The sequence below is a fragment of the Humulus lupulus genome, chromosome 7 (assembly GCF_963169125.1).
Source record: "Humulus lupulus chromosome 7, drHumLupu1.1, whole genome shotgun sequence".
NCBI classification, from domain to species: Eukaryota; Viridiplantae; Streptophyta; class Magnoliopsida; order Rosales; family Cannabaceae; genus Humulus; species Humulus lupulus.
Genome location: NC_084799.1, coordinates 68,838,591 through 68,910,679, shown reverse-complemented (window position 1 = coordinate 68,910,679; position 72,089 = coordinate 68,838,591). Strand labels below are relative to the sequence as shown.

General features: G+C 40.5%; 1 protein-coding gene across 1 annotated transcript; it reads right to left on the bottom strand.

Moving 5' to 3' along the window:
- Window positions 1-39,054: 39,054 nt before the first annotated feature.
- On the bottom strand, window positions 39,055-43,229 carry LOC133788255 (26S proteasome regulatory subunit 6B homolog). The gene is made up of 6 exons (XM_062225666.1): window positions 42,600-43,229; window positions 41,426-41,656; window positions 40,846-41,004; window positions 40,496-40,648; window positions 39,875-39,958; window positions 39,055-39,381 (listed from the first exon to the last, which is right to left on the bottom strand). The coding sequence occupies exons 1-6, from the start codon at window positions 43,092-43,094 to the stop codon at window positions 39,247-39,249; spliced, it is 1,257 nt and encodes a 418-aa protein (XP_062081650.1). The 5' UTR covers window positions 43,095-43,229; the 3' UTR covers window positions 39,055-39,246.
- Between the last annotated feature and the right edge of the window lie 28,860 nt (window positions 43,230-72,089).

Sequence of the window (72,089 nt, the reverse complement as noted above, 5' to 3'; positions counted from 1 at the left end):
TTGTGCTACTGTATTGTTGCCCTGATTATGCTGCTATGATATTGTGTTGTTGTGCTTACATGTTATTATATTACTATGATGTTATGTTGTTGTGTTTATGTGTTGTTATACTGCTATGATGTGATGTTGTGTTGTTGTGCCATCGTGTATCCCAATAACAATTTGTAGATTGTTTATTGCCTTTGATTAAGTATTTATTTGTTGAGATAAATTATTGTATGTTGTGCTTTGAGGTTCTCTTGCTAGGCCTCGACTCACGGGTGCTCTGTGGTGCAGGTAAGGGCAACAAAAATGTCGATCAACCATGAGTTGGAGGACATGGAGCGATGCGTACATGTTCGTCCAACCTGACTGTCACGGCCAGGGTTATTCCGAGGAATATGTTGTAAAAGTTAGTTTTGTCACCTATGTTTACAAACAGTATTTTGGGATCCCAATATAATACTTTTATAATTTAAATGAATGTCCAACCCCTTCAATACCAAAATCTTATTTAATTGAGTCTTTGTTTTAATTAACCACACTTTTTGGTCAAACACCTCGATTAGCGACTTAATGGTACATTTTTAAATTCACATGGTAACGACTCTAGGGTAGTAGGGTGTTACACTACCTATGCCAACAAGATGCATCTTCTTTTCGGTAGCCCATCACTTGAGAACTCCAAAGTTAAGTGTGCTTGACCTGGAGTAGTCTGATGATGGGTGACCTCCTGGGAAGTTTTCCCAGGAAGCGTGCGAGTGAGGACGAAGCACGTTGGAAAGACTCGTGTTGGTTTGCAGGGCCAATCGTCATTCCAGGAAGCAACCATAGTGACATAGGGCGTTACAGCTTGTGCTGAGGAAGGAACAATTGTTGGAATGGACTCATGGGCATGTAAAGAAGTAGGAACAAAGGTTAAAGTGGTATTGGGCAGTGACATCTTAGCAGGTAAGTCTGAAGACTTAAACAAAAACAACTCAGAATATGGATAACTATTTTCATCAAATACACAACTTCTAGTAACATAGACCCTACCATAAGGATGAAGGCACTTATATCCCTTATGTTCTGCACTATACCCTATAAATAAATATTTGGCATACAAAAATTGAAGCTTATTTCTATTATAGGGCCTAAGGTGCGGGTAACAAGATGTCCCAAAATCCTTAAGGAATGAGTACTGAGGTGACATGTTAAAAATCTTGAACAAAGGACATTGACCATTGAGAACTTGAGAGGACAGTCGATTAATAAGGTACGCCGAAGTGTGAAAAGCTTCCCACTAAAAAGTGAGGGGCATACACTCTTGAGCTAACAAGGTGAGGCCAAGTTCAACTATATGGTGATGCTTTCTTTCAACACGCCCATTTTGTTGGTGGACATGAGGACAAGGCTTCCTAAAATGAATGCGATGTTGTTCTAAGAAGGCTTGAAAAGGACGAAATTCACCTCCCCAGTCACTTTGAAACATCCTAATGGGCTGCTCAATTAATTTCTCAACATGTTTTTTGAAAGACTTAAACACAATAATAGCCTCTGACTTGGTTCGAAGAGGGTAAATCCAAGTATAGTGTGCAAAGTCATCTAGAAATTGGATATAGTATCTATAACCAGAGGTACAAACTATTGGGGTTGGTTCCCAAAGATAGGAATATATAAGTTGTAATGGATAAATTGTTTTAGTTTCAAACAATTAAAATGGTAAGACATGGCTTTTTCCATATTGACAAGCTGAACCAAACAAAGCTTTATTACTTTTCAAACCAGTATTACAACCATTCAATACAGATGAAAATTAGTGTAAGACCCTATTGTTAGGATGACCTAACCTTCTATGCCAAACATAAGGACTGACTTTTACAAACTGAAAACAGGCAGTAGAAGTTGTTTAATTACACACAAGACAAGGAAAAGACTTGGCAGGTATAGTTGGGGTTGTAGACGATGGAAGAAAAGTCTGAGATTTCTTTGTGAGAGTGTAGAGTCCATTCTTAAGCTGTCCTTCTAGAAGAAGAGCTCATGTGACCTTTTCTATAACACTCTGGATAGCCAAGACCATTACACTGTGTATTTTAAATAGTGTTGGACTTGGTATTCAAGTCATTTGGATATAAACGTGTAACTAAGGATAATTAATGGATTGGGGTTTAAAAATTTTGATCATAGGAATATTTTTTTAATAAAAAGGTTTGAGTCTTTACATGGGATCTCAAAATAAGTGTTTCAAAGGCATTTACAACTTCAAAAAATAATTACAACATAAGCCGACCTAAGTGGCAAAATTAAGTTTTGGCTCTAGTCCCTATTGATCCCTCGGCCATGGCGGTCGAGCAGCTGCAAATGTACACGCCGCCCCTAAAGTTCTCCAACTCATGGCTGGTCCAGGTTCCCCTTTCTCTTACCTGCACCACATAGCACTTGTGAGCCAAGGCTCAGCAAGAAAACTTAAATCAACAGATTCAATAAGCAACATAAATATGAACAATAAGCTTAGTAGTAAAAATCTGCTCAAACGAACACATAATCTAATTTAGCAATCAATGAGTTAGACAAGTGCATACGAAACTTCTGATTCTTTAGGTGGTGTTCAGGCTCTACAAGTGCATATTGCACCCCAAGGTTGCCCTAGCCAAATGGCATGCGTTCTGTACGCTTATTTCCGTCTCCGACGCCCTTAGGCCAAGCTTCCAAATTAGATATAATCAAACATATAGTTGCATAACACACAATCATATGCAGCATTTACAAGTATGTTTAATCATATAATCACATTTATAACCACAATCATATCCATTAAGAGGGTCTTGAGCCCCGATTACAACCAGAGTGTAGTTTTCTTACTTCAAATCCCGAGCAGATAATGTATGGCAATCTCGAGCACGATCCCTACGCTCGAGCCCTAGCGGCATAACCAAGTCACAACGCAACAACAGACAACCATCAATCACTTAGACTATTTAAGAGCTTCAAGGGAAATTTATAGCCTTCGAGATCTTGAATTCTACAAAACTGGGTAGTAGAATCCTTCCCGACCCTTTAGGCTTAGGTTCCTAAGCTTAAAAACCCTATTTGGCAAAAAATTTCTATTTGAGTTGCGGCGCCCCCCACAAGCGTCGCGACCCTCAACAAGTTAGAGACAAAAATCCCTAAGTTTCCTAGATATGTGCCGCAGTGCAAGCCACCTAGCTTCGTGGCACTAAGGTAGTTCAGTGAACGTCCCTTAGCCTATGAGTTCATGCCGGTCACGGCGCTCCAGGAACAACGTCGCGACGCGACCTCGCAAACCCAGAATTTCCAACATTTTTCCCGATCCAAATCACCAAAATTCATCCCAAACGTGAACTAAAGACAAAATTTAACCCCTACACTTCAACACTACACTCAGAGCAGCACAAACATCTAAAAACTTAACCAAAACCTCATAGAAACTAAAAATTCATAAAGGACTTTTAAAACTTCAAAACTTTAAAACTCAGAACCTAAAACTTCCAATTACCTCTGTTCAAATCGTTCCTAGCTGCTCTCTTAAGCTTAGAAGCTCCCAACTCCAACTGAGCTTCAATTCCCCAGCAATCCTTGTCCCAAAATTCAGAGAATCAGTACTTTTCCCTTTCAATTTTCCAAAGCCTCCACTATGAGAGTGAGAGAGAGCAAACGAGAGAGAGAAACAAGGATTGAGTTTTTTGTGTTTTCTGGTTGTTTCTGAAGGCTTCCTAAGTCTCGAAGTGGCTAAGGCAGTCCAAGGCTAGGGAAAATACCCAATTGTCCCTAACCTTAACCTTGGTTCTCTGATGCCCCCAATGGAAAAATCGCCTTTGTACCACATTTCCCGCTAATCCTCAAGTAGCCCTATGAATTCCCAATTAATCCCGACATACCCTAATAATCACTAAATGATTACCCATCACCCAATAAATCTCGACTACACACCAAATTACTAAAATACCCCTAGGCTCACCCCGAGCCAGGTATTTGACCCCGTTGTGACTTTTCTGCCAACCCGCTCACTAGGATCGCCTCGAGCCCAATATCGCAAATATATCCACATAATAATGTGGTCTCAATCACATAATACATATAATTACATTTATACCCTCAACGGGTCAAAATTACAAATATACCTGTTTACCGAGTTTTTCGGTAATTATAATTATGAAAGATAAGAGAGCTTAAAAAGAAAGGATTTCGAAAATGCAAACAGGATTTTTACGTGGTTGGGGCGTTAATGAGCCTTAGTCCATGAGTCATTTGTATTAGAGCTTAGAGAGCTTTTGACAATGGAGTTTTCTGCAAATTTGAGCAGAGTAATCACTTACAAGCCAAACCTGGGATCCCCCCTACTGTGCACAACTGGCACTATTTATAGGTAGTCTTATGCAATGGGCTTGGGCTGGACTAATCCTGGCCCAATAGAGATGTAATCATAGTTTGCTCACTAATGGAGCCATAATACAAAGGATTTGAAATATACAACATATATCAACCAAGGCCCATTGGGCCAGCCCAAACATGATCACATTACAAGACTCACAACAAACAGTTGCTTCAGTCTGGGTGTTACGATCCACAAGGAAGATTCAGGGGACAAGATCTGTCAATGTAGTGGCAGCACTGTTTCTCAGGAACAGTGTACGCTCCATGCGTAACTTCTTGTTCATAGTTGAGGAGACCAACTTCTGTGTTTCTCGGGGACCTGTCAACTTCAGGGAAGACCAAACTTTCCCTATCCGGACATCTTGTCCGGGTTCATTTACTAGTGGCCCAGACCATTTTGGACGGGGGCACCTTGTCCGGGTTCATTCATTGATGGCCCGGACCATATGGACGGGGACATCTTGTCCGGGTTCATTCACTGATGGCCCGGTTCATTCTGGACGGGGACACCTTGTCCGGGATCATTCATTGATGGCCCGGACCATATGGACGGGGACACCTTGTCCGGGTTCATTCATTGATGGCCCGGACCATTATGGACGGGGACACCTTGTCCGGGTTCATTCACTGATGGCCCGATTCATTCTGGACGGGGACACCTTGTCCGGGATCATTCACTGATGGCCCGGTCCATATGGACGGGGACACCTTGTCCGGGTTCATTCATTGATGGCCCGGACCATTATGGACAAGGTCTATCAGGACTTTCTTCCCTGTTCATTGGGCTCAGGGTGGGCCTGGATCTCTTTGAGGGAGCCCATGTACCCATCGTGTCACGCCACGCGTCCCGAGGGAAAACAGGGATAACAATACCCTTATTAACAAAAACGGGCCCACATGCGTATTTAATACACATAAACATGCATAAATACTCATATCACCATATAAATCATATACGCCACATAATCACACATATATTCAATTAATTTCACGTAATTCGCATATAAATCCAATTAGGCTCTCCCAGCACACTAATCAAGGCACTAAGCCTTATTAACAAATTTGGGACGTTACATTTTCCTTGACATAGCAAGCATCAGAATGAAATTCAACAAAAACACCATTGTTAGCTTTTAGATTAGAAATACTGATGAGACTTTTGAATGTGAGGAACACAAAGGACATTATGAAACTTTATAGACTTTTCAGAATAAAGAGAATTAATACTTCTACAGCCAGTATGAGTGATTGGTATGAACTTACCATTACCAAGCATGAGTTTGTCGGGTCCAGCATATGCAGAATTGACATTCATCTTGCCAAGATCAGATATAATGTGATATGTTGCATTGCTATCAGCATACCAGGCAGGGTCAGCTACAGTCTCTGAAGTAGCAAGCAGAGCAGTCTTGTTCCCATTATCAGATGAGGAGTTGTTGTTGGGACAATGATAGTCTCCATCAAGAAAATATCAGCAAGCAAGAGCTAAGTGACCAGATTTGACATATGGGTTTAGAGCCCCTGCCTTTGTACGAGCCACGGCCTCGACCATGTCCATGAGATCCCGAACCATTGTTGGAAGCAGCTTGTCCATAGTTAGGGACAAATCCTCGACCTCGAGGTAGTGCTTGAGTAAGATTCGCGGAGTGTGTCTGGACTTCAATGAAACTCATTGAAGACCAGCATTCTAGACGATTTTCTTGACTCAGCAAAAGAGATTGAACTTCTTGAAGTCCAAGTGTATGTTGTTGCTGACTGAGAACACTATTGATCACACTATCATACTCCATAGGCAAACCTCCAAGAATATTCATCACCAGTTCTTCTGAGATCTTGACTCCACCAAGAATTAAAGTATCATAAATACTTTCCATCTGAGCACAGAACTTCGAAATCAACTGCGATCCTTTCTTCGTAGACTGTAGTTGAGTACAGAGCTGCAAGATCCGGGCCTTGCTTTTGGAGGAGAACAAAGTTTCAAGTGCATGCCATAAGTGATTGCTCGATTCACAACAGACGACTTGGCTCAAGATTAGAGGAGATAAGGAAGAGAAAATCCAACTCATGAGAAGTTGATATTCTCGGATCCAGAAAGAGTATTCCGGATTGGTGATTGTGAACTTAGATAGCTTCACCAGTAATTTCAACCCTCTCTGATGGAGAAGGAGTGGTGCCGAAGACATAGCCCTCTAGGTCATAGACGCGAATAGCTGGAACCACTTGAGAATGCCAAACAATGTAGTTGGTCTTGTCGAGCTTCACAAAAATTGCAGATTGGAGTGTAGCCGCAAATGGAGATGCAACAATCTTCGAGCTAGAAGAGCTAGCAGGAGTAGTAGAACTTTGAGCAGCGGAGGAAGAAGATGAAGACGCCATGGGAGACTTCTAATAACAAGTGAAAATGCAAAGCATATAAAGAAGAAATTGAAATATGTGTGAATAATTCTCTCAGTAGTAATGAACTGAGAGTAAGCTGATTATATATATATAGAAGAGTTGTTACAAAAAAGAGGTCTAACAACCTCTAGCAATATCCCCAATATTTTGGGTTCTGTAATAACAAACCTAACAAATTGTCGAATTGTTTCTCAACACTCTCAATGGTGCTTTCAGGAGGGTATCCAGATATGTTATGTACAGAGCAATTGTCGAAATGCGATTCTTACTTTTCAGAGCAAAACAAGTCATTCTGGACACAATATAATTGTTGGTGACATTCCATATTTTTTTTCGCTTTACCAAATTGGTTCTGGTCACTTTAATCCTCGCAAGAGGGATAAATTGGCTCATACTCTTGCAAAAATTAATATTCGTGATAATTATAATGGGTTAACAATGAATGTAATTAATCACTGAATGAAGATGGTTGATAACTATTAATGAAATTATTTACTTTTAAAAAAAAATATATCCTACAATCTACTAAGCTACTATAAATCTTTATTGGAAATTCTTATAATTTTTTCATAAAATTTCGTATCAATCCTTTTTTTTTCTTTTACTTTTTTCTCGCTCGGCATTTTACTTTCCTAAGAGCTATTTTAAGTATTTACATAAATAGTCTCCCTTGTATCTCATTGCAGTACAAAATGTTTTTATATATACTAGATACAAGCAACGTGCAATACACATAATTTTATTTATAAAATTTATTAATTATATTTTTTTAAATTTGTATCATTGTCGTATAAATTTTAAATAAATAAACAATATTATATATAAAAGAATAACATAAACATATTAAATTAAAAATTAAACCAAAACACTATTTATTTATTTTTTTAAAATATATATAATATGATAATTTTTTTAAGCATAAATAATAATTTTTTTAATAAAAATTAAGATTATGTATTATATATTATTATAATAATATTTTATATTATTTTAAATTTATATTGATATAAGTATTAAATATCTAGTATTGTATTAAATATTATTATAATAATATTTCATAATATTTGAATTAAAGAATAACATAAAAATATTAAATGAAAAATTAGACCAAAAAACTATTTATGATATATATATGATATGATAACCTTTTTAAACATAAATGATAATTTTTTAATAAAAATTAAGATTATGTATTGTATTATTATTATGATGATATTTTATATTATTTTAAATTTATATTGATATAAGTATTAAATATTATTATAATAATAATATGTTATAATATTTGAATTCATATTAATATAATTAGTAAAAAATTAGGATTATATATTATTATCATAATAATATTTTCTAACATTTAAATTTATATTAATATAACTATTAGATATCTAATTTTATATTATGTATTATTATAATAATGATATTTTATAATTTATGATTTAAATTTATATTAATATAATTATTATATATATGTAGTTTTATATTAAATATTATTATATTAATGATATTATTTAATATTTGAATTTATATTAATGTAATTGATAAATGTCTATTTTTAAGTTAGTTTTAATTGTATATTTCATTAAATATTTAAAATATTATGTTAAAGTTAACAAAATAAACCGTTAAAATCAAGAATTTCTGTTATCAACACACTTTTTATATAGAAGATATATATATATATATTCCTTTTCCATATATCCTACAAACTCCTGACTACTTTTATTTAATTATTAGAATTGGTAAAATTAAAGTTTCAATGTTTTATTAAAATCAAATACACAATGTATAATAATCCAACATAAAAAAAAATTATCATAGGTGTATATTATAATGCATTATTTAAACTTTAAGCTAATATACAACATCAAACAATTAATTTTTAAACATGACAAAAAATAGTAATTAATTTTTAGGGTACAAACGTATTAAATAATTATAATTTAACAAAACATAATTATAATTTAATATTATAGAGAGAAAAAAACATGTTATTTAGTTTCTTTTAGTCCTTTTAGTGGACTTGCATTCTAAAAATCATTAGCTAAAGTGAAATTTTATTTAATTGATATAAAATTTATAATATAAAAATATTGCAATTTGATAACTTTGGTATGCAATTTTTTTTAAGTTAGCAATATAATTGATTGTTCTAATTACTATGATTCTTTGAACAACTAAGACAATTATTATTACATCCGTGTAATATTTATCAATACATACTGTGTTTTACTCCCTCAATATCACTACAACTATCTTAACAAACTCAAAATTTTGCTTTAATATTGAAATTAAATTGGATAAATGTTAGTCTTTAGTTTTAGATGACAATTGTATACCGTTGAAATATTTATTGTTACAAACTATATTTTTAACATGAAAAAATGGCATGATTTGCAGTGGTGGTGAAAACCAAAAAACTTATTATGATGATGTCTTATTAATATTTTATAACAATTTTTTTATGTGAAGTTTATTTATATTAATTTAGTGCTGAAAATATATCAATTAATTTAAAGGAAAGATGAAAACAATATGTATTTTATTTATATTTTTGTTTTGCTAATGTTAAAATAAAAATAAAATATGCATTGTTATTATCTATAGATATTTTGGATTAAATTTTATGTTAATGGCTTTATATTATCACCAAAAAAAATAGTTGAAGCATATTTTCACTTCATTTAATAGAACAATTTTAGAAATAGATAGAAAATTAACGGGAAAAATTTTATATTAACTTTTTTGTAATTGAGGGAAAGATATTTGTTTTTATGATTTTTTATATTTCTCCCTCTCTTAGATAAATTAACTACTTTTTTTTTATTAAATTAACTACTTTTCTTTGATATCCTTTTAGAATATATATAATATATGAGCTAACAAGATGTACTATATTTTTGTTGTAAATAATTTTTTTTTTGTATAGACAATAAACAGAGAAATAGTTGTACCTAATAATGGACATAACTATCAATTATGTATTTAATATTTCTTTTCAATTTGAGTTTTATTTTCAACATGTTGCTTTTTTTTTTCAACATAAAGGTTTTTTTTTCAGCTACAGCTCTATTATTTACACTTTGTAATACTTAAGTCCACAAAGTTAATTTTGTATCAGTTAAATCCCCAACATTTTCAAATCGTATCTGTTGACGCCGTTTTTCGTCAAACAGTGAAAGAAGAGCACATAAACAATAATTGATGATGGCCAATTGAAATAAGACAATACAAACACACGATTTTTACGTGGTTCAGCAGTTAAATCTGCCTAGTCCACGAGTCTCTGTTATTAAACTCAAGATTATCTCTGAAAATTCTTTAAACATGAATTCTTCAGAGTTTTCTCTCAAGGATCAGAATTTCGGTCCTCTACAATGGTACATGGCCTCTCTATTTATAGAGAAGATGAAGAATATTATCCCACATATTTTGGGTAGTTACTCTTTTTGTATAAATAAAATAAATGGCTTTAAATGCCTGTAATCAGATATAAAAGGAAACGTCCCCTGAAGACCAGGGGACGTATAACTGACCAAATAATATCCCACGATTCTAGGGGATTTACAATAATAAATGAGGATTACATCTCGTATTTATAACACTTGTAGATATCCAAGGTGGTTATCACGTATCTCTAAGGCTTTAGCTTCCCAGGTTTCCCGTCATCTATCGAGCTAGAAACATCTCCCGAGGCCACATGGCTTTCGAGATCGTATGTGCGTCGAGCTCGGGACCCCTGATCCGAGGTCATCCCTGAAGATGAGAGCGTCCCCGGAGCTATCTTTTGAGATCATGAATACTTCGAGGTCACCATACTCGAGGTCGTCTATGTCCTGCAAGCTCGACATTCAATCCTGGAGCATGTTTCCAACCTTATGAGTCCACTTATTTGCGAATCCAACTTTCGAGGTCATACTTAACATAGCTCGAAATCTGGGTGTAACATCTTGCCCCCTCAAAAGTATTTGTTCGAATCCTAAGAGAAGGAAACTTTTGAACTACTTTCTTTGAGAACTGTACCGTCACACTTTTGAAAATGGACACGCGTCAGCCGGGTATTGCTCATTTTTGGTACTTGAGTACCTTGGAAACATGCCCACGATCATCCGTCTGCCACCTTTTCGGCGCCATCTTGTCATTGGTTCCCATCCATCCGATCTAGCAGGGATTTCATTCAACGCCCCGGATTAATCCCCCTTTTTCCATCTATATATACGAGACCCCATTCTTCATCTTCATTTTTACCTTCGTTCACCAAAAGCAAGAAAAGAAGAAAAAACGAAACCAGAGACCTCCTCATAAAGTTTCTATTCTGTGCATGTTTTCTCGGCCAAAGAAACAAAGAAACCCCGGTCTGTTTGAGTCCGTGAGTTCTTATTTGCAACCTCTTCTTCAATCGACAATCTCTCTGCAATCGCCATTATTGTGTAAGTATGCAATCTCTCTGCAATCTTTGTTTCCCATTTTGTCAGTTTTTATTCATATTGTTCTTGCTGTGTATGTGTATATACTAGTTTACATCCTTAGCATAATATGATAGGAGGTTTTGATCCGATAGGCTCTTATGCTTTTTAGACTTCCATACTGGATTTACATCACTGGCTTATATCCAGTTTTCATATTTGAGTGAGGCTCCAATTTTCTGGGTTTTGAAATTTTTAGGCGACGTTTCTTGTACACTAAGTTTTCGGGTAAAAAATATGGGCCTTGATAAATGCACGAAACCCAAGGTTGCCTTTCCTGGTTAACCGCCACTTTCTTTTCCCTTGATTTTTGGGATTTTTAAAAAACTATCCACGCTACTTTCTTTTTCGTGGAACGCACGCCCTAACTCTTCAATAAGGGTCTTAATATTTAGCTTGTTTTGCTCCTAAAACCCCGAGCTCATAAGTTCGAGCTCGGGACTCTTGCATGCATGGCCCTCACCATTTTTTCTTTCTCACTAGATGTCACAGAATCTGGAAAGACGGTGGGGGTCGTTGCTGGCAATCCCTTACGAGCCAAAATCTCCAAGCCCAGAATCGCTGTTCGCCCGGAATCAACGTCGGATAAGAGAATACGAGCTTGCGCGCGAGCAAGAGGACATTCGAGCTCACTACCGCCGCTAGATAGACGAGGTCATAGAGGGGAAGAGGAGAGTTCTTCGGGAGGCCCTCTATCCGGAATCCTATTCAGGACCTAGGCCGACTCCTCTCGATCCTGCATTAAAGGTTACTGTCGCATACCATCCAGTAGAGCTCAAATTTTCACTAATGGGGGAGCCTTCTTCCTCGCAGCCAAGGAGAGAAATGTTTGAGGCCGAGCACTACTGGAGCTCGGTTACCACAACTAGTCAGATAACTGACATCCTGGCTTTCCACGGCCTTAGCCTGTCAGGCTCCTTGAAATGTCGACCTCCGGTCGCCCATGAACGAAGTTGTTTCGCCCTTGGGGGTCGCGACGCCAGTGTGAAATACGCGGCCTAGAGCCAGGAACATATGAGGGCAGGAGCTCTGTTGCCCTTGAAGTCTTTTTGCAAGGACTTCACGGATTTCGTTGGGTTGGCCCCGTTCCAACTCAACACCAACTCTTACAAGGTACTGTCTGCCCTGAGGTCCTTATACCACGAGATGGGGTGGAAAGGACCTTCGCCTCAAGAGATCTTGTATCTCTTTTGTCTGAAAAGTAACCCCTCCCGAGCTCGGGGAGGGGATGGTTTTTATTACCTCTCGAGCTATCCCAAGGAGAAGAAGGTCTTTGAAGATCTTCCCAATCATCCGCCCGATTTCAAAAAGGCCTTCTTCTGGACAGACGGTCTGTCCCCGTCTCGACACTATTCGTTCAGGCGGATTCGTAAGTATTCTTGTTATCTTTATTTCTATGCTCGTGACTTTAGCTCTTAGATCCGTACTTAGTAGAAATATGTTGTCTTTCAGCCAATTTTCAGCGTCCCACTCCCGACGATACAATGAAGGAGCATAGAGAGACCCTGCTCCAACTCCCACATGGCAGGAGGTCCCTCTTATACCTTCTACATGAGGATAAGCTCCGAAAGTGCGGACTTTTGGGGGAGGGCCAGTCCACCTTTGACTGGTCCAATAAAAAATACGAACACTGGGAGCAGGTGCCACTGCCCATAGGCGCCTTTCCTCCGAGGAGAGAAATGAGGCCGCCACTTCCAGTTCGCCCGAGGAGTCCGCTGTCTGGGAATGAGGCTAATGATGAAGCCTCAAGCTCGGATTCGGATGAAGGTAAAGTCCTTCCTACCTCGAGAATGTGGTCCCCCACCTTACTAAAACATAGGCCCAATAGGTTAGTCTCGTGCCCACAGGATAGATACCACTTCTACATATGGAGTTGGGTAGATGACCGTGTCCATAGGTTTGATAGTGGGCTCGGGAAATACGACACCATATATACCACGAACGAGGTGTGGAACGGGATAGTTGTTCAGTATGGGACCAACGATTATAGGGACCTTTCGAGGTTATCACCCACATATAGGGAAGGCACTCCCCCCGCCTCCTCTGAAGACAGGGGAATTTCAATGTCCCCAAGCTCGAGCTCGGGGGATAGTTCCAGTTAGGTTTCTTCTATCATCACTTTATACGTCTGTGATACTGAAACAACTTGTATGCTTCTCTTTTATTAACTAACTCTGTGTTGTGACTTGTGCAGGCAAGATGGACTCCGACCTCGACAACATTATCGATGGCGCCGGCGCCAAGAGGAGCAAGCGCCCCAGAGCGAGGGCGTAGAAGACCGACCGGCCGGGCAAGGGCCCCAAGAGGTCCAAGAAAACCCCTCCTCCTGCTCCACCGGTTTCGAGCTCCATCGCTGCGGCGACTTCCCAGGCCGGTGCTTCCACAACGGCGCCGTCCTCGCAGGTCGTCGCCTCGGCAGTGGCGCCGACCTCGCTGGTAGGTCCCTCCGCTATGGCTGAGTCCCAACCCCCCATGGTGGTTCAGTCATCCTTAGGTCCGCCTTCTAGAAAGCCTTCTGCTTCTCGAGCACAGAAGCTATCAGTCTCCACCCACATGGATGCATATGTGGTTGACAATGCCACTGGGTCCCATGGATCTACGCTGGTCTCAGATGTTATGTCCCGGATCGGCCAGAGCTATGGCAGTCTCGAAGCTCCCCAATGGCAGTGCTTAAATGACACCCGAGACTGCACTTTTCTCTACAAGAAGAGTATCGAGCAAACTGCCGCGGTGAGTATTCTTCTATTGTCCTTCCTTTTCTGCTTATAATCACACTGACCTGGAGCTAATAGTGGTTTCTTCCTTTTTCAGGCTCTTGCCTTTACAGCCCAGCTCAACTATAAGCTGAACAATGAGATCCACTCGAGCAAGTCTCATGCTCAAGAGGCGAAGGATCTCCATCTCAAAGCATGCGATGATCTGAAGGCAGCGAATGCGAAGCTTGAGGCAGGAGCCAAGGAACGTGAGGACATGGCCACTGAGCTCGGGAAGCTGAAGACTGAGCTCGAGGAGCATAAGAAGGAGATCGCCCAGCTCCAGGAGACCAACAAGAAGCTTAAAGAGGAAAAGGCTACTACCTTTGACATCATGGAGGATGCAAAGGCTCGTCTCCTTGTTGAGTACAAAGAGAAGAAGGAACAAGCGGTTGACTCGGCCATGTACCGAATGTGGGCCTACAATGAAGATCTGGACACCAGCTTCTTAAGTCCTCATGAGGCGCTGCTTCTTGAAAGGTGGAATGCTCGGCTCGAGAAGGAAGAGGCTGAGCAGCTCGAGAAGGAGAAGGTTGATCAGCTCGAGAAGGAAAAGGCTGCTCGGGACGCCATTTTGGATGGAGCCCAGTAGGATAGCCATGCTATTCGTTCTGAGCAATCTGGTGCTGCAGATGCTGAGAAGGCCAAGGAGACTCCTCTTCCTTGACTCTGATCTCAGGGAAACCATTTATTGGGGCTGCGTCCCCTTATTTCTGTAATTATTTTAATTTATGCCCTCGGGGCTGATACAATTTCTTTGAATATTACTTATATATGCTTTACATTTCTTGGCTCGAAATATTTGGCACATTTTATATTGATGAATCAGTTATGTTTATTTAGTCATACAAACATATTGTGGATTTAGGTTCGAAGCTCAATGCATTCATGCACAGTTTGTTCAAATTATCCGCTTCCGACCTCGTTATTTTTCAAAGTCGGATATTACTTCAACCATGAACCCAAAAGTACTTATATGGTATGTAATGTGGATGGTTTGGTTATATCTTTTTTGCTTAGTTACTTTTTCTCATCCTCGGTTTTTGCTCCAAGGTTAAGAGTTCGAAACTATTTTCTTTAAGATATTCCAGCCTCGATTTCGAAATAGGTTTAGGTTCCTACTTACCATCGATTAGTTTTTTTCTTTTGGCTGGTTTGTTCCATACCTGTTAAGTTTGCACATCTGGTTAACTCCAAACGTTTTCGGTTTTTGATAATTCGGTTATGTCCAAACTATCTCAGGTCGCGTATTTGGTTATATCCAAATACTTTATATATTTTTGATAATTCGGTTATGTCCGAACTATCTAGGCTCGCGTATTTGGTTACATCCAAATACTTTATATGTTTTTGATGATTCGATTATGTCCAAACTATCTAGGCTCGCGTATTTGGTTACATCCAAATACTTTATATTTTTTTGTATATGTTATTTTATTTTTTAAGCTGATGGTACCAATGATGCCCCCTTAATATCCTATGAGTGTGACCATAGGTTATTAAATTAAGAGAGATTGCAAAAATAAAAAGAAATAACATATTTGAACGAAACGGATCTTTTATTTGATGGCATTCAAAAACAAATAAACTAATACAAATAGAAACTCATGGTTATAGGCAACACTTTTCCTACACTACTGATAGTAAGGTCTAAGGTGTTCGCCATTCCATGCTCGCGGTACTAGGTTCCCGTCCAATCTCGCAAGTTTGTACACACCAGGTCGGATGACTGACTCTATCTGGTATGGTCCTTCCCAGTTCGGCCCGAGCACTCCTGTTGCCGGATCTCGAGTAGCCAAGAATACGCGTCTTAACACCAGATCTCCCATTCCGAATTTTCGATCTCGAACCCTCTTGTTGAAATATCTGGTGGTTCGTTGCTGGTAGGCAGCGTTTCTCTGCTGGGCCTCTTCTCTTTTTTCTTCAATCAAGTCTAAGGTTTCCTCGAGTTGAGTATGGTTTGAACTTTGGTTGTAAATCTGAGTTTGGATCGTTGGGATTTTGAATTCTATGGGCAACATTGCCTCACAGCCGTATGCTAGAGAGAACGGGGTATGTCCTGTCGAGGTTCGAGTCGTTGTCCTGTATCCCCAAAGGACTTGGGGCAATTCTTCGGGCCACCGTCCCTTTGCTTCCTCCAACTTTTTCTTTAGAGAACTCTTGAGAGTTTTGTTCACAGCTTCGACCTGGCCATTCGCTTGAGGGTGAGCCACTGATGAAAAACTCTTTATTATACCGTTCTTTTCACAAAAATTGGTGAATAGGTCGCAATCGAACTGGGTTCCATTGTCGGATACGATCTTCCTCGGCACTCCGTATCGGCACACGATGCTCTTTACAACGAAATCAAGGATTTTCTTTGAGGTTATAGTTGCCAACGGTTCAGCCTCCGTCCATTTTGTGAAGTAATCCACGGTGACTACAGCATATTTCACTCCACCTTTGCCAGTCGGGAGAGAGCCTATGAGGTCGATGCCCCATACCGCGAAAGGCCATGGGGATGTCAACATGGTCAGCTCGGATGGTGGGGCTCGAGGTATCGTGGCGAATCTCTGTCATTTGTCACATTTCTTCACATACTTGAAAGAATCCGCTTTAATGGTTGGCCAGAAATATCCCTGGCGTATGATCTTCTTGGACAGGTTGTGCCCCCCAGTGTGATCTCCGCAGAACCCTTCATGAATTTCTTCAATGACTTTCTTAGCTTCGGGATGGGTTACGCACCTGAGTAACAGCATGGAATATCCCCTTCGGTACAGCCTTCCATCCAAGATTGTGTAACGGGGAAGTTGATACATCAACTTTCGAGCTTGGTTTCGATCTTTTGGAAGAACTCCATTTTCGAGATAATCAACTATCGGGGTCATCCAGGTCGGCTCTATTTCGATCATACACACATCTTCCTCTTCTGGCTCATTAATGCTAGGCACTGATAGGTGTTCTATGGGTACGACATTCAGCTCTTCATTTTCGGCAGACGTTGCGAGTCGAGCTAAGGCATCTGCATTTGAATTCTGCTCGCGGGGAACCTGTTCGATTGTATAGAATTCGAAACACTCTAACGCTGATTTTTCCTTCTCCAAATAAGCTGCCATTCTCGTGCCGCGAGCCTGGTATTCACCCAAGATTTGATTAACCACTAGCTGGGAGTCACTGTAGCAATGTATAGCCTTAGCTTTGAGCTCCTTTGCTATACGAAGTCCCATGAGTAAAGCCTCGTATTCGGCCTCATTATTCGATGCTTTAAAGCCAAATCTTAGGGCAGAATGAAATCTGCTTCCTGCAGGGGTAACCAAAATGATCCCTGCCCCTGCTCCATTTTCATTTGACGAGCCGTCGACGTAAAGTTTCCACAGCTCATGGGCCGTGGTTATTACCTCGTCGTCGGCTATACCCGTACATTCCACTATAAATTCCGCCAATGCCTGTGACTTAATGGTCGTTCTTGGGTGGTAGGTGATCTCGAACTGTCCGAGCTCAACAGCCCATTTATGAAGTCGACCTGAAGCCTCTGGTTTAGATAGGACTTGTCTAAGTGGTTGATCAGTCAGCACATGGATGGGATGTGCCTGAAAGTAGGGGCGGAGCTTACGGGATGAATGAATCAGGCTGAGCGCGAGTTTCTCCATCAGTGGATATCTTGACTCTGCCCCCAGTAATCTTTTACTGATGTAGTAAACAGGTCTTTGCACCCTTTCTTCTTCTCGGACGAGCACTGCACTTATCGCGTGTTCGGTAGTTGAAAGGTATAGGTACAGTATTTCCCCCGTTTCAGGTTTTGACAGGATGGGTGGTTCCGCAAGGTTCTTTTTGAGCTCCTGAAAGGCCAGCTCGCATTCCTCTGTCCATTCAAATTTCTTACCTCCTCTCAGTAAGTTGAAAAATGGAAGACCACGATCTGTAGATTTCGAGATGAATCTACTTAGGGCTGCCATCCTGCCAGACAGACTTTGGACATCTTTGTGCCTTCGAGGTGAGGGCATATCAATCTGGGCCTTGATCTTGTCGGGGTTAGCCTCAATTCCACGGGAGTTCACAATAAAGCCCAGAAATTTTCCTGAAGATACCCCAAAAGTGCACTTCTGAGGATTTAGCTTCATGTTATACTTCCTGAGCACGCCGAAGCACTCTTCGAGGTCATCGACATGGTTCTTGTTGAGTTGAGACTTTACAAGCATGTCATCAACATAAACCTCCATGTTGTTCCCTATTTGCTCTGAAAACATCATGTTTACGAGCCGCTGGTATGTGGCTCCAGCATTCTTGAGCCCGAATGGCATGAAATTATAGCAATATAGCCCTTTGTCCGTGATGAAGCTCGTGTGTTCTTGGTCGGGGGCATGCAAGGGAATCTGGTTATATCCAGAATAGGCATCCATGAACGACATCAGGCCATGCCCTGCCGTGGCATCTATAAGCTGGTCAATCCTTGGTAACGAAAAACAGTCTTTTGGGCAAGCTTTGTTGAGATCCGAGTAGTCAATACAGGTTCTCCACGTCCCATTGGGCTTTGGGACCAACACCGGATTGGCTACCCAGTCAGGGTAAAAGGCATCCCTAATGAAATGGTTTGCCTTTAACCTGTCAACCTCCTCCTTCAGTGCTTTCTTCCTGTTTTCGTCCAGCTGTCTTTGCTTTTGTTGCTTCGGGGGAAAGCTTTTGTCTATGTTTAGTGCGTGGCTTGCGACATTCGGGCTTATCCCCACCATGTCTGAGTGCGACCACGCGAAGACATCCTGGTTTTTCTTCAGAAAGCAAATTAATTGCTATTTTGCCTCATCTTGGAGGTGTTTTCCGACCTTCACTTTCTTCGAGGTATCAGTTTCTTCGAGCTGAATTTCTTCGAGCTCCTCCAAAGGTTCGAGGTCAGCTTTCTCCTCAATCCTCGGATCAATCTCCTCGTCAATTTCTAAAACTGTTCTATCTTTGTTTTGTATGATAACGAGTGCTTGAGCGTTTGTTTGTTTCTTTCCCCTCAAGGAGATGCTATAGCATTCTCTCCCTGCCAACTGGTCTCCTTTTAATGTCCCGACTCCGCTGGGGGTCGGGAACTTAAGGGCTAGATGCCGTACTGATGAAACTGCCCCCAACCCGACCAGGGCGGGTCTCCCGAGCAGCACAATGTAGGCAGATGGTAAGTCTACTACCACAAAATCCATTATCTTGGTCACCGAGACTGGATAGTCTCCCAAGGTCACGGGGAGCTCAATGGATCCCATACAGGCAGTTCCTTCTCCTGAAAAGCCGTACAAAGTAGTTGCACACGCTTTCAGGTCACGAAGGGAGAGTCCCATCTTCTCTAGGGTTGCTTTGTAAAGGATGTTGACTGAGCTCCCATTATCTATGAGAACTCGGTGAACCCTTTTATTGGCCAACTGAAGAGTAATGACCAGCGGATCATGATGAGGGAACTGAACATGAGAGGCGTCTTCCTCGGTGAATGTTATTGGTTGTGTTTCAATCCTCTGGCTTTTTGGTGCCCTAGGTTCGGGTTCATAAGGAGACCCGTCCCCTGTCTTCAACTCGTTAACATACCTCTTTTGGGCATTCCTGCCCCCTCCTGCGAGGTGAGGCCCTCCCAAGATGGTTATTACATCCTCTCCATCAATCGGTGAGGGCCTGTCCTCTTCCCGAGATCGGGAGTTATTGTTTTGCGTGGTCGGAGGCGCGACTACTCTCTGGCTCGCAGCCACCTGACTAGTACTCTGGTTTTTGACATAATGCCGGAAGTAACCTCTCGAGATCAACCCTTCGATCTCGTCCTTCAGTTGTCGACATTCATCGGTTGTATGTCCGGTGTCTCTGTGGAACCGACAATATTTATAGGAATCCCTCTTGGATTTTTTATTTCTCATCGGGTCAGGGCGCCTAAAGGGGACCTGGTTCTCATTAGCCAGGTATATGTTCTCTCGAGACTCATTGAGCTCGGTGTGTACTCTATACACGGAAAAATACCTCTCCCCTTTCTTTTTCTTTCCTCCCTCAGCTTCGAGGTTACTTCCTTCGTTCTTTATTCTCTTGGAGAGGTTCTCCGAGGCAGGCTTTGGTGCCGCTGGGTCCGCCGAGGTTGAGGCATAGTTAATGTTTATCGTTGTAGTTTCGGACTGGGAGGTCGCTTTGAGCGTCGACCTCGCTTCCTCTACATTGACAAACCTCTGCGCTCGTCTGTTAAACTCGGTTATTGACCTTACCGGTTTCCCTTGCATGTCCTCCCAAAGGGCACTTCCCGGTAATACGCCAGCTCGGATAGCCATGAGGTGTCCACTGTCATCCACATCCCAAGCTCGGGCTACTTCCAGATTAAATCTTGTTAAGTAACTCTTCAATGTTTCGCCCGGTTGCTGCCGGACGTTAGTTAAGGTGGACGCTTCTGGTCTGACCCCTACCATTGCTCTGAACTGCTTCTTAAAGTCTTTAGACAACTGCTCCCATGAGGTTATTGAGTGTCTCTTATACTTTTCGAACCAACTTTTGGCAGGTCCTGCCAATGATGTTGGAAACAACATGCACCTGAGCTCGTAACCCACGTTACTGGCTCTCATGATAGTGTTGAACGTGCTCAGGTGACTACACGGGTCAGTCTTTCCTTCAAACGTAGGGACGTGAGGAATCCGAAAACTTTGAGGAAATTGAGTGTCAGATATATGGAGAACAAACGACTCGAGCTCCTCATCAGAGTCCTCATATCGACCATTTCCTCGTTCATTCTTTAAAAACCTAAAGGCTCTTTCGAGCTGATCGATTCTTTCTTGGACTGGGTCAGTAGGAGGTGTTGTCTGGAATTGACTGTCATTGATAGTGATTCCAGGCTCGCGTCTTCGCAAGGGATCTCTACGCGTATTCAAGCGATCCCTCAGGTCCGGATTTGTTTGATCTCCATTCCCCTGACTCTGATTCAGATGATTTCGCAGGTCAGGACGATTCTTGCGACTTCCAGTATTCTTACGACCTCGGTCGTGTTTACTGACGGACCTGGTCTCTCCGGACTCATCACTGGTGAAACTCATTGCTCGGTTATTTCGTGATGGATTCTTTCCATGTCGCCTCGTCTTCGCAGTGCGAGACCGAGACGTCTGACTTCTTTCAGATGGAGCGCCTCTCCGCTCCTGGAAAGTCTCCCTGTTTCCTTGTCTTTCCCCGCACGCCCTTGATCCTGATCTCGAACAGGTTGAGCGTTTCTGTGTGGGGGCGAAGGATATCTTATGGGTGACGGAGGGAACCGTATAGGCGACGGTGGCTGCCACCTTTGTCGCGGCCTAGAGGGTCCAGAATTTGCCCGAGATGGGTCAGTTGCATTCGGTGCGCTCCCAGGTACCTGAGTCTGAGCCTCTGCAGGGGTTCGGTTATTCTCAGCTCCTGTAGGCACTTCCACAGGCGGGTTAGGCGGGACCCGAGCTCGAGTATTCCTCTGGGGCCTAGGAGGAGCGGATGGCTCTGCTGGTGCCGGAGGTTTAGTCGGCCTCCTTGTGGCAGCATCCTTTCGTGGACGCCCGCGGGGCCTCCGAGGAGGAACATGTACGTCCCTTGGAGGAGGGACTTGGCTTTCGCGCGAAGGCGGGGGCTGAGCCACCTGCGCCTCTGCAGCTATCCTTGTCAACTCCTCATTCCGTTTGTTGGCTTCTGCCAACAGCTGCTTCAGTTGTCGGTTTTCAAGTTCCACAATAGGAACGTACCGCTCAGGATTGTAGTACATATCCTCATCTCTTGGTGGAGGAGGTGGTCCCCGGGAATCAGAGGACCCACTTCTCTCTTCAACACCCGGGTTCTCCATTGGTTGTTTTCCAGGACGTCTTGGGTAATTTTCCTCAGGGGTGTTCTGATTGTTTGTGGCCATGATTTTCTCAGGGATGAATGCTTAAGGCTCTCAATGAAAGCACCAAACTGTTGACGCCGTTTTTCGTCAAACAGTGAAAGAAGAGCACATAAACAATAATTGATGATGGCCAATTGAAATAAGACAATACAAACATACGATTTTTACGTGGTTCAGCAGTTAAATCTGCCTAGTCCACGAGTCTCTGTTATTAAACTCAAGATTATCTCTGAAAATTCTTTAAGCATGAATTCTTCAGAGTTTTCTCTCAAGGATCAGAATTTCGGTCCTCTACAATGGTACATGGCCTCTCTATATATAGAGAAGATGAAGAATACTATCCCACATATTTTGGGTAGTTACTCTTTTTGTATAAATAAAATAAATGGCTTTAAATGCCTGTAATCAGATATAAAAGGAAACGTCCCCTGAAGACCAGGGGACGTATAACTGACCAAATAATATCTCACGATTCTAGGGGATTTACAATAATAAATGAGGATTACATCTCGCATTTATAACACTTGTAGATATCCAAGGTGGTTATCACGTATCTCTAAGGCTTTAGCTTCCCAGGTTTCCCTTCATTTATCGAGCTAGAAACATCTCCCGAGGCCACATGGCTTTCGAGATCGTATGTGCGTTGAGCTCGGGACCCCTGATCCGAGGTCATCCCTGAAGATGAGAGCGTCCCCGGAGCTATCTTTCGAGATCATGAATACTTCGAGGTCACCATACTCGAGGTCGTCTATGTCCTGCAAGCTCGACATTCAATCCTGGAGCATGTTTCCAACCTTATGAGTCCACTTATTTGCGAATCCAACTTTCGAGGTCATACTTAACATAGCTCGAAATCTTGGTGTAACAGTATCATTTAAGTCCCTAAATGTTATTTTTATTTCTTTTTTCTTTCAAAATACATAAATAAAATATAATAAATGGTGAATCAATCTTAGAAAAAAGTGGACCACTAAATTTATGACAATATCAAACATGACATATATTTTCATAACATTTTAAAAAATATTTAATAATTTTACAAATTAAATTAATTTTTCCTTGAAAAAAACTCTTACCTATACTTTTTTTAATATTAATAATTGAATTATCACGATTACATATTTATTTTTATTTTGTAAATTTTTTCTATAATACAACTTATAACTAATCATATATAAATATATATATGCATATAAATAACTTTATATACACTATTAAGTTTAAAAAAAACGTATGAAATAAACAAACATAAACATAATAAAAATTGATAATATCAAAATTGGTACACCCAGATTTCTAGACCAGAGGTTATGACCTCGAAAACTAGACTCGTCAAGAGTGAGCTCGAAATGTATGAAAATGTTGTATGGTCTAGCTGTAAAATCTCTGAAGTAAAATAACGACCTCGAAGATGTGTAGCCTCGGGATGCCTTCTGAGTTCGAAATGGCACGACATTGGGATACATCCGTTATCGATTGTCTTCGGATTAAACAGTCCGAGCTTGGGAAGTGCAAGCTCGAGTGTGATAACTTCGACAGTGTCAATCTACTCCGAGCATGTCCCGAAGTAGGGTGGCAAGCTCGTAGCAGTACCATAAGTCTTGACAACCACAAGGTCGATTGCTGATCTTGAAGACCCGATGAGTCGCCCGGGATAGACCGTTACGTATGAACACATTTATTGTTGTATAATCCCAATATTTAAGGGATATCATTTAGTCCGTTATCCGTTCCCGATTCTTATGGGACTTTTCCATGTATATAAGAGATATTACATTAAATGTCATTATTTAAATTGATATACATAATATCTTCCTGAAATATGTGGGAATGAACTTTGTAACCTCCCCTATAAATAGAGGAGGAATGACCACTTGTAAGGGATCGATTTCTTTTGACCTGAGAGAAAGCTCTGGGTAATTCATCTCTGAATAATTTCCAGGAATCTCTAAGTCTTAATAACATAGACTCGTGGACTAGGCAGAGTTAACTGCTGAACCACGTAAAAACCCTCTTGGTTTTCTTCTTTATTCATTCACTCCATAGTTTATGTTGTTTAATTGCTCTACGATTTAAGTTGACGAAAAACGGTGTCAACATTTTGGTGCTTTCATTGAGAGCATTAAGCAGTACGTACGTTAGTCTATTCAGTCGAAGAAGCCTCCCTGAATCAACTATGGCCGCGAATGATCCCAATATTCCTGAGGAGGAAATATTAGAGGAAGTTGACTACCCCCGGTTCAGACCCAGACGAGAGGAGTGGGTCCTCTGACTCTCGAGGACCACCTACACCACCGGCCTCCAGGGATGATGAGGAAATGTACTACAACCGTGAACTATATGTCCCTATTGTGGAGCTTGAAAACTGTCAGCTGCGTAAACAGCTGGCAAAGGCGAAGAAACGTAATGAGGAGCTGGCCAGATTGGCTACCGAGGCGTAGGCGGCTCAGCCCCCGCCTCCGCTTGAGGCCCAAGCTCCACCACCATGAGATGTTCATGTTCCACCACACAGGCCTCGTGGGTGACCTCGCAAAAACGCTGCCACACAAAGAATGGAGCAACCTCCGCCACCTGCAGAATAGCTTGCTCCCTCAAGGCCCCGGAGAAGTACCCGGGCTGGGGATCCTGCCAACCCAACTGCTGAGGTACCGGCCGAGATTGGGAATAACCGAGCCAACACGAAAGCTCGGACCCAAAATCCTGGTAACACGCAGAACGTTCCTTAACCAGCACAGGCAAACTCGGGACCTTCTAGGCCCCGTAATGGATGGTAGCCACCATCACCCATAAGGCACCCACCATCGCCGATAAGGTATCCCTCACCAACTCGGAGAAACACGCAATCGACTCAGGGTGATAGGAAAAGGCGAGCGGGGCAAAAACATGGGAATGGGGAGCCCGCTAGGGAGCATAGAGGTACCCAACCCACGAGAATCCAAATGTCTCGGTCTCACACTATTGACACGAGACAACCAGAAAGGAACCCATCTCGAAACAACCGTGTGACAAGCCATATCAGTGAAGGCTCGGGAGATACTAGATCGGTCAGTATGTATGACCAGGGACACAGAAATACTGGGAATCGAAGGGATCACCCAGATTTACGGGAACACCTAAACCAGAATCGGGGTAATGATAACCCCTCGAACCCAAACTTGAGGGATCACCTCAATGGATGCAATAATCCTATGCGGAGGTGCGAAGCTAGAATTATGATCAATGATAACCAGTTTCAAGTCAGACCCCCTGTGGATCCAGTCTAAGAAAGGATCGAACAACTGGAAAGAGCGTTCAGGCTCTTACAAAATAAACGAGGTCGGGATCAGGACGAAGAGTTCGACGAGGAACTTGAGCCCTTCGCCCCCCATATTTCCAACACCTTGTTTCCTCAAGGATTCTGAATTCCTCATGTCCCACCATTTGATGGGAATTTCGATCCATACAGTCACTTGAGTACGTTCAATACAATCATGAGAGCGAGTAACGTTGGCTACGAGCTCAGAGGCATGATGTTTCCAACCTCGCTCACAGGACCAGCAAAAGACTGGTTTGAAAAATATAAGAGGCATTCAATTGCTTCTTGGGATCAATTATCTAGATACTTCAAGAAGCAATTCAGAGCCATGATTAGAATAAGGCCTGAGGCGTCTGCCTTGACCAATGTCCGATAGTAGCCGAATGAAACATTGAAGAGTTACCTTACAAGGTTCAATTTGGAAGTCGCCCGAGCTCGTGATGTAGATGACAGTGGTCATCTAATGGTTATCCGAGCTGGGGTAATGCCTGGAAGTCCTCTCTGGGAAGGTATGCAGAGGAAACCCGTAAGGTCCTTAACCGATTTCAATCGACGAGCTCAGAGGTTTGTTAATGTAGAAGAGGCGAGGTCAGCGTTGAATATGGCCTCTCAGCCCGTAACTATAACAACAAATATAAACTCTGCTTCAACCTTGGCAAATCCTACGACCTCGAAACCTCCTGTGGATAACCTTTCTAAAAGAAAGAAGAATGAAGGAAATAATCCCGAGGCGGAAGGAGGAAAGAAGAAGAAAAGGGAAAGGCATTTCTCCGTGTACAAAGTGTATACCGAGTTGAATGAGTCTCAGGAGAATATCTACCTGGCTAATGAAAACTAGGTCCCTTTCAGGCGTCCGGCCCCATGAGTAACCAGAAAGCAAAGAGATATTCTAGTAAATACTGCAAATTCCATAGAGATATCAGACATACAACCGATGAGTGCAGGCAACTAAAAGACGAGATTGAAGGCCTGATCTCGAGAGGATATTTCAGACAATATGTAAGAAACCAAAATCTCAATCAGGCTTCTACCAGTCAGAGGGCAGTTGCACCACCGCCTGCCCAAAACAATAACTCCCAAGCAAGGGAGGACAAGTGACCCCCTCCGATTGATGGAGACGATGTTGAAACCATCTCGGGGGGACCTCATTCGCAAGATCGGGCAGGAACGCCCAAAAATGATACGTGAATGAGCTAAAAACTGGTGACGGGTCCCCTTACAAACCCGAACCCAGGACTCCGAAACACCAGAGGGTTGAATCTCAACCTATAACCTTTACCGAGGACGACGCATCTCATGTGCAATTTCCTCACAACGACCCGCTGGTCATCACCCTTCAGCTAGCAAATAAAAGGGTTCACTGAGTCCTGGTTGATAACGGGAGCTCAGTGAATATCCTCTATAAGGCCACCTTATAAAATATGGGACTCACGCTTCGTGACCTAAAGGCCTATGCAACGATATTGTACAACTTTTCAGGAGAAGGGATTTCCTGTATGAGATCTATCGAACTCCCTGTAACCTTGGGAGACTACTCGGTCTCAACAACCAAGATGGAGGAATTCGTTGTAGTGGATCTACCATCGGCCTACAACGTACTGCTCAGGAGACCCGCCCTAGTAGGGTTGGGGGCAGTTTCATCTGTAAGGCACTTGGCCATCAAGTTCCCAACTTCTAGTGGCATCGAGACACTGAAGGGAGACCATCTCGTAGAAAGGGAATGCTATAGCATTTCCATTAGAGGAAAGAAACAGACAAGTGCACAAACACTTGTCATAATTCAGAATAAGGAAGGAACAGTCTTCAAGATAGACGAAGAAATTGATCCGAGAATAGAGGAAAGAGCTGACCTCGAGCCATTAGAAAAGCTCGAAGAGGTTAGGCTCAAAGAAGTAGACTCCCCGAAGACAGTGAAGGTAGGGAAAAACCTTCCAGAAGAAATGAAATAGAAATTAATTTGCTTTTTGAAAAAGAACCAGGATGTTTTTGCATGGTCACGTTCGGATATGGTAGGAATAAATCAGAATGTGGTAAGCCACGCTCTAAATATTGACAAGAGCTACCCCCCGAAGCAGCAAAAGCGAAGACTCCTGGATGACAACAGGAAGAAGGCTCTAAAGGAAGAGGTCGACAAGTTGAAGGCAAACCGATTCATTCAAGATGCCTTTTACCCCGATTGGGTCGCCAAACCGGTGCTAGTTCCGAAACCTAACGGTACATGGCAGACTGTATTGATTATTCAAACCTCAATAAGGCCTGCCCTAAGGACTGCTTCCCCCTACCTCGGATCGACCAGCTCGTAGATGCCACAGCTGGGCATGGACTTATGTCATTCATGGACGCTTATTCTGGATATAACCAAATCGCCATGCATGCGCCAGACCAAGATCATACGAGTTTTGTGACAGAAAAAGGGCTTTATTGCCACAATGTCATGCCGTTCGGACTAAAGAATGCTGGAGCCACTTACCAACGGCTCGTAAACATGATGTTCTTCGAATAGATAGGTAATAACATGGAAGTTTATATTGATGATATGCTAGTAAAATCTAAACATAACAGTAACCATGTGGACGACCTTGAAGAGTGCTTTGCCGTGATACAGAGGTATGACATGAAGCTCAACCCCCAGAAGTGCTCTTTTGGAGTATCGTCCGGAAAGATCCTAGGCTTCATTGTAAACGCCCAGGGAATAGAATTAATCCGAACAAGATCCAGGCTTTAATTGATATGCCCTCACCTCGAAAGCATAAGGATGTCCAAAGTTTGACTGGGCGAATGGCGGCACTAAGTAGGTTTATCTCGAAATCTACAGATCGCTGTCTTCCATTTTGCAACCTTTTGAGGGGAGGCAAAAAATTTGAGTGGATAGAAGAATGCGAGTTAGCTTTTCAGGAGCTCAAGAAGCACCTCGCGGAGCCTCCCATCTTGTCGAAACCCATCACAGGGGAAGTTTTGTACTTATATCTTGCTACGACCGAGCACACCATTAGCGCCGTGCTCGTCCAAGAAGAATAGAAGGTACAAAAGCCGGTATACTATGTCAGCAAAAGGTTACTGGGGGAAGAATCGAGATACCCTTTAATGGAGAAGTTGGATCTCAGCCTAATTCACTCATCTCGAAAGCTTCGACCCTATTTCCAGACGCACCCCATCCATGTGTTGATCGATCAACCACTAAGACAAGTCTTCTCCAAGCCAAAAGCCTCGGGTCGATTATTAAAATGGGTCGTTGAACTCGGACAATTTGAGATCACCTTCCATCCGAGGACAACCATAAGAGGACAGGCCCTGGCAGACTTCATAGTGGAATGCACTGGAGTGACTAACGATGAAGTTATAACCCCAGCCCACGAGTTGTGGAAACTTTATGTTGATGGGTCTTCTAATGAAAATGGGTCGGGGGCAGGAATAATATTGATCACCCCAGCAGGAAGTCGATTTCACTCTGCCTTGAGATTTGACTTCGAAGCCTCAAATAACGAGGCTGAATACGAAGCTCTACTGGCAGGACTTAGAATAGCCAAGGAACTCAAGGCTAAGGCGATACATTGCTATAGTGACTCCCAGTTGGTGGTCAACGAAATCTTAGGGGAATACTAGGCTCGCGAGACGAGAATGCCTGCATATTTAGAAAAAGCGAAGGCAGCCCTTGAGCATTTTGAGTTTTACACAATAGAGCAAGTACCCCGAAAGCGAAATTCGAATGCAGATGCCCTAGCCAGGCTCGCATCATCCACCGAGGTCGACGAGCTGAATGTTGTGCCAATGAAACATCTATCGACACCCAGTATAAGCAAGCCTTTACGGAGGATGTCTGCATGATTAACTCCGAGCCAACCTGGATGACCCCGATAGTTGAGTACCTCGAAACCGGCATTCTCCCAGCAGAATGATCCAAGGCTCGAAAACTAATGTATTAAATTCTCAGGTACACTATTGTGGAAGGTAGGCTATATCGACTAGGATACTCTATGCCACTACTCCAGTGTGTGACTCCACCTGAGGCTAAGAAGATCATAGAAGAGGTTCATGAGGGATTCTATGGGGACCACACTGGGGGACATAGCCTATCTAAGAAAATTATACGCCAAGGGTATTTCTGGCCCACCATCAAAGCAGACGCATTTGATTACGTCAAAAAGTGCGATAAGTGTCAACGGTTTGCCACAATCCCTTGAGCTCCACCTTCCAAGCTAACTATGATGACCTCCCCATGGCCATTCACAGTCTGGGGAATCGACCTCATAGGCCCGTTGCCAACTGGAAAAGGTGGAGTCAAATACGCAGTAGTCGCAGTAGATTACTGTAACGCCCTGGCTACCCCAAAACAGTTACGGTGAATGGTGGACTGGAAATTTGACTCGTTACCTGAGTCATTTGGTCAAAAACGTGCTCTAAGTGTAATTAATGGGTTAAGGTATAAAATCAATAAAAAGTAAATGGAGATTTTATTACAAACTGCTCTGCAGAGCTAAACAAAACATTTACAAGTGGTTCTCAGTACAAAATGGTCACTACTGTTTTAAATTTACAATCCCGCCGACCTAAGCGGCAAAAATAGGGTAAACCCCCTAGTTCCTCTGAGAACTCCTTGGCCGTGGTGGTCAAGCGGCCGCATATGTACACAACACCACATCAGCTCTCCACTCAAGGCTAGGTGAGCTTTTCTTTCCCTTTACCTGCACCACATAGCACCCATGAGCCAAAGCCCAGCAAGAAAACATAATACTTTTCATAAACATTATCAAATGATTATCATTATAATCACACTGAGCATAAAGCTTTCAAACAAATGAATAGCACATGGTTTTTAGCGGGAGAGTGGCTGTTACGTAAGCCACTAGCCTCCAAGCTCTCTTTTGTAGCGGGAGAGTGGCTGCTAGGCAAGCCACTAGCCTCTCTAGCGGGAGAGTGGCTGCTAGGTAAGCCACTAGCCTCCAGGCTCTGTTTGTTCATCGAGCCTCAGGGTCGGTCAGGCATTAATGCTCCTTGAGTCATTCAATGCTAGAATTCGATTAGATCTAATCTCTGTTGGCTTGCGTGACTCACGCTAAAGCCGTTCTGACAAATAAATCAGCGCTTCCTGACCTGTGTCCAGTAACACTGCCGAGCCTGACAAGTAAGTCACAGCCTCACAGCTGATACTAACACTTTTGTCGATTCAGTATTCAGTCCATGTCCATATTTATACAATCAACATGCCTCACAAATATCCATGCATGTCACACTTTGGGTGCAGTTTTCTTACCTTTGTTTTGAGCTAGAAATAATATAAGAACAACCCTGAGAACGATCGACTTTTTGGTCCTTTAGCGGTTACCTGGTCATAAGCAAATTATGGGATTCCATCAATAAAATGAATAATAAAAGGTTCCCAAACCAAAACCTAACCTCCGGGACCTCAAACACTACTCAACCGGGTAGTAGGTTCAATCCCGAGGCCTTAGGTTTGAATCCCCATGCCAAAAAGCTCACTTTGGCCAAAAATGCCTTAAGGGCCGCGGCCCTCCTTGGCCATGCTGTGACCCGCCCCTCAGACAGAGGCGCCTAAACCTAGCAGCTCCCAAGGGCCGCGGCTCACCCCTGCCATGCCGCGGCACAAGCTCCAGTTCAGCCACAACCCCTGTTTTTTTCTTCCCTTGCGTTATCCCTTGAACCAACCCTTCAAACCCAATTTAAACACCACCCAAACCTCTTTCAAATACCCATTTAAACCTCCAAACATCACCCATAATTATCCCTCATCATAACCCAAGTAAAACATCCCAAGAACTCCCCTTGATTCCAACTTTCCACACCAAAATCAAGAGCTGAAATCCATGAACGAAAACAGAGCAAAACCAGTAAAACAATGGATAAAACTCACCTCAAATTCGAAACCAATCCCTCTTCAATGGCTGAGCTATGTCTACAACCTCAACCTCCAAATTCCCTAGCTTAATTCCACACCTTGAGCTCAAAACTCTAAAGAAGAAACAAGGAAAATGAAGGAAAGAGAAGGTACGGGAAGGAGAAGAAGAGAACTCTGTTTTGGGTTCTGTTTCACAGCCATCTATACATCATATATATCCAAATCCCAAATGACCATTATACCCCTAGGTCCTTTAAAGCTTCTAAAACCAACTCAAGGGCAATTTTGACACTTTCCACTAATCCCGTTAATCATAACTAACGCTTCCCAATTCCCGCTAATCTCAATATCCTCAAACACCAATATTTCACCTCCCGTTACCCTTTAATTCCCGGTAACACTCTAATCATTAAAAGTACCCCGAGACTCACCCCGAGCCCCGAGCTTAAGCCCGTTATGACCAAACCGACATTAAACATTCCTTGATCGTCTCATGCCAAATGGCTCGAACAAACCCACATCATAATGTGGTCTCAAATTATATCACCAACATGCGAACAAATAATCAATTTACCCTCAACGGGTCAAATTACCATCACACCCCTGTAATTGCAAATATGGACTCACATGCATGCATTTCACATCATATCATAATATAATCAATATATACATGCATTCAATCATTTAATAACATAATTAAGCAAGTATGGCCCTCCCGGCCTACTGTTCATGCCGTTAAACACAACGGAGAATTCGGGGCATTACAATTACTTTACGAAGTGGACTGAGGTCGAGCCTCTGGTGACAATTACCTCAAAAAAAGTCTTGGACTTCATGGTAAAAAATATCATCTGTCAATATGGAATGCCAAGGAAGATAGTGTCCAATAACGGTACTCAATTCGATAGCGACCTGTTTACCAACTTTTGCGAGAAAAATGGGATAATAAAAAGTTTCTCCTTCGTGGCCCATCCCCAAGCGAATGGCCAGGTCAAGGCTGTAAACAAAACCCTGAAGAGTTCTCTGAAGAAAAAGTTGGAAGAAGCTTAAGGGAAATGACTCGAAGAATTGCCCCAAGTTTTGTGGGCATATCGAACCACAACTCGTAATTCAACGGGACATACCCCTTTTTCTCTGGCATATGGATGCGAGGCTATGCTGCCAATTGAGGTCAAAATTCCCACCATTCGAACCCACGCTTATGATCAAGCCTCGAACCAATCCGAGCTCGAAGTATGTCTGGACCTAATTGAAGAAAGAAGGGACGAGGCACAGCTAAAAAATGTTGTATACCAACAGCGAGCTACCCTGTATTTTAATAAAAGGGTACGAGATAGGAAATTCGAGGTAGGAGATTTGGTGCTTAGGCATGTGTTCTTGGCAACACGGGACCCAGTTGCTGGCGTGCTCAGGCCTAATTGGGAAGGACCTTATCAGATCGAATTAGTTATCCGACCTGGCGTCTACAAATTGGCAAGATTGAATGGAAGTTTGGTCCCACGAGCATGGAATGGCGAACATTTGCGACCTTACTATCAATAGTATAGGAACAATGATACCTATAACCATGTTTGTTTTCCTTTGCTATGTTTCTGTTAATAAATTGTTCAATTTTGAATAAACCTCGTTTTCGTTTAAATATGCTGTATTTTTTGCAAACTCCCTTGATTTAATAACCTATGGTCAAACTCATAGGATATTAAGGGGGCATTAGTGGTATATATATACCGTTTACTTGAAAAAATAAAATAGCATATACGAAAAACATAAAAGTGTTTGGATACAACCAAATACGCGAGCTAAGATAGTTTGGATATAACCAAATTATTAAAAAATAAAAGTGTTTGGATACAACTAAATACGCGAGCTAAGATAGTTTGGACATAACCAAATTATTAAAAAATAAAAGTGTTTGGATATAACCAAATGCGTGAGCCAAGGTAAGTTGGATACAACCAAATACACAATCTAGATATGACTAGATCAAGAATATAAGTGTATGGATTTCAAACCAAACACGACCTGAATAGGTTCGGAGCAAACCAGCTAAAACTAATCAACAGTAAGTTGGAACACAACCTACTTCAAGCTAAGTTGAGATCGAGGCTGGAATATCCTGTAAAAAGATAATTTTGACCTCATAACCTTGGGGAGCTACCCAAGGACGAGGAAAAGTAACTAAAAAATCAAGATATAACTAAACCACCTACGTTACACGCCATAGAAGTACTTTCGGGTGCATGGTAAAAGTAACTTTTCGACCTTGACAAATAATGAGATCGGATACGGATATATCGTGCAAACTATGCATGAATGCATTGAAGCTCAAGCTTAAAAATCCACTGCATGTTTGTATGAATAATAGACATAAGGACACTTTAATATAAAGTGCGTGAAATATTTCGACCTAAGAAATGTAAAGCAAAAATATTAAAGTAAAGTCAAATACTGTATTATAGATGTCATAAGAAAATAGCTCTGTCACGAGCTATAAATTATCTTAGCCCCAGGGACATAAAAAGCAGAAGATAAAAAAACTATTACAAAAAAATTGAAGGGACGCAGCCCCAAGTAGAGACTTAGGAGGGAGGAGCATCCTACTTAGCCTTCTCAACTTCCTCCTCGTTGAGCCGAGCTTGCCAGTTGGCCACAAGTTCTTCCTCGAAAGAGCCTAAGAAGTTGGTATCGAGATTGGCATTACTGGCCCAGATCCTATACATGGCCAGGTCAACCGCCCGATTCTTCTTCTCCTTAAACTCTGCAAGGAGACGAGCCTTTTCGCCCTCCATAATCTCGAAAGTGGCCACCTTCTCCTCCTCAAGCTTGGCATTAATCTTCTCAAGCTCCGCAAGCTGAGCATTTACCTTCTCGATCTCGGCTGTCTTGGCCTTTAGTTGTCCAGCTTCAACCTCCATCTTTGCCTTTGTGACCTTGAGCTCGTCACTAAGCTTAAGTTGGAGATCCTTCGCCTCCTGGGCATAAGACTTGCTAGAATGGACCTCATTATTCAACTTATAATTAAGTTGAGCAGAGACAGCAAGAGTCTGACACACAAAGAAATCAAATTAGAACATGAACTAAGTACAAGTACAACTAATAATAAGATGAGGGAAGTTACCGCAACAGTGAGCTCGATACTCTTCTCATAAAGTGTGTTGCAGTCTCGAGCATTGTTCAAGAACTGCCAATGAGGGGCATCAAAGCCACCAAAGCTCTGGCCCACTCGAGACAGAATGTCTGAGCCAAGTGTAGCCCCATGGGATCCAGCAGCATTGTCGATTACATACTCATCGACGTGAGTAGAAATCGATAAAAGATGCGTTTTGGAGGCCGAGGGCTTTCTCGGAGGTGGACTAAGCGTGGAATGGACTAGGATCGGAGGAGGCACGGGAGGAACGACTGTAGAGGACGCTTTGACCTGAGGAGTTGGATCCACAGCTGGGCTCGTAACAGTTGGAGCTAGCGGAGGAGGTGTCTTCTCGGTCCTCTTAAGGACCTTGGCAGGTCGATCTGATTTTCGCGACCCCCTCGGGCGCTTACTCCTCTGGGCTCCCTCGCCACTAGCAAGCATAGTGTCGAGGTCGGAATCCATATCACCTGCACAGTTGCACCACACTATGAGATATTCTAAGACAAAACAAGTTAGCATGACGCAGACAGGCAAAGAATAAAAAGACAAGTAGAGAGAAACCTAACTGGAACTCTCCCCCGAGCTCGTGCTCGGCGGGGGGAGTACCTTCCCTATAAGTGGAAGTCAACCTCGAAAGGTCTCTATAGTCGTTTGTCTTGTATTGAACAGCTATTTCATTCCATACCTCGTTCAGACTATACATAATTTCATACTTCCCAAGCCAACTATCGAACCTATGAACCCTCTCATCTACCCAAGACCATACATAAAAATGGTCCCTATCATCCTTACACAACACTAACCTGTCGGGATTATGCTTAAGTAGTGAGGGAGACCACAAATCTGAGCTAAGGATGACTGTACCTCTGTCACTCGAGCTCGAGGCTTCGTCGTTGGCCTCGTTCCCCGATTGCGGGCACCTGTGACATCGAGCTGGGGATGGTAGCTTAGCATTTCGCCTCGGAGGAAGACTGCCAGTTAGGAGAGGCACAAGCTCCCACTGGGTATATTTTTTGTTGGACCAGTCAAATGTGGACTAATCCTTCTCCAGGAGGCCGCAAGCTCGAAGTTTGTCTTCGTGAAGGAGATAGGAGAGGGACCTCTTGTCGTAAGGAAGTTGAAGCAAAGCCTCTTTGTGCTCTTTCATCTCCTTGGTGGGAGTGGGACGATGGTAGTTGGCTGGAAAAATTAACATGTTATGACTAAGCGCGAGCTTAAACAAAACTCGAGCACAAAAAGAAGAAATTTGTTAGGTACTTACGAATTCGCCTGAACGAGTAGTGTTTGGAAGGAGCCAAGCCATCCGTCCAAAAGAAAGCCTTCTTGAAGTCTGGGGGATGGTTGGGTAGATCCTCAAAGATTTTCTTCTCTTTGGGATAGCTCGAGAGGTAGTAGAAGTCATCTCCTCCCCGAGCTCGGGAGGGATTTCTTTTCAAACAAAAGAGATACAGGGTCTCCTTTGGTGAAGGTCCCTCCCACTTTAGCTCGTGGTAAAGCGACCTCAGGGCAGACAAAACCCTATAGGGATTAGTGTTGAGCTAGAAAATGGTGAGCCCAACGAAGTCCAAGAAATTCTTGAAAAAGGACTTTAAGGTCAGTAAAGCCCTTGCCCTCATATGTTCCTGGCTCCAGGCCGCATACTTCAGCTTGTTGTCAGGATTCCCATCTCATGGGGCACAACAACTTCGCTCGTGGGATGACGGAGGTCGACACCTCAGCGAGCCCGATAATCCAATGTTGTGAAGGGCCAAGATGTCAGAGATCCTCCCTAATGAAAAGATCGAGCTCCAGTAGTGCTCGGCCTCAAAGAACTCTCTCTTCGAGGTGGGAAGGGAGGTTGGCTGCGAGGTAGAAGAGGAGTTTGATGGTTCTCCCATTAGTGAAAATTGAAGGTCCCCTGGCTTGAAGGCGATTGTCACTCTAAGAGTGGGATCGATAGGGATTGGCTTGGGCTCGGAGTCTGGATCCGGATATACGGTGACCCTAAGTCTCTGCCTTTTTCCCTCCTCGACCTCGTCGATTTGGCGCCGAAAGTGATCTCGGGTGTCTTCTTGCTCGCGCCTTCGTTGGTGCTCCCGAATCAGACACTGGTTCTGAGTGAAAGGTGATTTCGGACTCGGAGTCTTCGGCGAATAAGGAATTGCGACCTTTGACCCCCACCGCTTTTTCGAGTTTTGCAGCATCTAGCAAGAGAAAGAAAGGGTGAGGGCCAAATGAACAAGCAGTTAAGAATGAAAATCAGAATGACCTAAGCTCGAATAATCGAGGCTACAAGGCAAACTCGGTCCAAAAGACGAGGCCAGTCTCGGAGCGTATATTTCACGAAAAGAAAGGAAGGTGGATTTATTTTTGAAGATCTCGATATTTCAGGGGAAAAAGTTGGCGGTTACTCAAAAAGTGACATTTTTTGGAAACGTGCAATTTACAAAACCCTAATTATGTACCCAATATCTTGGTGGGCAAGATATATCATTCGAAATTCAAAAAACTCAGTAAAGGAACCATTTTTGGGCCTTCTACGCATGATCTGGGTTTGGAACCCGTGATATCAAAACTTAAGGCTAACATTTACTAAAACACTCTAATGTGCAAAATTAGTGAAGGGATCAACAGTACAACAATACAAACATGCATGCATAAAAAATATACAGGCATACGAAGCTATGAACAGGGACTTACACAATGCAATCGGCGAAAGTAGGGAGATTGATGACCGAATAAACGGTTGCAAAAACGATCTCACAGAGTCGAAGAGGCCAACATTGCTCTGTTTTCTGAGCTTGGAGAACATGCAAGAACTTGGGAAAATTTTCTGGTTTCTTCTTCTTTTCTCTCTGCAAAAGCTTGAACATGAAAGTAAAACAGGGAAGACGAGTGAAGAAGTATTTATAGACCCATGGGGATGTAAAAAGCCAAATTAATCTGGGCCATTGGCCAGATTCCGTATCAGATCCGACAGTCAGGGACCTGTGAAGTGATAGTACCATAAAGAGTGGCAGGCGAATGAGCATGGGCAGGTTTCTAAGGTACTCAAATAATTTGATTGACCAATACCCGGTTGACACGTGTCCACACTCAAGTGTTTTGATGGTACAGTTTTCAAGAGGAGCAGTTCAAAAGTTTCCTTCTCATAGGATTCGAACTGATACTTTTAAGGGGCAAACTGTTACACCCAAATTTCGAGACTAGAGGTTATGACCTCGAAAACTAGACTCGTCAAGTGTGAACTCGAAATGTATGAAAACATTGTATGGTATAGCTGTAAAATCTCTGAAGTAAAATAACGACCTCAAAGATGTGTAGCCTCGGGATGCCTTCTGAGTTCGAAATGGCACGATGTTGGGATACATCCGTTATCGATTGTCTTTGGATTAAACAGTCTGAGCTTGGGAAGTGTAAGATCGAGTGTGATAGCTTCGACAGTGTCAATCTACTCCGAGCATGTCCTGAAGTAGGGTGGCAAGCTCGTAGCAATACCATAAGTCTTGACAGCTACAAGGCCGATTACTGATCTCGAAGACCCGATAAGTCGCCTGGGATAGCCCGTTACGTATGAACACATTTATTGTTGTATAATCCCAATATTTAAGGGATATCATTTAGTCCGTTATCCGTTCTCGATTCTTATGGGACGTTTCCATGTATATATGAGATATTACATTTAATGTCATTATTTAAATTGATATACAAAATATCTTCCCGAAATATGTGGGAATGAACTCTGTAACCTCCCCTATAAATAAAGGAGGAATGACCACTTGTATGAGATCGATTTCTTTTGACCTGAGAGAAAGCTCTGGGTAATTCATCTCTGAAGATTTTCCAGGAATCTCTAAGTCTTAATAACATAGACTCGTAGACTAGGCAGAGTTAACTGCTGAACCACGTAAAAACCCTCTTGGTTTTCTTCTTTATTCATTCGCTCTATAGTTTACGTTGTTTAATTGCTCTACGATTTAAGTTGACGAAAAACGGTATCAACAAAAATAATCGAGATAATATAGTTATTCATATTAATTATAAAACACCAATGTAGGTAAAAATATTTTTTTTAATGAAACATTAATTTAATTTAAAAAATATTAAATATTTTAAAAAATACCATGAAAATATTTTTTTTCATGTCATGTTTGTTATTGTCATAAATTAAATGTTCAAATATTTTAAGAATGATTCACCATTTATTTTATATATCTTTTATGTATTTTAAAAGAAAAAATAAATAAAAATATCATTTAGAAACCTTAATGATACGAATTGAAATGGTTAGGGACCTAACTGATACTAAATCAACTTTTAGGACCTAAGTGCTACAAAGTATAAAGAATGAAGACTACAGCTGAAAAAAAAACCCAAAATAAATAGTTTGTAACTTTTTATTTTTAAACTATATTTAAAATAAAAAATGGTAACACATGCCTTGCTTGTGCCATCCCAACTAGTTATTCATAAAATAAAATTCGAAGTTACCGACTGCAATTCATTGTGGTGAAGAGTTGTGTCCTTGATTTGTGTACAAGTTTATTAGAATTTAAACGAGTGAGATGTACTTATTAAGAATTGAGTTTAATAAATAAAATTTTGATCTAAAATTGTATTCTTTATTCATTTTACAAAATAATAAATTTGTAATTAATATTTTTAAGAAAAGATACGTGTTTATATTAAATTGAGTGTATAGTATAACTCTCAATAACTAATTTCTCAAAAAATTATCTGGAGTGCAATTGTATTAATATTTTCACCTTCATATCCTGTGATATGAAGGTGATTTTTTTCTTCTGTTATGCTAAAATTTCTCAAGTTAAATCAAAGTCCTCGGAGGCAACTACAATGTTTCCCATGACATTATACTAAAATATAATATAATACTATAAAATTAAATGAAGATGTGGCAAACCAGATTGTTTAGCCATGACCAGGTTGCAACTTGTAACCGAACTTTTCTTTTCCAAATCGAATGTTTAATTTCTAAATGAACATGTGTATATCTCTGAAGTTCAAACGTATAAATTGGTTAATCTTATCGACCAAAAGTACAGAGCTGAAGCTGATCAAATAAAGAACACATAAAAAAGAACCATCTAGAGAGAGAATAAAAATCATTGATTACCACAATTCCCATTTGTAAGTTTTAACATTAAAAAGAAAATACACAAAAGTACTAGTATTCCTGCTGCGCTCACTTGTAAAATTCAAAGTCAGTATCAGGTTTCTTCACGTTGGTTCGATAACCCTTCTCGAAGTCTTTAGGAAGAATGATGTACCGATTTTTGCGAACTGCGTGCATTCCTGCTTCTTGACATATAGCAGTAATCTGTAGACATCCATTAACGACAATGTTACCAATTATAGTAATAAATATATATGAGAATGACACCAGAGTGAACTGATTTTTCTTTTTCATAGGTACCCAGAATATGTCCCAAGCTCTAAAGCATACCCAATATGGAACATGAATTCCACATCTAACCCTTCAATATTTGGAAAGCAAGAAACTATAACAAAGGCTGTGTAGGAGCCCAAGAGGGACCTCAAACCTCACAGCAGACTTTGAGGATTGAATTATATCTATAATATGACTGTTGGGTCAAAGTGAACTGAATTATAACTATGGCTGCTGGGTCAAAGTGAACTGAATTATAACTATGGCTGCTGGGTCAAAGTGAATCATAACTATAACCGCTGGATCAAAGTGAATGATAACTATAACAATGATGCACATAATTTGATGAAATGTTCTCTCTTTTTAGTAGAAAAATACAATATAACCGGAATAAAAATATTAAAAAGAAAGCATGTTAACTGACCTCAGCAGCACTAATTTTATCTGGCCGAGAAACATAGTCTTCTAGATCCACCTCGTCACTCAAATTCATTTTAGCAGTGCAAACCTGGCATATTAAACAAATAAAAATAAAGACCTTTCAATATCTCATTGCTTGCAGTAGCTCGCCCAAAATAAGTACGAGCAAACACTAGGTTTAAGTAAACAATAACCACACTATTATTTCAAACAATGTCACATCCGGCAGATATGTAATTTGCAAGTTCAACATACAATAATTCAACTCCAGTTTCAAAAAAAAAAAATCTGACAGAAATAAGAAGAGGACAGAGGCAAACACCATTATCAGTAAGACATAGGAACCTATTTTGCCAAAATGAAAGAGAGAACAAAAAAAAATCACTAGCAAAAATTATCAGCAGAAGCATTACTAATACTAAGCTAGACTTTAGTTCCATACAAAAATAAGGCCAAATATGGCTGTTCTATTGCCAAACAAAAAGTTACGAGGGAAAAATAGCCAGACCACATAATGCAGAGTGTGAAAGTTAAAGGCTTAGCGAACAAGATTTGTGATGTAGAACAAGAATGTTAGAAGCAGAATTTGAGGGTTTAACTATCAAGAAATAAACTCAAAACTCACCTGAAAAACAAGTCTCTTTTGCCTCCTATCAGGCAAAGGAAATTCAATCTTCCGGTCAAGCCGTCCAGGACGCAGAAGTGCAGGATCCAAAGTATCAGCTCGATTAGTAGCCATGATAACCTTCACATTCACTGTTTGATCAAATCCATCCATCTGAAAATATTTTAGTTGTTAACAAGAGTTGGGAGGCAGGATTAGAAGTAAAAGAAGAAGCAGCTTCAGCTCCAGAATTAGATCCTCAAATACAAAAAAAAAAAAAAAAAAGCCTTTGCACATAACAGGACGAGTGTTGACAAGTTTAGTGATCAAAATTATTATTTTCAAGATTTAGATATCTCTTCCAGCTCCACCTGATTGAGAAGCTCCATGAGTATACGCTGAACTTCTCTATCAGCTCCAGTTTGAGCATCAAACCTAGCAGTCGCTATAGCATCTACTTCATCAATAAAAATAATTGCTGGGGCATTCTCTTTGGCAAGACGGAAGACATCACGAACCATGCGAGGACCCTGAACAAGAAAACAAGATAAATTAGTGTCTTTACAAGTATCTGTAATTTAAGATGAATCTGGCAAATATGAAGATACAACAGATACAGTACTAGCAATCTAATCCTAAGTACCATTTTCTTTTTTTTCTTTTTTCTTTTTGTTTTTCCTAATCCTAAGTTCCTTAACACAAAAAACAAAAAGATTAAACAATCTGCATTGCCAATACATTTTTTTCTTTATGCCAATAAATGAGGTTTTTTATTTAATAACCATGTCCATTTCCTACACAGCTGTCATAACTCAAACAATCTACATTGCGAATACACTTTTTTCTTTAAAAATAATGATAAAAACATGTTCTCAGGTATTAAAATTAAAAAGATAAAGAAAAGGCAACTCAAAAATGTTGAAAACAAGATCCAAGAAGTATACACCTTACCTCACCCAAATACTTCTGGACAAACTCTGAACCGACAACTCTGATGAAGGCAGCAGTTGTGTGATTAGCAACAGCCTTGGCTAGCATAGTTTTACCAGTGCCAGGAGGACCATAGAGCAAAACACCGCGTGGAGGGTCTATACCAATTTGTTTGTATAGTTCATGGTGAGTAAGCGGTAGTTCCACAGCTTCACGGATTTCTTGCTTCTGAATGTCACATCCACCAATATCCTAATGCATCCAAAAAAAAACTCAGTATCATTCAGACATGGACGAACAGATGTCTCATGGGAAGGTAACAAAGGATGCGATGCCACCCATAAAGGGGAAAGTCAAATGCAATGGAAAAAAATCTTCCTTCGATTACAAAGTCAATTAGAGGGATTCTTCCCTAAATCATGAATAACTCAAGTGCACTTGACTTCCAAATCATATCAATAGCAACATTCTTCCAAAAGCACAATTTTTATACAAAAGAAGTACAAACTGAACAGCAAACACATCATATAACAGTCAATTCAGTGCGCACCACATCTAAGCAGATAGTATGACATCATACAAGTTGTATAATTAAAATGGAAAGAAAAGCTCTGAAGAAGGTTGGATCATGTGGAGTTTAGGGAAGGGACCTTGGAATAAATCAACCAGCCTAGATGCCCCCAATACCCTTAATAAATTTACAACTAAGCCGACTGAATTTTGGTCGAATTTTGATTGCAGCTTAACATGAAAAATCAAAATATTTGAACTAAGTGCATTTCAATTTCCAAGCAAGAAAGCACAGTAAGCTACAAATAGAAAAACTTTTTAACAGTCTCAAGATGCACCCAATATGTGGTACCTAGAAATCATACTTAGAATTCCTAAAATCTAAGTAAGCATAAAAATCCTTGCACGAATCTAGCATCAAAAACAAAATCTTTAAACTACTTGAACCTAGAAATCGTATCCTCGTTACAGCTCGAACCCTATAAACAAATGAAAGCATAATATGTTGCAAATTTGAACACCTAAATTCTTAAAATTTCCAATTTAAATAGAGACAGGTTAGATGAGACAGCTAGAAAGGAGAAAGACCTAAATTCAAATTTCTGCAAACCCTAATAAAATCCCTATTAACAAAAAGACAGTTAGAGAATGTGTAAAGACTGAATAAAGATTGAATTGGGCATACAGAATAGGTGACATCAGGCTTCTCCGACTGGCTGAGAAGGGAGATACTGGAGTCGGCCTCGGGAGGAAGAACATCAACAAGGGCATTCGAATGGCGATGCAAAGCAACAGAAGCAGAGGGCTTGAGAAGTTCCCGATTGATGGTGCTGAGAATCCTGACGTAGTAATTGGAGCCGGTGGTTGAGCCCACTATCCCATTATTCTGATCAACCATTTCCATGAACTGGCCAATGACGAGGGGAACCGACTGGATCCTCTTGACCTCTTCTTGGGCCCGAAGAAGTTCTCGCTTGAGATTCTTCTGCTCGTCCTTGACGTACTCCTCCTGGATGTCGATGAACTCGAGCTGGCGTTGCAGCGACTTGAGACGACTGTAGAGATCGTCCTCGTCGGAGGACTGGTGCTGTTCGGAAAGACATGGGTCAGATTTCGTCGACGGGAAAGAAGCCGGTGGCTCCAAAGGGCTCGGTTCCATTACTAGGGCAGATGCCGCCATAGCCGCAGAGCTTTCAATACAATGGAAGAGAATATACTGGAGTGAGACGCAAGAGAGAGTCTAATAAGAAGGGAGAAAGAATCACTTGCGTATGTATCGGGTCGGGTCTGGTTTGCATACTATTTTTCTATTTTGTTATTAAAAAAGTATTGTGCAAAATAACCCGAGGGAAAGTAAGGTAATGTTCGTTTTAGAGTAAAATAGCTTAATTATCTGTTTAATATTATATATTATTAAATATATCATTTAATAAATTACTATTTTATTTTAAATATTTTAATATTATAGTATATGTATATTAGTTTTATTTAATTAGTTTTTATTTTAAAGTTATTTTAAATTTTTTTTCGTTTTTTATGGGTGGTTGAATGATATACCATACCACAAAATATATATACTAGGTTGAAAATTAATATACCGTCGAAATTTACAAAATTATTACTAAAAAATATATATACTATACTAACAAAATTATATACTACTATTAAAATGTATATACCATGTTACAAAATTATATACTACAACTATGTATAATAAAATAGAAACTAAATATCACAAAAAAAAAATTATATATCATACCACAAAAAATATATATAATAATTGGAAAATAATATAACAACAACCTATAAAAAACTTAAAAAATCAATATAACTTTAAAATAAAAACTAATTAAACAAAACTAATATACATATACCACTATATTAAAGTCATACAGTCCTAAATTTATAAAAAATTATAAAAAATGGCAATTTAGGTAATCAACACTGTAAAATTGTCATTTCTCTACAATTTTAAAAATGAGGACATTAGTTTCTTGATGCTTTTATTTTGGGTCATTTCCTATAATTTCTCTATTAAAAAAGACACTTAAATTAGATTTCAATAAAAAAAAAATTGAATATAACCAATACAATTATTACATAGAATTATTATAGTTTTGAAGAAAGTTGGTAATAGTAAATTATTTGTGATTTTAGTTAAAATATCAAAATTAGGTTTAGGGTCTATCTCAAACATTTTACAAAGGGAAAGTATCATTTTAGCCCTTATATTTTTTTCGAATATGCGGTCAGCTTTTGTGTTTTGTTAAAATGACAATTCAGACCTAGTGTTTTAGAAAATAGATCAAAATGGTACCTTAAACTCAATTTTGGTCAAAATATTTTCAATTATAAGATCAATTCTCGGGTCGTTAGTGATGCAATGGATTCAGAGAAACGGAGAAAGTAGTCGATGAGCTGAGAATGAAAAATTATATTTGAAATTGTTTTGACTAAAATTGGGTATAAGGTACTATTTTGATCAAAGTTGTAAACACACAAGGTGCGAACTATCATTTAACAAAAACATAGGGGTCGATCGCTTATTCGGGAAAAGCACAAGGGTCAAACTAGTATTCTCCCTTTTACAAAATACAAAGTCAAAAAGTAATTTATCAAAACAGAAGGTCTAAACATGTAATAAGACAAAATGTACGGTCCAAAAAATATAAACCTTTCTTTTTTGATGTTGCACCCGTTTACATATTTTCTTGGCTTATTTGCATCACATGTCCTTAAGTTATACACGTTTTGGCAAATTGGTCCTCCAACTTTAATTTTATTGGCACTGTTAAACCCCACTGTTAATTCACAATTATTTTGTTAGTTTAGGGACCAATTTGCAACAACAATAACAACAACAAAAAGTTTGGAGACCAACTTACCAAAATAAGTCATGACCCTATTATTTTACATGACGATGTTCGTAGTAGTTACGACAACTTTCTTGTACGTTTTTGAGAAATTCTTGATAATTTAAAGTTCTAAAAATATATATATATATATAATTTTTTATTTATTTTTTTGCTTGTGTGGTAGTTCAGAAAATCATGAATTCTATTTTCGGCACATCAAATTATCCATAATTTCTTGAAAAAACGTCGAGAAGGGTTTCCATAATTACAACGAACACTATCATGTAAAAATTTGAGTCATAACTTATCCGCATTTATGAAACTGGGGCGTGGCATACTGGTACAACAAAAAATTATTAACTAGGATATATCAAAGTGAATTTTTATTTTCTTAGTATAAATAAAACAAAGGAGTGTACAATATACAAATGGATAATTTTGTATTAAATGAAAACTAAATATAGGTGTTTATTTTAGAAAAATATGAGAGGAAAAAATATGCATATAAAAAAATGGATAGTTTTATGGGATTTTGTCAAAATCTAGAGTTCTTGATATTTCAAACTACTACATGTACAAAAACAAAAACAAAAAAAATAATCATGGTTTCAATATACTAAATTATCCAGAATTTCCAGAAAACATGTAGGAGGGTTGTTGTAACTACATGACTTATCTACGTGTGTAAAATTGGAGTGTATCTTACCAGTACAACATGATCCAATATTTTTACATAATGACGTTTGTTGTAGTTACAAAGACCCTCATGGACACTTTCGGGAAATTATGGATAAATTGGTGTGCCGAAAATAGAATTCCTGATATTCCAAACCACCACACGTGCAAAAAAAAAATCAACCATATTTTCAACACACTAAATCATCCAAAATTTCCCAAAAGCGTATAGGAGAGTTGCCGTAACTACGATGAAGCCTGTCATATAAAACAATAGGGTCATGACTTATCTACGTGTTTAAAACTGGAGTGTGTCGTGTTGGTACAACAAAAATTAGGTCATGTCTTATTTGGGTTAGTTGGTCCCCAAACTTTTTTATTGCAAATTAGTCCCTAAACTAACAGAAAAAAATGTGAATTAACAGTGGAGGACTAACGATGCCAAGAAAATCAAAGTTGGAGGACCAATTTGTCAAAAAAAAATTAGAGGATCAATTTTCCAAAATGTTTATAGTTTAAGGACTTGCGATGCAAATAAGAATTTTTTACCAAAATTAAATTATTATTATTATTATTATTATTATTATTATTATTATTAAAGGAAACTCCATAATATATCCCATATCTAAGCTTAAAATTTTAAAAATTTAAAAGTATTAGCCAGCAGTTACGGTGCTAAAGCGGTACTGTATCACACGCTCCAGTTTACACATGTAGATTAGTTATGATTCTAATTTTTTTTATATATCGGTGTTTATTATAATTAGAGCAAACTTCTTGTATGTTTTCATAAAATTTTGAATAGTTTAGATGCCAAAAATAATGTCCAAATAGAATATATTTTTTGCACCCTAAATTATTCAAAATTTACCAAAAAATATGTGGGAGGTTCAATGCAACTACAATGAACATCATCATGTAAAAAAATTGAGGTTATAACTTATCTATGTGTGTAAAAATGCATGGAGTGGTACGATACCGCACAAAAAGTGTGCATAACCATAATTGTTCATAAAGTAGTATATTTTAGTTATTTTACTTAATTATAAATATATAGTAATGAGAATCCATTTTTAAGAATGGGGTGTAAATATAACTCTAGATGAAAAAAGAGGTTGTAATGGGAGATATTTTTTATTTTTGAGATAATAAATATAAATGGGTTATTAAAATTTGATTTGGTAGACAAGAAAGAAGATAGTAAAGTTGGTAAAGGATCAAAGTAAAAAAAACAATGATAAAAAAAGAATGAGAGAAAAAAATGATGTGTTAAAGTAGTAAGAGATAACTAATTAATATAAGAGATAATAATAAAAGAAAAAGTGATGACAAAACATAAATATATTTTTATTAGAAAATATTGAAATTACAAGATTTGAAATATTTCTTTAACAAAGTAATTACACCTTAATAATGTGATTGGAGGTAATTGAAGTGCCACAATTACCCTTTCTAATTCTCATGATACCCATGAGAATTGGGTGTAATTACTATATGTTGGGAGAGAGTGAGATTACACTACTACAATAATACGAATATACACAAAATTATCATTGATAGAGTCCAATAAAAGATTGAGAAATAGAAATGCAAACCCTAGTTATAGAACAAAATTCTTAAATCTTCTTGCAAGCTTCAAACCCTTATTAGAACACCACTTGAAACTTCTTATTCTTTAATGAGAATCAAAACCAAGGCTTATACACGATGAGTATTGTTGTCTAAATTCTCTATTTCCTAGCCCTTGATGGATGCTTGAGGGTTTCTCTAGTAGGAAAGAGAATTGGGATTGAAGAAGCCTTGAAATTTACAAAGACATGCATTTTTTTTATGAATTTTTTGGAGAAAACTTATAATCTTGAGATCTAGAGAGAAAGAGGTTAGAGAGAGTAATTAAGTCTATCAAAACTCTAAGAGAACTCTTTCATAGTTCAGACATTGTAATTAAGTCCAACCAATAGGATTAGAACTCTTAAACATATCATTTAGAGCTTAAAATACGTGTATGTACGGACATGTCAGGCGACGCCTGTCTATAGGCGATGAATCCCCTACCAGACGATGCGTTTCCTACTAGCAGACGATGCGTCGCCTACTAGGCATTGCCAAAACCCGATGCAACGCCACCTAGGCAGGTCAAAATTCTCAAAATTGACCTTTAACACCTCTAAATGTTACCAAACTTTTTGGGCATCCTTAGATACCTCAATGTATCATTTTAGACCCAATACACAATTTTTAAATGCCTACAACAAAAACTCTGCAACGCCCTGGATAGCCAAGACCGCTACACTGTGTGTTTGTAAAGGTGCAAGACTTGCTAATCAAGTCATTTAGTTAGAAACGTGTTACTGAAACTACAGTTGAACTAGGGTTAAAAGATTTTGGCCTCAAAAGTTTCATTTCTTATAATCAAATACTCTCTTTACATGGGATCCCAAAAATAGAAAAGTTAAAAGACAGTTTACAAATTACAGGATTAAAATATAGTTTCTAGCCACTCTAGGGCAAACACAGACGGTTAAGCTTATCACGTCCTGTACCACTCCTCGCCCGAGGTGGCCGATCAGCTGACTATGTACATTCAGCCCCAAAGCTCTCCATCTTAGGACTGGTCCAACTTGCCCTTGCCTTTAACTGCACCATGTAGCACCCATGAGCCAAGGCCCAGCAAGAAAACACAATAACAGAGCATAATCATCAAGCAAACAACCAGATAACCCATACAGTATAAACATGTACTCAACAGTCCAAACATTCACGTTATTCAAGTATTCAGCACACCACGTACATCATTTCATATCAATACTCAATTCACATATGATAACCAGGGTTAACGCCCTTAGGCCGTACCCTCTATTTGTAATGCCCTGGTTACTCCAGAACCGTTACGGTGAACCGGAAATTTGACTCGCTACCCGAGTCCTTTGGTTAAAAATGTGCTATAAGTGTTGTTAACAGGTTAAGGTGGAAACCAACAAAAAGGAAATGATATGTTTTATTTAATGCATAAAACTGTTCATGGGCTCACACGAACATTTACAAGTTATTTACAACTCAAAAATGTCATTATTGTTCCAAAAATTACAAACCCGCCGACCTAAGCGGCAAAAATAGGGTAAACCCCCTAGTTCCTCTGAGAACTCCTTGGCCGTGGTGGTCAAGCGGCCGCGTATGTACACATCACCACCTAAGCTCTCCACTCAAAGCTGGGTGAGCTTTTCTTTCCCTTTACTTGCACCACATAGCACCCATGAGCCAAAGCCCAGCAAGAAAACATAGTGTTGTATATAAACAATATCAAAGGATTATCATTATAATCACACGGAGCTCGTAGCTCTTAAACAAATGAGTGAATATCACTTGAGGTTCTGGTAAACCATACTGAGTGACTGACAAATAAGTCATTAGTTTAAACAGAAGAGTGGCTGATGGGTAAGCCACTAGCCTTAAACAAATGAGAGACTGATGGGTAAGTCTCCAACTCAACAGATGAGAGACTGATGGGTAAGTCTCTAACTTAACAAATGAGTGACTGATGGGTAAGCCACACAAGTGCTTATTATATTCATCGAACTTGAGGTCGGTCCGACATTAATGCTCTTTGAGTCATTCAATGCAGAAAGTCGATTAGATATAATCTTTGCTGGCTTGCGTGGAACACGCTAAGGCCGCCCTGACTAATGAGTCAGCACTATGTGACCAGTGCCCAGTACCACTGCCGAACCTGACTAATAAGTCATAGCTTCACAGTTGATACTAGCACCTTTGCCAAATCTGACTAATGAGTCAGTACCATACACAAGTGAGCAAGATTTGCTAAGCATTCGATAATCAATCCATGTCCACATTTATACAATCAACATGCCTCAATAATCATCATGCATGTTACATATGGGGTGCAGTTCTCTTACCTCTGGTTCGAGCGAGAAATAATAATAAGAACGACTCCTGAGAACGATCGACCTTTGCTTCCTTAGCAGTCACCTAGTCACAACCAATTATAACCTCAATTAAAGAGAATCCACAATGATAGGGTCTTAACCTAAGCACCACTCTCAGGACCTCGAAACATGCCCACACGGTGAGTAGATTCGATCCTGGGCCTTAAGGATTGAAACCCCAAGTCAAAAACCCTTAAAAACACTCAAAATGGGACTTTGAAGGAGCAAAGTAGCGCTACAGCGCTCAACCCCTAGCGCCCCAGCGCTATACTCAGAACCCCCAACATGCCCATCTGCCTCCTGAGTAGCGCTGTAGCGCCCTAAGGTGGGCGCTACATCGCTACCTCCAGCACTGAAATCCCTTGAAACGCCCTTCTTCATCTCCTTCGATTCCTACCTGATTCCAAAGCTTCCAAAACCCATTTTTTATGCCAAATGAACCCAAAAACCATCCTAACATACCCCAAACATCCCAACCATAGGAACCCTAGCCAAAACTCCCAACAAAACCAAAGTCTCAACCTAGAAATCAAAGCTGCAAAACAAAGCTTAAACAGAGAAAACCAAGGAATTCTATGGCTAGAAACTTACCCAAAACTTAGCTTATGAAGCCCTTCAATGGAGGAAGACACTCCCAAACTCCCAAGGCTTGCTTCCCAGGCTCGAATCCTCAAGATTGATTCAAAAATCACAAAGAAAACTAAGAGGAAAGATGATACGGGAAAGCTCTCAAACGTGCTCTGTTTTTCTACTTCAACCTCAGCAAAAAATGGCTTATATCTATCCTAGGGGTGAAATGACCATTTTACCCCTAGGTCAATTAATGGTTTCTAAAGGCTCCCAAGGGCATATCTGGTATTTTCCACCTACCTCGTTAATCATAATTAATGCTCTCCAATTCCCGCTATTCCCGATAATCTCAAACACCAATGATTCACATCCCGTTACCCTTTAATACCCGATAACGCTCTAATCATTAAAATCACCCCGAGACTCAACCTGAGCCCCGATCTTAACCCTGTTGTGACTAGACTGCTAATCAACATTCCAAGATCGTCTCATGCCGAATGCCTCGAACAAATCCACATTATAATGTGGTCTCAACATATATCACCAACATGCATACAAATATACAATTTTACCCTCAACGGGCCAAATTACCATCACACCCCTGTAATTAAAAATGTGGACCCACATGCATATATTTAACATCATATTATAATATAATTCACGTATACATGCATAATATCATCTAATGGCGTAATTAAACAAGTATGGCCCTCCCGACCTACTAATCCCGCCATTAAACCACATCGGAGGATTCGGGGCATTACAACTATCCCCTACTTACTGAAATTTCGTCCTCAAAATTTACCTGAACAGCTCGGGATACTGACTCTGGATATCTGACTCCAACTCCCAGGTCGCCTCCTCGACCTTGCTGTTCCTCCACAATACCTTAACCAAAGGTATCGTTTTATTTCTGAGGACCTTATCTTTCCTGTCGAGTATCTGAACTGACTGCTCCTCAAAGGAGAGATCTGGCTCAAGCTCCAGATCTTCATAACTCAGAATATGGCTCACATTAGATACATATTTCCAAAGAGCCGAAACATGAAATACATTATGCACGGTCGACAACGCAGGAGGCAAAGCCAATCTGTAAGCCACCTGACCAATCCTCTCCAGGATCTCAAATGGACCTACAAATCTTGGGCTTAACTTGCCTTTCTTCCCAAACCTTCTCACCCTTTTCCATGGTGAGACTCTGAGGAAAACATAGTCCCCCACCTGGAACTCCACGTTCCTGTGCTTGGGATCTGCATAGCTCTTCTGTCTACTTTGAGAAGTAAGCATTCTAGCTCTAATCTTCTCAATGGCCTCACTGGTCCTCTGAACTGCCTCAGGACCTAAGTATCTCCTTTCACCTGTCTCATCCCAATGAATGGGAGATCTGCACTTCCTACCATACAACATCTCTTAAGGTGCAACTCCAATGGTAGACTGATAACTGTTATTGTAGGAGAACTCTATCAGAGGTAGATACTTACTCCAAGATCCACCAAAGTCCAGCACACATGCTCTCAGCATTTCTTCCAATATCTGGATCGTCCTCTCAGATTGCCCATCTGTCTGAGGATGATAAGCTGTACTGAACTTCAATTGTGTCCCCATGGCTTTCTGAAAACTCCCCCAAAACTTGGAAGTAAAAGTGGGGTCCCGATCTGACATGATCGACCTAGGTGCACCATGGAGCCGCACGATCTCTCTCACATAGAGATCTGCATACTGGTCAACTGTATAAGCAGCCCTCACTGGCAAGAAGTGAGCTAATTTGGTGTAGCGATCCACTATCACCCAAATAGAATCATGTTAACCAACAGTCCTGGGTAAGCCCACCACAAAATCCATTGTGATGTCTTCCCACTTCCACTCTGGGATATCCAAAGGCTGCAATAACCCTGTCGGCCTCTGATGCTCAGCCTTGACCTGCTGACATGTCAAGCACTTAGCCACATACTCTACTACATCTCTCTTCATCCCTGCCCACCAATACAATGATCTCACATCCTGATACATCTTCGTGGTGCCTGGATGCAAAGAGTAAGGTGTAGTATGAGATTCATCCAGAATCTCTCGCCTTAGTGCAATGTCTAGCGGAACACATATCCGCCCTTTGTATCTTAACAAGCCTAACTCAGACACTGTATAATCCCTGGACACTCCAACCAGAACATCCTCTCTGATCTTGATCAGCTGTGGATCACTCAACTGACCTTCTTTGATTCTTTCCAATAGCGTAGACTGTAGCGTAATGTTAGCCAACTGGCCCACCAGCAACTCTATACCAGCTCTGGTCATATCATCTGCTAACTCTCTGGCTATCAGCCTCATACCATGAATCTGTCCCAGACCCTTCCTGCTTAAAGCATTAGCTACCACGTTGGATTTTCCTGGATGATACAAGATCTCACAATCATAATCTTTTACTAACTCCAGCCAACGTCTTTGCCTCATATTCAGGTCTTTCTGGGTGAAGAAGTATTTCAGGCTCTTGTGGTCTGTATAGATCTCACACTTCTCTCCATAGAGATAATGCCTCCATATCTTTAAAGCAAAAAACCACCGCCGCCAACTCTAAATCATGAGTGAGATATCTCTTTTCATATTCCTTCAACTGACGAGAAGCATAGGCAATTACCTTCTCTGATTGCATTAAAACACAGCCCAAACCCTGATGAGAAGCATCACAGTAAATCACAAACTTCTCCTGATCTGTCAGAAGACTCAGAATCAGAGCTGTAATCAATCTCTGCTTCAGTTCCTGGAAGCCGTTCTCACATTTATCTGACCACACAAATTTCTGACTTTTGCATGTCAGCTCAGTCAAAGCACTAGCTATCTTTGAGAACCCTTCCACGAAACGTCTATAATAACCTGCCAATCCAAGGAAACTTCTAACCTCAGAAGCATTCTTTGGCCTTGGCCAATCTTTGACCGCTTCAATCTTTGCTGGGTGTACCTTAATCCCATCCTTACTGACAATGTGTCCAAGAAAGGATACTTGAGACAACCATAACTCACACTTCTTGAACTTAGCAAATATCCTGTGTTCTCTCAGTCTCTGTAGAACCAACCTCAGATGCTGCTCATCCTCTGACTCAGTCTGGGAATACACCAGAATATCATCGATGAAGACAAATTGGTCCAAATAATCTTTGAACACTCTGTTCATCAGATCTATAAAAGCAGCAGGGGCATTAGTCAATCCAAATGACATAACTAAGAACTCATAATGCCCATACCTGGTACGAAAAGCAGTCTTTGGTATATCTCCTTCCTTGACCCTCAACTGATGATAACCAGAACAAAGGTCGATCTTTGAGAATACCTTCTTGCCTTGCAATTGATCGAACAGATCATCTATCCTTAGCAAAGTATACTTATTCTTAATTGTCAGCTTATTCAGTTCTCTGTAATCTATACACATTCTCAGAGAACCATCCTTCTTTTTCACAAACAGAACTGGCGCACCCCAGGGTGAGAAACTCGGTCTGATAAAACCCAAATCTAACAGTTCTTGCAACTACACCTTTAATTCTTTCAACTCAGCTGGAGCCATTCTATACGGTGCTTTAGACACTGGCTCCGTTCCTGGTGCCAGTTCTATAACGAACTCAATTTCTCTATGCGGCGGTAACCCTGGCAAATCTTCTGGAAATACATCCAAGAATTCACAAACAAGTCTAGTATCCTCCGGTCTCATTGGCATGATCTGAGTGGTATCAACCACACTGGCTAAGAATCCAATGCAACCTCTTTGCAATAGATCCCTGGCCCTCAACACAGAAATCATAGGAATGCAAGGTCCATGCACAGCACCAACAAACACAACCTTAATTGGATGCCTAACCCCTGTTGAATTTCCAAACCTGATCAAAATCCCAAGTGCAAAGTCTTAGCTTAAAGCGCCTTTGAGTTTTAGCTCCAAGAGATCTCAAGAATTGAAGAGGGAACCCCAAACCGCGAGAGAGAGAACTTCTATCTCCTTCTTCCTTCTTTCCTTTTCTTTTCCTTAGACTTCTACAATTTTCTACATAATCCACTAAGGCAATAAAGCCAAAACAACACTTATCTGATTCTAAACACCAAAAGACCATATTTCCCTCCCACTTATAACTAAGCTTTTAAACATCTTAAGGGCATTTTAGTCATTACACCCAATTCCCGTTAATTCCTCGAATGTCTCTAATATTTACCGCTTACTTCCTGACACCTAACTAATCACCAATTATATTCTTCAATATCAAAATAAACTCCAATATATTCCCTAAATTCCCAGAAATACCCCCAGGCTCGCCACGAGCCGGGTATAAATCCCCGCCGTGACTTTTCCACTAAACCCCTCACTAGGATCACCTCGAGTCGTAGATTACAAATATATCCACATAATAATGTGGTCTCAACAATTTATCACAGTTATTTACATTTATGCCCTCAACGGCCAAAATTACGAATATGTCCTTCTAACCTAATCAGGGCCTGCATGCATACTAATACACATAGTCATGCATCATAGATATTCAAATAATCATATAACATGCTTTTAATCATTAAAGCACATATAATCCAGTTATGCCTTCCCGGCACACTAATCAAGGCCCTTAAGCCTTATTAGTAAATCTAGGTCGTTACAACTATCCCCTCCTAATGAGAATTTCGTCCTCGAAATTTACCTGAATAATTCAGGATACTGATCCCGCATCACTGTCTCAAGCTCGCAGGTCGCTTCTTCGACCCTACTATTCCTCCACAATACCTTAACAAGAGGAATCATCTTATTCCGTAGTACTTTATCCTTCCGATCCAAGATTTGAACCAGTTGCTCCTCATAGGCTAGATCTGTCTGCAATTCCAAGTCTTCATATCTCAACACATGTGTCGCATCTGAGACGTACTTCCGGAGCATAGAAACATGGAATACGTCATGGACTCCTAACAACGATGGTGGCAAGGCTAACCTGTAAGCCACCTGACTGATCCTTTATATGTCTCAAAAAGTCTGATGAACCTAGGGCTTAGCTTGCCCTTCTTCCCGAACCTCCTCACCCCTCGCAATGGTGAAACTCGGAGAAATACGTGGTCCCCAACCCGGAACTCCGCGTCCCTACGCTTAGGATCAGCGTAGCTTTTCTGTCTGCTCTGTGAGGCAAGCATCCTAGCTCGGATCTTCTCTAAAGCTTCATTTTTCCTCTGAACCATATCCGGCCCCAAATACTTCCTTTCACCCATCTCATCCCAATGAATGGGTGATCTACACTTCCTTCCATATAACATCTCGTAGGGAGCCACTCCAATCGTTGATTGGTAACTGTTGTTATATGAAAATTCAATCAACGGGAGATACTTGCTCCATGATCCCTCAAAATCGATCACACACACTCTAAGCTTATCCTCCAACACCTGAATCATCCTCTCAGATTGTTCATCAGTCTAAGGATGAAAGGATGTGCTAAACTTCAGTTGGGTTCCCATAGCCTTCTGCAAACTACCCCAAAACTTGGAGGAAAAGATAGGATCCCGGTATGACACTATAGACTTAGGAACCCCATGGAGATGTACGATCTCCCTCACATACAACTCTGCATACTGATCCACAGTATATGTCGACCTCACTAGAATAAAATGGGATTCCTTTGCGTATGTACTTGAAGGGCCATAAGAAAAGAGAATAAAAACCTCTAAAGAATGGGTGCATTTCAGCTAGTGACCCTACCCCCGTATAAAAGATAAAGGAAACATGTGTATCATTGGAGGAAGAAGGTATACCTGGGTGTGTATGTATGGATCCGCAGATGTGTAAGGACAGACTTTTGGGGGCATAAAGAAGGGTCGAGCGACAAGCGAGAGCGGATCCTTAGCAGCAAGGAACGCCTAGCGAGACTACAATGCAAACCTGACATGAGAAGAAATAAGAAAAAAAATGAATGAATAAATGAAAAGGGGCGAAAATTACCACAAGAATGCTTCTATGGAGGATATAACCTTGGAGCTCTTGGAAATGACTTAGAAGGAATACCACTAGGCTAAACAAGTCTTGGTGTGAAGAAGTGGGTTCAAGTCTTGGGATATTTATAAGGAAAGTCAAGGCTTTCTAGCCATTGGATCAAATTTAGATGGATGGTGAAGATCAAGAGCCTTGGCAACCTTGGGATCCGCGCTTCGAAATGATTGGCTCTTATCACATCTTAAGGGCAAACTTGGATCATAACCAAAATTAGTTGGTTTTTGTGTTTCTTTATGAATTACAAAGAAACACACCACCAATGCCCATTTTGTGTTTCCTCATTCATTTCAAGATATCATTCAAAAGGTTAGTCTTCCATGCCCCTTCAAGAAGGGGCGAAGCATGAGCGCCATACTTATCACACAGAACACATGTTAACGAGTCTACAAGAACACTTGAAAGTATACTCATAGACTCGGGGCAAGTGTGACTGTGGGAATTTTTCCCTTGTGAAGTCCCTTCAAGAGAACCTCTAAATTACAAAGGATGTTAAAGACCATGAAACATGTGCTAACAGAAAGGTGCTTCGAGGCACGCCCACATAGGTGCCGCCAAGGAATCATGGACCTCGCGCTGAGAGTGCATGGCCCCCCAACCAATGGCCTCGCCAGGTGAGGCGCAGTGTACATATGTGCGTAAGTGTGGAAGCATGCACAATGATCTCGCATATAAAGGGTCATCACGCATGTGTGCCTAGATGCTAAGATGCATGCAAGTCTCTCCTGCGATGTCACCATGGAGGAGTTTCGAGACACGTGCACCATTTACTAAGTGTTATATTATTTCATATAATATAATATTAGATTAAATAATGTGACAAAATGTGATTTGTCACACCTTGTAACATATTATTGAGAGTCACAAAATTGGACTAATGTGTGTGCCCAAATGTGATATATTTTGGAGTTACAAAATTAGTTACAAATTTGTAACTCCAAAATATTACCCAATAAAATGTATATTATATGTTACACATTTGAGATTGGATTTCATAAAGTCATGATGATATATGATTGTTGGAGACATGTTTTTAACTCCCAATAGGTGTTTGGAGGTTACAAAATCATGTGGGAAAGGATTTGGGACATTTTGGAACGTTTTGGAAAAATGACTTTTTTGTGCTGAAAATGGCTTGTGGCCGCGGCCTGGGGGACAGAAGCTAGTGGTCGCGGCCACTGAAAAGTCGTGGCCGCGGTCAGTGAGGCTGACAACCTATGTGAATTTTCAGTTTTTTCCAAATTGAACGGTTCTAACATCCCAAATAACTCCCAAATCTCCATTTTAATTCCATAAACATCCAATTAAACATTGGTAATAGCCATGGGGGTTGGTGGAATTTGAAATTCAAAGGGGTATCTCAAACTCTATAAATAGGAGCCTAATGCTCACTTGTATGACACACCATTTTCCATCCACAAAACACTTAGCTGGAAAATACACCAAAAGGCTTGATAATTCCAGAGAGCTATTTCCTTGAGAGATCCCTTAGTGCTTAGAGAATAGGGGGAAATAAGCTTTTGGACAAAGGTCTTGAACCTTGTTCAAGTTGGTGATCCCCACTACTCTTCACTTTGGTTGAGTGTGAGAGTTTGTTTGTGTTTTCATTCTTTTGTTCTTCTTATTTACTTGTATTATTATAGCATTGAGTTTGTAATCTTCTTCTTCTACATCTTTCTATTTACTTGTATTTTGAGCAATTGAGTTGTAATATTTATTTAATCAATATTATCTTGTCCATTGTATTTTTGCATAGAGTTGTATTTGGTTTTACATAATTCCATTGAGCAATAATATATATTCTCTAACAATCAAAAGCTTATTATCCTTTTCAATGGAAGGAGAAACCATGGAGATCATATGAGGATCCAACTTTGAAAAGATGGTAAGATAAGGTAATGCTCTTCTTTAGTTTTCTTAGAAGATCTAATGGTTTTCATATAGTGATAGAAATGAGAAGAAGAAAAGTTTATAAATGAGATTCATTGTTTTCTAATCTCCTTTGTTTTTTAATGGTTAGATTAGAAGATAATATAATATCTTGAGTTTTTGTTATATGTGATTAATATGTAAATAATCTAGTAGATTATTGGGTAATATGATAAGCATGTTATAGAATTGTCTTATTATGAGATAATGATAAATTATTGAGATGACAATTTATGAGTTTTATATGACATGCCTATATATTGATTTTGTGAATCAATAGAATATATCAATATGTGGATATGTGAATTATTGTATGATATTTGTGATATATTTACAATATCATTATGAGATTAACAATGCATGCTAATATGATTGATATATGTTGACAAATTGTGTGAAATTTCTTTGAGACATAATTATGTTAATATATAAATGTATATTGATTTATACATGAGAATTATGATGCTTATTATGATATGTCATATAATATGATTATTAAGGTGATAATAATGTAAATATGTTTATCATATATTTGAAATGTGATGAGTTACCATTTATTTGGTAAATAAAGAGAATTATTTGAGAAATTAAATTTCTCATTTAAGTGTTGACCATCTCATTTTATGAGATAAGAAAAGATGAACCTAAGGGGGTTACATCTTTTAATGATAAGTGTCTTGCCATTGCAAGAAAAATGAATTAAAGTGGATTCAAAAATTGTGGGATGATATATTGACTCAATAGACTTATAGTCTAGAGTGTGGTCAAATAAAATATATTTGAGAATTATTTAGTGACAATAATTCTTAAATATTCAATGAGGAGACATTTTCAAAATTGGAGAAGCAATTTTGAATCTTTACATCAATGGTGAATAAAAAATAACTTTATTCATTTTGGTTAAAGATGGTGATATGTTTAAATTAATCTCAATGAGGAGATAATTTTAAACAAAAACATAAGAAATTAAAGTATTATTCTATGATGATTTTTTATTTTGCTATGAGACATTTGTGTGAGACATTAACAAAGTTTCAAAATGAACTTGTTAAAATAATAGGTAAGTGTGTAGACCTATTGTTTCATAATGTGATTATTTGTTTGAGAAATTCTCACATTACACTTGTATTCACATTTTATTTTGTGAAATATATACAAGAAAGCAACCAAGTGAAAGTTACTTTCAAATAAGTGTGCCTTGCTTTAGCAAGTAAATGAATCAAGACAAACATTGAGGTGTTTTATCTTGATCTATTGAGTGTTTATCATGAATCTTAAGGACTCATGATGAACTTTGAGAATCATAGGTCTAGATTTATCTTGGAGGATAAATGACTTATTAGAAATGAAGAGATTTCTATTTTTAAAGTGATATTTTATTATCATTATGTGAGAAATGTGGGGGTGGTGCTTCAAAGTTAATCAATTTATTTTATTGTTAATCAATTGATTAATTTGGTCATCCTATCAAATAGGTGATTTGGAATTCCACATTCTAAATCACATTGGATATATGTGTATAGAATGAACAAATCTAGACATGTTTGATGTCTAAAGTCATTGTTTGTAATATTTTGATTCAAGAAGGAATCAATTTAAACATAAAGGATAATTTTAGAAACAAAGAGGTTTCTATAATTAATATTCAAGGAAAATGTTTATCTTGGATATAAAACTATAAAATATTGGGGGTGTTGACTATGGTCAAAATCACTATTTTAAAGGGGTAACTATTTTAATCAAACTATGGCTAGCAACAAAGTTTGAATAAAATAATGAGAGTGTCTAAGTATACATACATGAGAAAAGAAATGATTCAAATGGAATTATTTCTACATCTCAAGGGGTGGGACTTAGACTCCCTAAAGAGATTCACAATTGATGGTAACATATCTTAATACTAGTAACCAAACTAGTATTAGGTTCAATAGGTAATAACAAGTCAATCAAGTGAATAGATAGTAGTACTCAAATTTTGTCCCATCTGAGATATGAGTACTAGTGTGTTACCAAAATGAGGGTTAAAACCGAAAGGTTTTTTAATAGAATTCAGTCTTGAAAAGACAAGTATTTTAGGGTAACAAAATACTGTAAGAGTTCTACCTATATAGACCTAGGGGTGGTGCCGCCCCTCATGAGAATTGGGAGTCATTCTCAAGAAAAGTCTATGAATGGAATGTGCACATGGCCATTAACGGTGCAAAAGCGAGACATTGAGGTCTCAAGTGAACATAGCAAAGGTGTGTGTGTTATCACCGGTTTGTTATCAAGGGATAGTGGTTCAATGCTTCGGCAACCAAAATTTCAACAAACTTTGTGATAATTACACTAAGGTAAAATTCAAGTTGAAAGACATTTTACTTTATGCACCAATGCAAATGTTTCTATAGAGAGTGATTATTTAATCAAGTGGGGGAATATTATATTTTAATATAATGTTTGATTGATTAAATAAGTGTTACAAAAAGTGATTATTTAATCTAGTGGGGGAATGTTATATTATTTCATATAATATAATATTAGATTAAATAATGTGACAAAATGTGATTTGTCACACAAATGTAATTTGTCACACCTTGTAACATATTATTGAGAGTCACAAAATTGGACTAATGTGTGTGCCCAAATGTGATATATTTTGGAGTTACAAAATCAGTTACAAATTTGTAACTCCCAAATATTACCCAATAATGTGTATATTATATGTTACACATTTGAGATTGGATTTCATAAAGTCATGATGATATATGACTGTTGGAGACATGTTTTTAACTCCCAATAGGTATTTGGAGGTTACAAAATCATGTGGGAAAGGATTTGGGACGTTTTGGAAAAATGACTTTTTTGTGCTGAAAATGGCTTGTGGTCGCGGTCATTGACTTTCAGTGGCCGCGGCCTGGGGGACAGAAGCTAGTGGCCGCGGCCACTGAAAAGTTGTAGCCGCGGCCAGTGAGGCTGACAGCCTATGTGAATTTTTAGTTTTTTCCAAATTGAACGGTTCTAACATCCTAAATAACTCCCAAATCTCCATTTTAATTCCATAAACATCCAATTAAACATTGGTAACAGCCATGGGGGTTGGTGGAATTTGAAATTCAAAGGGGTATCTCAAACTCTATAAATAGGAGCCTAATGCTCACTTGTATGACACACCATTTTCCATCAACAAAGCACTTGGCTGGAAAATACACCAAAAAGCTTGATAATTCCAGAGAGCTATTTCCTTGAGAGATCCCTTAGTGCTTAGAGAATAGGGGGAAATAAGTTTTTGGACAAAGGTCTTGAACCTTGTTCAAGTTGGTGATCCCCACTACTCTACACTTTGGTTGAGTGTGAGAGTTTGTTTGTGTTTTCATTCTTTTGTTCTTCTTATTTACTTGTATTATTATAGCATTGAGTTTGTAATCTTCTTCTTCTACATCTTTCTATTTACATGTATTTTGAGCAATTGAGTTATAATATTTATTTAATCAATATTATCTTGTCCATTGTATTTTTGCATAGAGTTGTATTTGGTTTTTCCATAATTCCATTGAGCAATAATATATATTCTCTAACACTAAGGGCCTCGCTAAGCGAGACCGGATGCATAAGGTACCCCCTCATAGGTGCTGCCAGCGTAGCTCGGCGTGGAAGAAGGACTTGATGCATCTCCAGGTGCCTAGGGTTGCCCGCATGACTCGGTGTGAAGAAGGGCCGATACCTTCGAGCGCCTTAGGGCACGACCCACGCACAACCCAATGAGTTAACGCCCGCATGACTCAGTGTGCAGGAGGGCCTCGCATAGCGAGGCCTGACACCTTCGAGCGCTTTAGGGTGCAGCCTGTGCATGGTGATGAGCTAATGCCTGTGTGTCTCAGTGTGCAGGAGGGCCATGCATAGCAAGGCCCGACACCTTCAAGAGCCTTGGGGCGCGACTTGCACATGGACCGATGTTCTTGGATGCTGAAACGCCAAGTTGTCGAGAAGTGTTGTGAACCCAAGATGTCGAGAAGAGCTAAGTTTGTGAGGCACCATGTCTCACCTTTATGCGTTTGCGTGAGAGCAACACTAGGAAAGATCAAGCAATCATTCAATGTCAAACTAGAATGGATAAAGACGACTGAGTATGTCATTCAAGACATACTACAAGATATCATACACATATAAGGAGGCTTAGGGGGGAATTAATGCCTTGAAAATGATAGGTGGACCATCAGGTACAAGGCACGCGTACGAGTACGGGGTATACGGCAATAAAGGAGTCAAATGCGTGATTCTGACATCTGTATCCGACAAGTAGTGGCGACATGAATAAGTACAAAAAGTGGTAGCATGTTCTGTACATCCTTGAACATGTGCCAGAGTCGACACCACGACTCTCTACACCACTACGCCCTGCACCACTACCCTGACAATGTACCTACGTACGATCTTGTCCCCTGAGACCACCTTGTATCAGGGGCCATTAGAGCTCATCTATAAATAGGCTTCGACCCCTCAAACTAAGGGGTTGAAAAAATCTTGTAATATCAGACTATTCTAAGAGCAATATACCAGTTTTTCTTCTACGGTTCACCTGCAATCTTCTTTCAAATTTCTATAAGTTCTTTTGGGTTCAGAAGACATTGATTAAGTCTTTGAGTTTTCCATCCATATTTCGTTGACGAGTTTCTGCTATCAACAGATGGCAATAGTGCCCCGAGCGTTGGTCGAAAGGATTGACTTATAAGTCAAGGGAGGCAATAACACGCTGAGCACATGATGATATGGTTAAGCCTAACCAGGAGCGTGATATATGCTTGACCGACTCTATGGTCGTTTGTAAATCAAAGTGCCAGGCTGGGCCAACTCTAAGGCTGGTTATACAAAGGATAGGGCAATGGGCCCCGGGGTGACTCTATAATCCTATGTCCTAGGGTAATGGACTCCTGTGTGACTTTATAGTCGCTTATGTGGAATAAGAAGCTCGGCTTATAAGTCGAGGATGACTATAGTGTGCTGAACGCAGGTCATTGTGGCTAGGCCAACCTAGAAGCGTGATATACGCTTGTACGACGCCACGGTCACCTGAAATATAAAGCACGAGGTATGCTTGGTTAGCTCTAAGGCTATCTAAAAAGGGAACAGGGCAAGGGGGGCCCCGGTTTGGCTCTATGGCCGCTTGTTTACATTAAATTTGATATGCTCATTAGCCTTGAGTTATCAATGAATGTATGATATAACTGATTTTTAACCAATGTGTTTAACGTGGGGTTGGACAGCCATCGCGTTGAGCATGGGGATGATCGGTAAAGCGTGTGGATCGCAGGCTGTGAAGGTGAGTTTAGTTTGGAGGGTGCAGTCCCCACTTTTCTGGCATGAACCGTGAGCAGAATGCTTGTGTACACATTTATCTCGGTAGGGTCATTCGCTAGGACTGTCTTCTTGAGTCGTGTAATTCAATATATGAATATCTTTGTAAACTATGGAATGTGTTTACAAATTTAAATGTATTGGATAATTGTGAAGCATGTGTTTAATGCTTTTGAATATTGTTATGAATTGTGAGGCTTTCTTGTTGGGCCTTGGCTCACGGGTGCTCTGTGGTGCATGTAAGGGCAAGGAATAGTTGGACCAACTCTGCTTTGGAGAGCTTCCGGGGCAGAGTGTACATATGCGGCTTGTTCGACTGCCACGGTTGAGACTACTTGCTGGAACTCGGGTTGAACCCGAAATTTTTCTACCTAGGCCGGCTTTTGATGTTTATGTTGTTCATTTGTCAATTTATAACCCTTTGGGATCCTATGTACAAGTCTAAACCTTTTAATGAGTGTTGACCAAATTTTTTAATACCTAATCCTTGGGTTAGTTTTAATTACACGATTCCAGTCCAAATTACTCATTTAGCGAGTTAAGCACCATTTAAAGTGCACAGTGTAACAGTCTGATTAGTAGGGTGTTACAACTTGGTATCAGATTCGTCTAGGTTTAAAGGTTCCTGAAGACTGTCTGGGCATGTACACTTGTCACTATAGATAAGCTCGACTCAGGGTTTGGTAATCATTGATACGGTTATGTGTTTAACTGCTTAATTGACATATATGTGCCTTATCTGCATGCTAGAATAGAGAGCATGGTAAGTATATTGTTAAGAGCAGGGCCTATATATTGAGGCATGAGTAGTATATGCATGTGTTATAACATTATTGTATGTGAATGTTGTGTTGTTTGGTTTTGCTTGTGGAGTGGCTCCTGGATATGATTATCATGTTTGATAGGTCAAGTCGTTGACTGCAGAACAACTCAAAAGTTATGTACCCAAGGCAGTCACTAGGACCAAGCAGAATTTATATAAAGGTCGGGAATGATAGTCAGGGCCAGAACCCTCAACCTACCCCTTGGAATGGCAGCAAGTGTTTACAAATGTGCAAGCAGGATTGCAGAGGCAAGGGGAAGAGATTAGGTGGTTGAGGCAGCAGATTCTACCAATGAACGCTGCTTCATTAGTACTGCCCAGGGTGGCACCAATATTGGCTCAACTTGCGGTTGAGAACATATGGGAACTACTGTATGAGAGATTCTAGAAACATTACCCTCTAGCTTTTGAAGGAGGCCTAGATCCATTCAAGGTTGAACAATGGATGGGCATGATTAGCACAATCCTTGATTATATAGGGGTGGTAGGCAATGACAGAGTGGTTTGTGTCACGTACATGTTACAGGATGATGCTCAGACTTGGTGGGGAGTGGTATCCCAAACCTGTAATGTTATTACTATGTGCTGGAAAGAATTTAGACAATTGTTCAATGTAAGATATTACAGTGACACGTTTAGGACTAGGATGACGAATGAATTCGTGAACCTGGTTAAGGGCAACATGATAGTGACAGAGTATGTCCATAAATTATATAGGTTGGCTCAATTCGCTTTTGACTTGGTGCCGACAGATGTAGCTCGGAAAGAGCGATTTGTTCAAGGACTGAATTTTGGAATAGCTCAGGGTGTTAGAATTTCCCCAGTGCATGAGATCTCTACCTATGCTCAAGTGGTAGGGAGGGCCTTGATGTAGAGGGCATAGAAAATGAGATATGGAGGGAGAGCATTGTGGGGCGCGAGGCTCAGACAGAGGCACATCTGTTTATTGGGTCAGATAGGGGTGGAGGCCCCAGTAATCAGAAAAAAAAAAGTTACAGACACATTTAGCACCCCTGAACTAGAGAAGGGGTGCCATATTGCTCAGAGTAACCGTCAGGATGGGGAAGAGCACTGGAAGATTTACCCACAGTGCGCTCAGTGCATGATGCATCATCTAGGAGAATGTCGAGTGAGGGCATGCTTCTTATGTGGGGTGGTTGGGCATCACAGAGAGAATTGCCCAAGACTGAGGAAGAAATAATCAAAGAGGGCAGACAACGTGACTCCAGCTTGAGTGTTCGCCCTGACGTGGTCAGAGGGTAAAGCTAGCCTCAGTGGTTATAGGTTATCCTTCTAGTTTTGATTCTTCTTATACCATGTTGGTTGGTTTTGGTGTTATGTATTTCATGGTATCTAGTAGAGGCACATATAGATTGTGCAGATTATGTGATTATCACTTTATGAGGGTATTGGACCCCGTTGCCCACTGGAAATTTGTGGTTTCTAGAAGATGAATTGGATTATTGCTAGTAGAGGGTTATCAGTGGATTTGGTTGGGTTGGTCATGGAAGATAATGACATGATGTGGGGCATGGACTGACCAGTATACTATGGGGGCAATTATAGATTGTGAGGAAAGGCGGTGGCCTTTGAGTTCGAAAGAAAGGACCTGTTAACGTCCTTTAGCGTTCACGAGATTCCTAGTTATTGTGGCAGATACCACTAGGATTGTATCAGTTAGATCAGAGAGGACTGGATTGGCCAGTGAGACTTTAGACGGGGTTTTAAGAATCTATTGGGATTGCTATCGCGTTAGGAGAATGAGTCAGCTGTGGGACTGACACCAGGACAGAATCGGTATTCAAGGTATTGTACAGAATAGCCCCAGCCGAATGGTTCTTAAGAATTGCTACACGATTGACAGAGTTGACTCATAAGAATTTGAAGTTTGTTTGGTCAGATGGATACGAGAACAACTTCCAAGAGTGGAAGCGATGATTGATTATTTCTCTGGTGTTGGATGTTCCATTAGATAAAGCTTAGTTTGTGGTTTATTGTGATGTGTCAAGACATGGGTTAGGTTGTGTCCTTATGCAGACTGGAGGGGTAACTGCCTATGCGTCACGATAGTTGAAAGAATATAACCAGCAATACCTTGTATTTGACTTTGGTGCTAGTAGTAATGGTATTTGCATGGAAAGGGAATGCGGGAGATTACACGGGTTATGAGAGCTTAAAGTATATCCTTGCTCAAAGGAATTTGAATGTGAGACAGAGAGTTTAGTTAAAACTGGTGAAGTATTATGACCATGAATTCTCTATCATTTAGGGAAAACCAATGTAATGATATATGCTCTAAGTCGGAGAGGTCTGGGACGGTTAATTGATTAAAACAGATATACAGAGAATTAATGGATGAGATGATCTTAATAGGTATTAAGTTGGGGAAAGTTTAGTTAGCCAGTGTTATCCTAGCCTGTCGTTTGGAGGGGATAAGAGAAACTTAATTAAGTGAACCTCAGTTGAGGAAATAGGAAGTGAACGTACTAGTTGGAGTAGCTAAGGACTATACAGTTTTAGTGAGGTATTTATTGAGATACGAGGGTCGGATCTATGTTCTGATAGATGTGAATATTGGACAGAAAATACTAGATGAATGCCATATTATACTATATCATTGCATCCAGGCATCGCAAGGGTGTAAGAGGATTTAAAGACCTTGTATCAGTGGCTTGGGAGGACAAAAGATGTGATTGACTATGTGGCTAAGTGCCTAAACAATCAGTCGGTGAAAACTGAGCACTAGAAGTTAGCGGGGCTATTACGTCCTTTGGGTATGCCTGAGTTGAAAAGGGAGGACATTATTACGCACTTCATAGTTGGACTGCCCGAGACATTGGGTTAGTATGATTCATTTTTAATGGTTGTGGATCAGCATGTAGAGTTGTATGTAAAAGAAACAGTGATGATTGGAATGGCTCCAAATGGAATTTTGCAAAGTAGGAAGTGTATATCACCCTATATTGGGATAAAATGGGTGAGAGACATAATCTGGGTCCTGAAATGATTTAAAGGATCAATGGGGTTATTGATAAGAATAGAGCTCGAATGCTCACTTCCAAAATAGATAGAGGAACTACATTGGTCTTAAGCGTAGGGGTATAGAGTTCCAAGTTAGAGACTACGCCTTCCTTCGAGTTCACTTTTGAGAGAAGTGAAGCAGTTTGGAGAAAGGCAAAGTGATTATTAGCGAGACCTTTTGAGGTACTGGAGAGGATCTGGAACCACAGATAGAGTTATTCTATGAGGAACGACCAATTCAGGTCCTGCATAAGAAAGATAAACTTAAGGGACATGATTAGTCCTCTGGTTTAGATATTATGTATGAGCAGCAATGTCAAATAAGCGACCTGAGAATTTGAGATAGATATTTGAGAATCAGTATCCCGAATTATTCAGATAAATTTCAAAGACAAAATTTCTGTAAGGAGGGGATAGTTGTAACGTCCCAAAATTCCTAATAAGGCTTAGTGCCTTGATTAGTGGGCTAGAAATGCAATATTGGACTATTATGTGAATTTAATTTATTAATTATGTGATTATGCGAATTACATGAGTTATATTATAATCTAACTTATTGTGCATGTTTACATGTGTTAAATGTGCTTATAGGCCCATTTATGTTAAGAATGACACTTTCATAATTTTTAACCCACTGTGGGTATATCTGTAATTATATGTGTTATATGTTGAGCCCACATGGTTATGTGGGTATATTTGAGAGATTCGGGAGGAGTTGGTCCTTTCAAGCAAGATGGCAATTTAGTCACAACGGGGAATTTATACCCGGCTCGGGGCGAGACAAGGGGTAGTTTGGATGATATGGGGAGTCACCGGGACTCATTGTAGCGTAAGTCGTATTCAGGGAGAAATAGCAATATTCCGAGTTTAGCAAAATTATTTGAGGAAATTTGGGTATAGATCGGGATTTGAGAGTAAAATGACATTTTTTCCCTTATGGGGTGTTGAGAGAGTAATAGGTTAAGTGGGGATATTTTGGTCATTTGGGACCATTCGTATATAAGGGTTCGGTTGAGTTCATTAACTAAAAAAAACATGGAAATTTCTCTCGTTCTCTCTCCCATTCTATCATTACGTCCGTTAGCGTTTTCAAAGGAAACTTGAGTAATAGAGCTCAGATTCAAGCGAGGTTAGAGTCATAACGATTCTAGGGAAGATTAAAAGCTTGATAACCTGGGGATTTAGCTGGAAAATGACTTAATCAGAGGTAATTTAAGCTTTTAAGTTTCTGAGTTTTGTTTCCCTTAAGTTTCTCAAGCTTTGATTGGATTTGATGGTTTGATCAATTTTTAATTCGTTTGAAAGTTGTTTTGTGGCCTGGGATATACTGATGATGTTTTGAGACGAATTGTGGGTTTGGTACGCTTTTGGGGGTGAGTTTTGGGAGGAATTGGATCAGAGAAAGCTGGGTTCACGGGGTCGTGTCGTGGCCCTATTCTTGGGCACCGCGACCCTCATGAACTCGGGAGCTTGGGCGGTTCCATGAACCGCCATCGCACCGCGGCGCTTGCTGGGCTGTGTCGTGGCCCGTGTCTAGAGAAAGGTGAGGCTGGGTGTAATGCCCTACTACCCAGGGACCGTTACATTGTGCATTTTAAACAATGCTAAACTCATTAAACGAGTTATTTGGCCATAATCATATAACTAAATGTGATCAACAGTTTAGGGTTAAAAAATTTGATCAAAGATACAACGTTTCACTAAAACGTTAACTGTATACATTGGGATCCCAAAATATATTTTAAAGGTTAATTGCAATAAGAGAATTACAACTAGCCGACCTAAGTGGAAAAATAGGGTTTGTTAGACCCAGATTTCGAGCCATGGTAACTATGGCTCCGAAAGTTGGATTCGCAACAAATGGTCTCGTAAGGATTGAAGTATGCTCCAGGATTGTATATCGATCATGCAAAGTACGATATATGACCTCGAATATATGAGCTCGAAATGGTCTCGATCTCGAAAGATAGCTCCGAGAATACACTCATCTTCGGGGACGACTTCGGATCGGGGGTCTCGAGCTAGATGTATGTATGATCTCGAAAGACACGTGATCTCGGGAGATGCCATTAGCTCGAACAATGACGTGAGACCTGGGATGCTAAAGCCTTAGAGATACGCGATAATCACCTTGAATATCTACAAGTATTATAAATATGAGATGTAATCCTCATTTATTAATGTAAATCCCCAAGAATCGTGGGATATTATTTGGTCAGTTATGCGTTTCCTGGTCTTCAGGGACGTTTCCTTTTATATCTGATTATAGGCATTTAAAGCCATTTATTTTATTCACAAAAGAGTAACTACCCAAAATATGTGGGATAGTATTCTGCATTCTTCTCTATAAATAGAGAAGCCATGCACCATTGTAAAGGACCGAAATTCTGATCCTTGAGAGAAAACTCTGAAGAATTCATGCTAAGGATTTTTCAGAGAAAATCTTAAGATTAATAACAGAGACTCGTGGACTAGGCAGATTTAACTGCTGAACCACGTAAAAATCGCGTGTTTGATTTGTTTTATTTCATTTAGCCATTGTCAATCATTGTTTACGTGCTCTTCTTTTACTGTTTGACGAGAAACGGCGTCAACAGTTTGGTGCTTTCATTGAGAGCCTTAAGCATTCATCCCTGAGAGATTCATGGCTACAAACAATCAGAACACCCCTGATGAAAGCTACCCAAGGCGTCCTGGAAAACAACCAATGGAAAACCCAGATGCTGAGGAGAGAAGTGGGTCCTCCGATTCCTGGGGACCACCGCCTCCACCGAGGGATGAGGATATGTACTACAATCCTGAGCGTTACGTTCCTATTGTAGAACTGGAAAACCGGCAATTGAAACAGCTGTTGGCAGAAGCCAACAAACGGAATGAGGAGTTGACTAGGATGGCCGCAGAGGCGCAGGTGGCTCAGCCCCCGCCTCCGCGCGAAAACCAAGTCCCTCCTCCAAGGGACGTGCATGTTCCTCCCCGGAGGCCCCGTGGACGTCCACGAAAAGATGCTGCCACAAGGAGGCCGACTCAACCTCCGGCACCAGCAGAGCCATCTGCTCCTCCTAGGCCCCAGAGGAGTACCCGAGCTCGGGTCCCGCCTAATCCACCTGTGGAAGTGCCTGTAGGAACTGAGAATAACCGAGCTCCTACCGAGGCTCGGACTCGGGTTCCTGGTAGTGCACCGAACGCGACTGACCCATCTCGGGCAAATTCTGGACCCTCTAGGCCGAGGCAAGGACGACAGCCACCGTCGCCTATACGGTTCCCTCCGTCTCCCATAAGATATCCTTCACCTCCCCGCAGAAACGCTCAACCTGTTCGGGATCAGGATCAAGGGCGTACAGGGGATAGACAAGGACACAGGGAGACTTTCTAGGAGCGGAGAGGCGCACAATCTGAGAGAAGTCAGACGTCCCGGTCTCGCACAGCAGAGACGAGGCGACATGGGAAGAACCCATCGCGAAACGACCGATCAATGAGTTTCACCAGTGACGAGTACGGAGAGACCAGGTCCGTCAGTAAACGCGACCGAGGTCGTAAAAATACTGGAACCCGCAAGATTCGTCCTGACCTGCGGAATCATCTGAATCAGAGCAGGGGGAAGGGAGATCAGACAAATCCGGACCTAAGGAATCACCTGAATGGGCGTAGAGATCCTTCATGGAGACGCGAGCCTGGAATCAGGATCAATGACTGTCAATTCCAGACACCACCTAAGGACCCAGTCCAAGAAAGGATCGATCAGCTCGAAAAAGCCTTTAGGCTTTTAAAGAATGAACGAGGGAATGGTCGATATGAGGACTCTGACAAGGAGCTCGAGCCGTTTGCTCCACATATTTCTAACACTCAATTTCCTCAAGGGTTCCGGATTCCTCACGTCCCAGCATTTGAAGGAAAAACCGACCCATGCAGTCACCTGAGTACATTCAACACTATTATGAGAGCTAGTAACGTGGGTTACGAGCTCAGGTGTATGTTGTTTCCAACATCATTGGCCGGACCTGCTAAGAGTTGGTTCGAAAAGTACAAGAGGCACTCGATAACTTCATGGGATCAGTTGTCTAGAGACTTCAAGAAGCAGTTCCGAGCTATGATGGGAGTCAGACCAGAGGCATCCACTTTGACTAATGTCCGACAACAGCCGGGCGAAACACTGAAAAGCTATCTGACAAGATTTAATCTAGAGGTCGCCCGAGCTCGAGATGTGGATGACAGTGGGCATCTGATGGCTATCCGAGCTGGTGTTTTACCCGGAAGTGCCCTTTGGGATGACATGCAAGGGAAACCGGTGAGGTCAATAATCGAATTTAACAGACGGGCGCAGAGATTTGTCAATGTAGAGGAGGCGAGGTCAACGCTGAAGGCGACCTCGCAGACCGAAACTACAACGATAAACGTTAACTCCGCCTCAACCTCGGCTGACCCAGCAGCTTCACAGCCTACCTCGGAGAATCCCTCCAAGAGGAAAAAGAGCGAGGGAAATAACCCCGAGGCTGAAGGAGGAAAGAAAAAGAAAGGAGAAAGGTATTTCTCCGTATATAAAGTACACACCGAACTCAACGAGTCTCGGGAAAACATATACCTGGCTAATGAAAACCAGGTCCCCTTCAGGCGTCCGGACCCAATGAGAAATCAAAAGTCCAAAAGGGATTCCAGTAAGTATTGCCGGTTCCATAGAGACACCGGGCACACCACTGATGAATGTCGACAGCTGAAGGACGAGATCGAAGGGTTGATCTCGAGAGGTTATTTCCGGCAGTACGTCAAAAACCAGAGTACTGGACAGACTACTGCGAGCCAGAGAGTAGCCGCGCCTTCGACGACACAAAATAATAACTCCCCATCTCGGGAAGAAGACAGGCCCCCGCCGATAGATGGAGAGGACGTAATAACCATCTCGGGAGGGCCTCATCTCGCGGGAGGGGGCAGAAATGCTCAAAAGCGATACGTTAACGAGTTGAAGACGGGGGACGGGTCTCCTTATGAACCCGAACCTAGGGCACCAAAAAGCCAAAGGGTTGAAACGCAACCG

Bases quoted from the DNA above. Each gene is read 5' to 3' on its own strand.
- LOC133788255 (XM_062225666.1), bottom strand. From the start codon at position 43,094: ATGGCGGCATCTGCCCTAGTAATGGAACCGAGCCCTTTGGAGCCACCG. The intron at 41,005-41,425 runs GTAAGGTGTATA...TTTCTTGTTCAG, and splicing joins TCCAGAAGTATTTGGGTGAG to GGTCCTCGCATGGTTCGTGA. The intron at 39,382-39,874 runs GTCAGTTAACAT...GGATGTCTACAG, and splicing joins ATAAAATTAGTGCTGCTGAG to ATTACTGCTATATGTCAAGA.